At 32.6% G+C, this 72,089-nt stretch overlaps 3 protein-coding genes across 3 annotated transcripts; all 3 read right to left on the bottom strand.

Annotated features, from left to right (window-relative positions):
* Window positions 1–13,407: 13,407 nt before the first annotated feature.
* Window positions 13,408–19,050, bottom strand: LOC149902994 (protein takeout-like). The gene is made up of 5 exons (XM_090109249.1): window positions 18,819–19,050; window positions 18,207–18,426; window positions 15,366–15,496; window positions 14,303–14,455; window positions 13,408–13,622 (listed from the first exon to the last, which is right to left on the bottom strand). Exons 1-5 carry the CDS (start codon window positions 18,874–18,876, stop codon window positions 13,471–13,473), a joined length of 714 nt encoding a protein of 237 aa, XP_089965375.1. The 5' UTR covers window positions 18,877–19,050; the 3' UTR covers window positions 13,408–13,470.
* Window positions 19,051–22,310: 3,260 nt separating this feature from the next.
* LOC149902993 (protein takeout-like) lies at window positions 22,311–28,259 on the bottom strand. The gene is made up of 5 exons (XM_090109248.1): window positions 28,163–28,259; window positions 24,630–24,849; window positions 23,821–23,951; window positions 23,126–23,278; window positions 22,311–22,502 (listed from the first exon to the last, which is right to left on the bottom strand). Exons 1-5 carry the CDS (start codon window positions 28,218–28,220, stop codon window positions 22,351–22,353), a joined length of 714 nt encoding a protein of 237 aa, XP_089965374.1. The 5' UTR covers window positions 28,221–28,259; the 3' UTR covers window positions 22,311–22,350.
* Window positions 28,260–49,093: 20,834 nt separating this feature from the next.
* On the bottom strand, window positions 49,094–54,653 carry LOC149902992 (protein takeout-like). Its single transcript, XM_090109246.1, has 5 exons — window positions 54,558–54,653; window positions 52,671–52,890; window positions 52,086–52,219; window positions 50,875–51,030; window positions 49,094–49,511 (listed from the first exon to the last, which is right to left on the bottom strand). Exons 1-5 carry the CDS (start codon window positions 54,616–54,618, stop codon window positions 49,360–49,362), a joined length of 723 nt encoding a protein of 240 aa, XP_089965372.1. The 5' UTR covers window positions 54,619–54,653; the 3' UTR covers window positions 49,094–49,359.
* Between the last annotated feature and the right edge of the window lie 17,436 nt (window positions 54,654–72,089).

Raw genomic sequence — 72,089 nt, 5'->3', positions numbered from 1 at the left:
TCAAACCTTTATTTATTCATTTAGACTTCTTCTAGAAGCACATTTGAATCATCATAACATATTTTAACATTTACCACCTACAAGACAAGACTCTTCCTAAGATCACTCCAAATCTGAAGAAAGACAATTTGAGCCAAAATTTATAAATTAAAAATATCTGCATGGCTTTACGCCTACTTTTATGCCTACTTTTTATGTTATTTTTGTACAATAAAACAGAAAACAAATAATTTACGAATGACGTAGTCGGTCATTCGAAAATTATGAAAGGTTGAAAGGTCAACCACAATTCATTCATTCTATTTTAAACGTTATTGACACAAAGTAAAAATAGATATAACGACTCTATTCACAGAAAGGTAAATGAAGTAATGAACAGAGCAAATATTTCAGTTTTACACAGTTTCGGAAGCGAGAAGCTAGTTTGAATAATTAATTAGATAATCCATTAGCGAGGTGAGATAATCTTTACGGTTTCTTGGTCGGTTGGCGCCGCATTAAGTCAGGAGTTACCTGAATTCGATATTATCACACTTATATCAAGTCTGGTTTCACAAGAGAACGGAGGTTTGTATAATAGTTAGCGGTTTGGTTTATTTTGTATGATTTGTTTATTTGAAACTAAACGTTGTTTTTAAATACACATTCATAAAGATGTGACAACAGTTTGCGTCAACGTTTCAATGCCGATCATAGGATACTTTTAAAATTATTACTTTCAACGTCTTTTGTTTTCATTTATTTTTATGACAATACTTTCAAATTATTGATATACTTATGCAACTTTAAGGTGTGAAATAAAAGAACGTCATAATTATGAATATGAACTTTTTATTCTTTTAGTTAAAGATATCGCTTCTCGCTTCCGCCTAGTTTGAAAATCTAAGGGTACAGCCTTAATATAACCCTTAAGACACAATATCACGTATTTCTAGATAGGTATGATGTACACTCTCCTTTGATTAAGTTCTACGTGTTGGGATTTATTCCTAATACATTGTGACAATATCTTTATTGGAAGATAACTGTTGTATAATGTATAAGGCCTAATAAAGGGGGAGTTTCCGTGAATTATTGGTATTTAGATAGCTTAGGTATATGGAGATAACTGAAATAAAATTGAAGTACAATCTAATGTTTATCATTTGAATTATACTAAGAGCTTTCTTATTTGAGCTTTGGTAGATTGAACTGATTTAAGTGGAGTAAATATTAAACAATTAAGTTAAAATTTTAGGTATATTTACACATAAGTCAAGTTTTTTTAATAATTCACTCAATATTTTGTTGATTAGGTAGATATACATATACTCATAAGTGCTCAAGCACAGAAAGACATAACAATCAAGTATTTAATAATAATTATTTCTTTTTTATCACTTGCACATAACAAGAAACACTTAGCCTAATTGAGATTTTAAAATGTAAGGAAATAACAACAATGAAGATTAAATGAAACCGTTGATTTTGAAGATGGAGTTGGATTTGAAATTTTCTTTAAATTGTAAGTGTAAAGAGCGGAAAAGTAATAGACTTGAATGAGTTTGAGTATAAATTGTTTAACTGAATCTGAACGCAGACAGATTAAACGGGGATCTTGTGTGCTTTTTTTAAAATGTTTCATTTAAAAACTTAGTATGACTTTAAAATGTATCTATTTTGCAAATTTATATAAACCGATAATATCTAATACTATTGTGAACAGACGGGATAATAATATTATTCATTATATTAAAATCCATTCCAATTTCCAATCAAGCGTTTAAAATCCGTTAAAATATTTAATTTCTACTGCTATTTTGCAATATGACGGTTAACATAATAACTCAATCGAGGTTGCGATTGATCAATACAGTATCGTCCATAGTTATGTTTTATACGGTCATAACATAGTATTTAGTTACAGTTATATTTCTACACAGTTCTACACTGGCCCTTGAAATTACAATCAATGCGTTATGCGGCGCCAAGGCCTTAAAAGCATAAAAAGTTAATTTTCATAATGCGTGGGGCGGAAGTCATAAAGCTGAATTGTTTCTCTTTTCCGACGCACATTCTTTTGGGAGTTTTTTTTAATTTTTGTACGAGTTCAGTATATTTGAAGCCAGGAAGCAAATGTTAGCATTGTTTATTCACTGGCGACTAATGATTTCCGCCTGATATTATTTGAGGATTTTTTACCCGACTACGGCAAAGCAAAAGGAGGGTTATGATTTTGACAGGCTATGTATGTATGTATGTATGTATGTATGTATATATGTATGTATGTATGTATGTATGTATGTATGTTCATCTGTTCCCTCGTAACTTCTAAACTACTTATCAGAATTCGACAAATGACATATCATTAGAAGCGTCTTAATTGTCCGCTGGTTATAGGCTATATGGGGTTTCACAAAATCTAATGTGGCGCCCTCTAGCGGACAAAACATACAGAGTAAAAAAATAAAGTTAAGATAAATATGCCGTGTTTGGTATCATTTGAAAGCTTTTTACTTGCACATTTTGAATATATATATATTACTAGCATTTGCTTGTGACTTTACCTGTATTCATGGGCTGATTGCATATATGTAATTCACATCTTTTCGTTCATAGCTTCTTTATTAGTTCATCAATTTAACTTTTGTTTTATACTTTTTCAGCGTCGTTTTTTGTCGTAGTTGGGTTTTAGTTGTTTTACTTTTTATCTTGTTAAATAACGTGGTCGGTATGTACGGAGTTTATGGAATTTTGATTATGCTGTGTGATGAAGATATGGGTATTTTATACTTTGTTGTTAAAATGATGCTGTCGTTAAAAGTAAAGCATTATTAGCTGTCAGTATTAGCTGATTAGTGTAGTGGTAACGGCGTAAGAAATTATTATAATTATGTTCGCGTTTTTAAAAATATAAGTTTTTAACAATTAAAACAAATGATTTCACGTCATTATTTTTCCACTAGTATAATATCCACTATGTATAACGTTCAATTAACTTTAATACAAACTTTTTGTCTAATGCTATCACAAAGCGTCCGTATAAGAACAGGCGTTATCAAAACATTGCTTTAAATCAAACTGTAACATTTATCAAACGTTATGATAGATGAAAAACAGGCAAGAATCCCTCATATCAGTTGATCCCTTCTTCGACCCTATCATTTATTATCAAGTATGAGGGAACAATCTTCAAGCTTCTACTGGGGTGAACGGTAATGAAACTCTCACCAAAGTTAAGTGCATGTCGTAATTTTGTTAATATCGCCCTGTTGTGCAGATGAAAATGGCTGGAAATTGTCCGCCATTAATGTTGTGATGTTTGTTTGAAATATTATTATTGTAGATTGTTTTTATTTTGTAAGTCTAAGGATTAAACATAGGGAAGTGTTAATATCTACTGATATATGTATAAAATATAAATTTATGTAGGTATGTGAATAAAGAAGTGTTACTGACAATTTCATTCGTATATATTTTTAAAGATTTATGTCCTATTGTGATGGAAAAGCATTTATAAAAAATTGTCTAAAAAATTAAAATGAGATAATATAGAAAAACGTATCATTTTTATGTGAAAAATTTAACAAAAATAGATTTTGTACCATATAATTTTTCTATTATTAATTACGACAAGACGTTTTATTACAACAAACACCACTCAAAGGCAGAATTATGAAGTTAGACCCTTCCAGGATCCTGAATACAATCTTAATTACCACGGAAGCTGTGTTACCTCTCATTAGACGATTCAATACAAGCTGAATTCAATGAGAAATAATTGCGTCCAAGTTCTGAGAAACCGTCGCGTGTATGAAATATATCAGACAAGAATTTTAATGCAGTCTCCGTGCAAAACGTATATTGTTGCATCTTTGATGCTGTGATTGATTTATATTGTATTTTGTCTGCTATGCGCTTTAGTTTATCTTTCCTTTAAAATAATATAGGGTAGCAGACGAACTTATCACATCAGATTATGAATAATTTGCATATGAAAGGATAAGGATTTATCTTTATGAACTTTGCAGAGAATTCTACAAAATTTATTGTCGATAAGTATATTTAAAATTTCAAGATTACTGTTTCTTGTTAAAATAACAGTCGTCGTAACTAAACGACGTGTATTCAATATCATTTGCAGCGCAGTAAGCTAATATAGATATTATTGTCAGTACCGAAGCCTTAATTAGTACCTATATTTGAAATTGTTAAATAGTCCAACAAGATAGTTTTCTCTAAATATTTATAGCAAAATATTACACGTGCACATAATTAGCGAAATAATAAACAAAAACTCACTAACAAAAGTATTGATTACACTTTGAAAATTGATAAGGCACGCAAGCTTTTCTCGGTAAAATAAACAAATTATTTGGGCCGTAAACATAAGTTGGACCTGATTCACAGAAGTAGCTAATTCGTTATTGTAGGAAGGTGTAATTTTGCGTACTTTTGTTTACTTTTCAGAGAAAAAAATTTGATACACAATGTCCGTAGATTGATGTAAATTTTTCTATATTCTTACAAGATTTATATAATGTGAGCAAATTTTTTTTCAAACTGATCGATTGTAAAAAGTTAAGAAGTGTTAAGTGCAATATGCTCTACTTCGATCGATATTTAGCATTTTTATTATCCAAGTATAGATAGAGCCAAATCCAGTTAAGACAAGTAACGTAGTTTTCACTTCGATTAGGATTGTGTTTCTTATAGTCATGAGTCAACATATTATAACCCAGTATAGATATAAGATTGAAGTCACATCCTAAATCAAGTTTGTCTCTAGTTTATTAGTACCGCTTTTAATGCTGAAGTGGTAATTAGTACTTCGCAAAGTTTCTCTTGGTTAAGTCAACGTCTTTTAGTGTTTATAAGAAGGTAAAACTTTGATTGATAAGACGAATCCAATCTAAACTTCTTATCACTCATTTACACAGCGAAAATAAGCTTGATACTAATCTTTGTTTGTAACACAATTATTTAGGTTTCAAAATCAGGCCGGGAGAGTTATAAACGGCGCAAGTAACATTTTATAAAAAAAATATTGTATATAATTCATGAATCAATTTTTTATGAATTGCAAAACTGGTCAATAAATAATAGGGCCTATAATTATTATATCATCTAAATTATGTAATAATTTATAGGCCAGTCGGTCAGTCTGAAAACGCCATAAAAATTAAAAAAACCTAAACATTTTCCGTGGCCCAATGTTACATAACGCTCATACCATTTCAAAGCAGCGGTTATTCGTTATTTGTTAACATACGAATATCGGATACAAGCTACAAATGAAGGGTCACAAATGTGTCGTGTCGCATGCAATCTAGTGTAAGTGATTGCTGCAAACTTGCAAACTGCCATACACCAACATGCAAACAGTCGCCATGTGACGTAATGACTCATTAGATTTCAATTTGTCACGGTTTTTGAGTGTAAAAAGCTTTTGTTTGAATTCGCAGGACTTTGGTTGTGAACGCTGGAATATTGGCTTTCATCTCAATGTTTGAGAATAGGTATGTCATGTATGTATTCAACCATGGTCAAATATTACGATGTATTTTTGTCATTGTTCTGGATATTTACTTTTGATTTCTTTAATATTTAATTAAGAATAGTTTTGTATTGAATTATGTTAAGTGTGGAAAAGGCAAAATTTTCTAGTCGGTTGGTTACACGTGTCTTTTTAAACAATGGGATTTTTTAAGCAGATATTACAACAATTTACATTACATCATAATGAGATAACTATAATAATTAATCTTATAATTTATTTTAATTATCTGTCGTCCGTTTCTCTTCTATGAAACTATTAAACTAAACTATTTTCTATTCTGTAAATTAGAAATTCTTTTGAAAATTTATCGTAGTAAAATATTGTTATAGCGAGTTCGTATACTATTTTATTCATACTAAAAGGAGTGAAGTGCCTTCAAATCTTTTTAATTTTTAAGTGTTAATTGTTCTAGCTTTAGGTTAGGGTAGAAAAGTTGCACCCTAGGTAAAACAAAGATGAATGTATGGGGGACTTTGGTATATTATGGGGTGGAGTTTTTAATGATATACTAAAAGCTTGGTATAGTATTCTGTAGTATTGCTTGATGCAAAAATATGTGGGATTCTATAGGTCGTATTTTCACCCTGAGTGATTTTAAAATGAAGATTACAATACTAATAAGTAGTATTCAATTTTTTTTTTCAAAAAATTAATTATAGTGCATTTTTTGTCCTAAATTACATTTACGATGTGTACAATACAATAGAATCAAAAGTCAAAACATTCCGAATTAACTAGACTATAATACAAGGACTGCATTACCCTTATCTTTATTCTAGGACAAGTTCTTAAACAACATTAATATTAACTTTGAATAATGCTCATAGGCAAGGTCATTGAACTGTGTGACGATGACGTCACCTCGTGATTGACGGTCACAGGGTGAAGGTTGGGTAGAAGGTTGATGAATAATATATTTTGTCATTACCTCGATACTGTGATTTGTATAATTGAACGTGTTACACCGGTTGTTACGATTCCTTTGGACTTGAGTATTATGTATAATTTTATATGCAAGCTGTAATTTTGTAGTGTGTAATTAATTTTGTTGGACATTTTCATGGTTATGTACAAATAATATGTCTGTAAAGACAACAAATGTATTTAGGGATACATATTTTATTAATAATTATTGGGATAGAACGTTAGGAGTGTACTTAAAACTATCTATAGTGGGAGGTGTGAGGGAATATCATCAATAGTGTTTACAATTATTTACTCTTCTATTTCATTTTAAGTTATACCTAACCTAAGGTTACATAATATGGTAAAGTTTCAAGAATTCGTAAGAATCATGTTTAAAGAAACATCAGTCAGAGAAATAATTGTGAGAATACAAATTATGAACTTATGTCGTACCTACTGCAGAGTGACATTCTTCTAAAGAGCTACAACCACTGACCTCTAATTAGGAATTTTATTATGTATGTATTTACATATTGTTAGATAAGATATTAAATAAATAAACAATCTTCATGGGAGTTTTATTTCAAACTAATATACGATATAAAGGCCAATTTTCGACCAATATTTGCATCATTTTATAGTTCACTTACTATATTTTTGACTACATTCTTACCAAAATGAATTCACTAAAAAGTCCATACATGAGTAACGTGGATAGTTAGTAAAAACGTAAGTACATGACTCATCCTTGACTAGCACGCGACCTGTCACTGTTCGCTTATCGCGATTTGCGATGGCAATGAAATATTGAAGACGTTAGCTTTCAGCTAGACACGCCATGCCTAACTAGAAGTACCTAAGGGTGGGAGTATCAATATTCCTCTTTATCTGGAGTTTTGTGAGGGATAGGGTGAATTTGACTTGACTTGTTTTTGGTTTTATGTAGTATGTTTGAAATGTAGAGCAATTAAAGAGTTCTATTTGGTTATAGGCTCTGGGTTATTGCCAATGTGTTTCCAAACCAAATGAATGGAATATAATATATCATATTATGAGAAAAAAAAATAACGTTTAGACTTTAGTACACATTTAATAATCATTGTACCTATGTGTTTTTATCTCCTCTTAGTAATATAGTACCCACAGACTTTCAAGTGGTCAAGATTACTAATTTTTATTTTAATAACAATGACATAGCTCAGATAATTAATAGACAATCCTTAGAATTATAATTATTTTAGAATTTATACATGAAAAGAGCTCACAACGCTAAGCTCTACCGCACACACACAAAAATATACTTATTCCTTGTTATGTTATGTTTGCAAAATTACTTTTTTCCCCTCCAGGTTACGCTAGGTGTTATTCATTAGGATCAACATGAAAGAGGCTTTCCGCTTTCAAACAATTGCATGTTACCCCAAATTTATGATTCCTTTAATTTTTCGCTGTATGAAATGTTTTTAAACAAAATCATATAGCGTTAAGCAAGATTGGCGTTTGTTTGTACTTATGTCTCTGTTTTTGAAAGAGGATTTTAACGTATTCTATTATGTACTAGCGGTCCGCCCCGGAATTATCGAAATCGGTCCACCCGTTCACGCGTGATGCCGTGACCAAGGAAAACGGGTTTCATTTTTATATATATAGATGAGCCTTTGTTCTTTAAAATGCTTTGTAGCACTTTTTAAATCCATAATTGAAAATTCAATGCGGAATTCAATTGTTATTCGTAAAAAAGCTTCAGGGCATTGAACCCTAGAATTTTATTACCAATATGTGATAATAGGGCTCCGTAAAAGTAGAAAGAAAAGCCAATAGGGTGAGACTTTAATATCGCTCTGTCTATCTGACCATTTGTCACCCCTTTGACTTTTACAAGGCGCGTTCTAAATTAAAACTGCCATTTTTATGGGCAATATTTTTTTCCTCACATTTATTTTTCCTCGTATTGTTCAAAAACTATAAAATAATATTCAATCTTTTGATATATTACAATAATGACTACTTACGATCGATTTCAGCACTACAAGCGTTCCTCTAATTAATAATATTTACTACGACATTGAGTCTTCTATTGAGATTCTATCAAAAAGTAGCTATAAAAGAATGAAATCCCTAACAGTAAACCACATAAGGTAGGTAACACATAACGTGACTTTATTGTATCGTACCAAGTAAGGGTAAACAAACAATATGTACAAAGGCAATCAGCATATTATCTACAATTACCCTAATACCAATACTCACGGCAAATTACGTGACGAGAATTATTTTCTTAGTAATTTGTCGCTAATCAGTATGTTGCATACACGCCCCAATGCAAATTTTGTAATAGTTCTAACAATTTATTAGCTGCATGCTACACGAAATTGCTGAAATTGTGACAACGTATAATCATTTTATTGGAAACTAGCGGTCCGCCCCGGCTTCGCCCGTGGTACATATTTACGTTTTCTCTACATAAAAACCATCCTCGTACTTCAAGGAATATAATAAAAAAAGAATTATCGAAATCGGTTCAGCCGTTCTCGAGTTATGCGCTTACCAACACATTTTGCGATTCATTTTTATATATAAGACTAGCGGTCCGCCCCGGCTTCGCCCGTGGTACATATTTACGTTTTCTCTACATAAAAACCATCCTCATACTTCAAGGAATATAATAAAAAAAGAATTATCGAAATCGGTTCAGCCGTTCTCGAGTTATGCGCTTACCAACACATTTTGCGATTCATTTTTATATACATATACTAGCGGTCCGCCCCGGCTTCGCCCGTGGTACATATAATTACGTTTTCTACATAAGAACCATCCTCGTACTTCAAGGAATATAATAAAAAAAGAATTATCGAAATCGGTTCAGCCGTTCTCGAGTTATGCGCTTACCAACACATTTTGCGATTCATTTTTATATATAAGAAGATTGAATTTTATGTGGACTGACTAGGCTATAGGATTTGTTTTGATGGAAATTGTTTTGTACATGCTCTGGGTTATTTTGTACCACCTAGTGAATTAAATGCAGTACCTACTTATCATCATAGGAAACACCGCGCTATTCAGCTATTCTTATATTACGTTTTTTGTATGTGATTTTTGGTTAGTTTAATAATAAACACGGTTCTGTCCTTAAGTTTTAACTATCTCAACCTAAAATTCGTAAAGTCGCTTTAGCTACAAATCGTGCCAAAGAAATATACATCGATCGTAAAGTGTCTTAAAACAAGAACCTCTTAGGGTATCCGGTAAAATAGCTCAAGGGCCGTGATCCTACAAAAATAACAAACTACATTCATTTCCAAATACTTCCTTTTTTGTCCCGTCCACTTTGGTTCAATTAGTTTTATCTAACATCGGATTAACCATCTGCCTGGACCTTCTAAATTACATCAATGTTGGAACACAAAGATGCCTAGTCACGAATCAAGAGGCTGGAAACGTATGTCATGCTTCTAACAGACCACACATAAGACGCAAATAAAACAATCGTTTGTACATACTTAACTATTTTCAAGAGTATTGGATATTTACACTGCAGTAGACATCTTTAGTTGAAACGTCGTGGAGGTTGAATGCAACTGTCTGAGTTAAATAGCGTTGTTTGTTTTGATATGTTCAATGTTCATAGTTATTTAAAGATCTAAAGCCAATTGGTATGCATATTTAAGTACGTCTAAATTAATGACTTTCACATACACACGTAGAATCAGACATAATCTTATACATATATAAAAATGAATCGCAAAATGTGTTGGTAAGAGCATAACTCGAGAACGGCTGAACCGATTTCGATAATTATTTTTTTATTATATTCCTTGAAGTACGAGGATGGTTCTCATGTAGAGAAAACGTAAACATGTAGGTACCTCGGGCGAAGCCGGGGCGGACCGCTAGTCTTTACATATAATAAATCTGTAGAAGGGTCAATTCTGTACATTAAAAATATTGAAAAAATAAATAGCAGGGGGTGTTACTGGATCGATATCAAACCCAAATATGTGATTAAAAAAAATTTTGTCTGTCTGTCTGTCTGTCTGTATGTGAAGACATCACGTGAAAACTAACGGTTCGATTTCGATGAAACTTGGTATAATTATACCTTATTATCCTGGGCGTAAAATAGGATACTTTTTATCCTGGAAAAATACGTAGAAAAAAAATTATCTTAATTTTTCAGTTTTATCCATAGACGTTGTTCTGTAGAACCGCGAACACACGTTGCGTATTATTATAGGCCTAGCCGTATTTGGGTCCAATAGATATTAATAAGATGTCATTGTCAGAGTTAATGGAGAAATAAACCATCCACGCGAAGACCGACATCCGCGCGGACGGAGTCGCGGGCGGAAGCTAGTAACAAATAAATTGTCATTGTTTATGAAAATTTAATAGAACAAAAATGTCAACGCATACTTTAGTGAGACATACCAATGTATTAAAAAATTATGACAACGAAAAAAGATATATTTCAAGCATACAACAACTGCTGCATGAATACAGCGAATAGGTATAAAATTAACAACCCATCGTTTAAAGTGGAACTAATGCGCTTAACCTAGCGTACTTCCATATTGGAAGCATTCTTTGCCACCCTCAAATATCCCTTCGAATAAACCACATATATCGTTAGCAGAAAATCCTTGCACATGCAAACGGCCACGGCACGTGCCTTCCGCTCATCGGTCTAACAACCTTCTACGATTTACAAATCGCGCTTATACTTAGACCATTAGGAATCTCTGACATTCCACGATACGTTTTTGGGGTCCCCCATTAAAATTCTTCCAAAGATTCTTCGCTTTGATCTCCCCAAAGTTGTATTGTAAAGAATTTTGACCGTAAAATCGGGGTGCTTTTTGTGTTGGATACACTTGAAATGTTCATGAAATAATGTTGTTTTGAGTTAATTTATGTATGGAATGTTTTATACGACTCATTTCAACTTGGTTTATACAGAATCAACTACGAAGCTGTTGTTACGAAGGATTGCAATATCTAAGTTCTGTCTTGTTCGTAATATAATGGGGATAATATGCTGTACGCATAATAAAGATATTTAAAAAGTGACTCTACTTTCCTAAGCACAATATTAATTAAGTTCACAAGTGAGTACCATGCCCTTTAACGTTTAATCAAAAAAATGTTTCCACGAACACTATACTAATCAAAATATTTATACATACAGATCCCATGCAATTTTCCTAGGAGCGTGCTTATCAAGCGCTTAGTCCTGTCAAGTCCCTTGATAGATAAATGAGTTTGTTATTGATTGCCAGTTCGCTAACTGGGGTGTTGCCCCTTACGGCCATGTTTAATAGCCGTCAATATCAAGCCGATATCACAAAACATGTTAAACTGTTGTGACTTTTTAAACAATGAATTATGGAGTGATTTTTATAGAAGGTTAAGGAATTTTGAAGAAATTTTGTAATCAAATAAAAATCTTTTTTCCATTCAATTCTTCAAAATGATTAAATTCCGTTGTTTAAGTAACGCTTTATTAGAAAGTCTTAATTTTAAGTAAAAAAATAGATGTTGCAATAATAGAGCGCTAGTACATTTTGAGTAATTCAAGTCGAATAGAGAGTGGCTTATTGTTGTAAAATAAAAGCTTGGTCATGTTTTTAAAAATTGATGCATTATTTTGTTACTCACATAACATAAATGCATGTGTATTGTTTTATAATGAAATCGAGCTCTTTTAATGCTTAATTTTTAATTACATTCATTTGGATTTTATAGCTGCTGCGTTTTTCGTTCTTGGTATAAGTGCCTACTATAATTTTATGATTTATATGTTATAAATACCGTTTTAATACCACTTTAAATAACGAGTCTATCAAATTAATTTCATAAATTACTTGCTCCAATTTTTCTTCGCTTAACAAACAGCCAAAGTGCATAGTAAGAATTTAAAGGAATTCCAAAGATGCAAGGGAGCAGAGATTCAGATAAGATGGTCGCAGAATTCGCTGAGTCATCGGCTTTATTACTTCTCGTATCGTGTGCTGGAGATTAAATCTCTAATTGTCTATTTGTCAAAATAGACAAGTGTTTTTCACGATTGTTATAATATTAAGGGTTCCACTTTCTTTGTTAGTTTTTATTGAATGCTTTTAGTAAGTAGGTAATATGTTTTCTGCATGGCATAGGATGGTTTTTGTGTCAAATATGGATTCTTCATCATTGCTTATTTGTTAAAATTTGTAAAACGAACTCATCTAATAATAATTATCGCTAAAATATGGAATCTCAATTTTTAAGAATATGTCATAGAAATCTGTTAAAATACAGAAATGTTAAATCCAAAATCCAAATGAAATCTCAACGCCTATTGCCATATGGTTGGAATATTCAGTTCCCGTTGACACATTTACGCTCGTCTCCGTGTGAAGAACCAAAATAATTGTTCTTTTATGGGCCTACATGATGCCAACGCGCGTTTTACATCGCTGACAGTTTCATGTGCTAATGTTATTTACTGCGCTCGTAGATATCAAATGTGAGAATAGAAATGAACGATAAATCATCGTGATTTGTATGATTTAAGAATAGATAGATCGTGTCTGTGATGAAGCGGTAAATATAATTATGCATTTGTTTACTGTGTGATGATTAATATGTTGTAAAGTTGATGTCGGAGACTGCAAATTTAATTAACATGTTTGTTTTGAACAATAGGGAAAACTCAAATGACGTTGCTATTTCAATATGGCATGGATTGTCGTTTAGAATAGATTGTCGTTTTCATGCTCAAGACTTAGGTACATGTTTCAAGAGTCAAATATATCAGTATTTTACAGATGAACTTAATACTTCAATTTACCATTTGTACGTAATTACTTATCGATTTATGATAGATTAAAATTTAGAGGCGAACAATCATTTATAATGATTACATTATAATAAAAAAAATCGTTTGCTATCTATAAATGCAATAAAAATAAATGAAACGTAAATTCGAAAAGAGAGCACTTTAATCAATTTCTCATCATTGCTAAAACATCATTTTAACAGTCAGTTTATTCATCAGCCAATTGTTCTTTGGGTACAGAGTGGAAGAACTGCTGCACAGCATCAACGACCTTGGTGAGGATTGCCTTGATCACAGGCTTACCGACTTCATCGATAATCTCGTTACCATTGTCTTTAATCACTTGTTCAGCTGCTTGTGCTGGAATAGAATAGATCATATTATGATTAGTTTTAAGTCTTATACCTAGTGTATACGGTATTATATGTTGAGTTTTTTAAGGTCAAAATTGTGGAAAATGTATGAAAAAAACAAATAGGCTAGTATTAGAGCACTCGTTGTTGTAGTTGATTAGTTTTCTTAGTTATATAGCGAGTGTCAATACTTAATACTAGATATTTTATTTTGAATAGCGTATTTTTGAAGATAAATTTAGTCGATGAATGGAAGTCTAAAAGTATCTGATAGGCTGGCGTTAGAAAACACGCTGATAAGGGCTCTGATAACTATGGGTTTTGTCTTCTTATTGGGTTTTATTCTGGTTAGGAATATTATTATGCGTGTATCGCATTTGTTGTTCATTGTTCTTCCTATGAAACGCTTTATGAATTTTTATCAAAAGTTGATTTTTTTTTTGTGAAAATTATTCGTTACTCAAAAATTGTCTATGACTACGCATGTACTTATCGAGCAGAGTTTTTAATGAGCAATAGTAGGTACAATAGGCTTGTTAAATTCTATTTATGTTTCATGCAACGCTGCGTCGCTCGTTTTTTGCCACCTTTTAATAAGCGATTTTGAATCTAGTTGATTATATATGTAGTATAATTATACGTCATACATTATAACAATAAAATTATTTAATTATTTTTATTTCTTACACAAAGCTTCGTTTCCATTGAACAGATTTTCGAAGACCACGGAGGATTTCTCTTGAAGTTTGTATGCGTGGTCCCAGGTCTTGATATTCCAATAGACTTTACCGTCCTTGGTGATGTCTGATAGTTCACCTACCACCTTGAATATGGCCTTATCTGAAGTAACAATAAGATGTTAATTAAATGTTTGTACTTAGAATAAAAAAGACGTTTGGCACTTGGGGACTGCCGCGGTAAAGCTATTGCATGCTATGCCTTCAAGCCACACCTCCGTGCCCGTCGGAGTGGGGAGCGTGAGGTTTTTTCGTTACGGAATTTCTGGATTCGGTCCCCGCGCTCAAGGCCCGCGATAGAAGCTATGCAATAGCTTAAAAAAACTCAGGCTAAAGTTAATACATCGACGACCTTATTTCTCATCTGGATTTTTAGTGGTATATTATAATATGTTGTATACAAAATATAAAACTAGAAAAGTATTCTTTTATTTTATTGACAACTACCTTTGAGACCGCGTAGTTAAGAGTATATACAGCCGTACTCCTCTTTACAATAAATCCAGACCCAAAAATCGTATAATAAAATCGTTGCATTGCAGAGACAGACAAACAAATGCAATTTTGCGTATATAATATACCTAAGTGATATTTTTTAGAATAATTCCAATCCAGTTTAACAGTATAGTATTATTGCCAACTGCTGCTAATAATATCCTGGTTTTGTCAAACTTTGTGTGTGCACTAAAGAATATTGAAACTCAAACTCAAACATTTATTTATTCAATTAGACTTCTTATAGAAGCACTTTTGAAATGTCATTACATATTTTTAACATTTACCACCGATTCGGAAAGCAGTATCTACGGAGAAGAACCGGCAAAAAACTCCATAGTTGCTCTTTTAAATCATGTCAGTTTTACAATTTAATTTAACAAAATACATATGTAACATCATAATATATTAATAATAACATGCCAAAGAACTGTCCTCTGGTTTTTACGAGACAACCCTCCATGGGTTTTTATCGTCCATATATATATAAATATGATATTATCTATGGTTTAACTTACTCAGCTTCACGGTAAGTTTGCCGTTGCCTTCAATAGGAAGGAACAAGAGACGACCATTCATATCGTAGTGTCCATTCAAATCTATCGAGCATTGCAATGAGACCATTAGTTTTTTGTGTTCTACATCACGCCTGAAATGTAAGAAAAACATAATTTTAATGAGGTTCATTAATTATACAATGTTGATAAGGATGTAATATTAAATTTACTTTAGCTACCTACGTACCTACCTTTTATTAAAACTAACGAAAGTTTCATTTTAAATTATTTGTATGTAAAATTAAAACCAAATATTAATATTTTAGTGACTAGTCCATTAAAAAAATCTCTGTTTATATGTATGTTTGAGTGCTTGCGTGAAGAGTCAAGCAAAGGTCTGAAGAGTCAAAAAAAGTCAAGCAACGAATAAATTATTAAAGTAGATAATATTTTCCAACCACTTAATTATTTTTCTCGTAATATAGGTACCTAATTAATGTTTCAATTTATATTCATTAAAATAATTGTTATATATTCATTAATTTTTTTTCTAATAGGTATACACTATATTCGCAGTCTATGTTATAATGTTTTTGTAATAACATAATAGTAATATTTATATTCTTGTCATTCTGTAGTATAATTAGTAATGACATACCTAAATTATTGTTGTATTTATTTTATACACATAAATATAGAGCAATATTCGTATTTTAAATTTCCTCAGCAATTATTTCAGAAATAATAAGAAATACATCAATAATAGTTATTAAGGTATAACGTCATATTATATTATACTTATTAAATAAAACTGCTGCAAATATTTGCTTTTAAATTATGTGCATTTGTTTTTGCATTCGTTTTTAAGTAAGAAATCTGAAGACGAAATACAAATAAAGTTATATGCGGTCATCATTAAAACAAGTTTTAGAGATACGGTAAAGGCTAACTTCATTTGTATAAGGGAAAACAATATCTATTCCATTAGAATGTAAAAATAATTTAATACAGATACTAGCTTTCCGTCCGAGGCTTCACCCGCGTAATCAAAGAGATTTTGAACTGCTGTAAATTGTAATATAGGTAGCTTATGTCTAGTCTAGTCTCCTTATTATCTCCACACATAAAAATCATAACTTTAAGTCCCTCTGTTGTGACGTGAAAGAAAGACAAACAAACACATTTTCTTTACATCTACTTTTCGAATAATCATTTTTAAATGAATAAACTAGTTTTGTGTTGTTTAATGAATAATAATTTTATCAATGACAGTGAATTTTACCAATGATTTAAAAATAAATCTATAATGCATGTGTCATAAATCAATAGGTCTCTATTTATATCTATTCATTTAGATATTCAAAATCTAAACGAATTTAGTTGTGTTGTTATGGAACTAACTTCTTGTTTGTCAGGTGTATTCACTGATCTATTTGGGGTTTAAAAATATAAATATATTTTTGAGTATTTTACCGTTTATTTTAACGAGCACAGGGGTTCTGAGTTTATTTCCCTGTGGAAACTTACAAGAAAAGATGTCTCGGTCTGGCAGGACATAAAAATTAGCAGGCATCACCTACTTGGCCGTAATGAGTGAAACATTTGCATATCCCATAAGTATCTATACATATAATAAATCTGTAGAAGGGTCAATTCTGTACATTGAAAATATTGAAAAAATAAATAACAGGGGGTGTTACTGGATCGATACCAAACCCAAAAAAATATGTGATTTAAATTTTTTTGTCTGTCTGTCTGTCTGTATGTGAAGACATCACGTGAAAACTAACGGTTCGATTTCGATGAAACTTGGTATAATTATACCTTATTATCCTGGGCGTAAAATATGATACTTTTTATTCTGGAAAAATACGTAGAAAAAAAATTAATCTTAATTTTCAGTTTTATCCATAGACGTTGTTCTGTAGAACCGCGAACACACGTTGCGTATTATTATAGGCCTAGCCGTATTTGAGTCCAATAGATATTTATAAGATGTCATTGTCAAAGTTACTCAAAATGGAGACCATCCACGCGGACGGAGTCGCGGGCGGAAGCTAGTATCAAATGAATTAGTAATTACGATAATGTGTCTTTTCCATTAATCAATACTAAAATATATAATTTTGTAAAACAATATTGTATCGTTACAGTAAATTCATTAAGAATAAAAAATCTCCATCTATAAATCTTGACTTTGTACGTGCATCCTCATTTTTCCCCGTTCCCGCAAGAATTTCGGGAAATGCCTACGTCCTAACATCTACCTGCATGCCAAATTTTAGCCCGATACGTCCAGTGGTTTGGGCTGTGCGTTGATAGATCACTATACAGGGTTACTTGTAAAACACCAGCAACCTCTCAGGACAAGATAGCTAACATCATAAGTAACAACATTTATTCTACGACTTTTGGCATAACGCAATACATTATTTTTAAATGATTCTTTTTAAGTTTTTATTGTACTCTCCTAACATTTGTAAGTCTATGTTCTATTCATTATCGAAAGGACGACGCGACGCCTCCTTTCCCCTCATGTTCGCTTCTTGTTTACGTAATTTTTGGGATGCGCGTAGTTTATAATTTTCAAACGGAAAATTAAATGAATATTTTATATTTATTTTTGTATTAAAATAAAATCTTACAAATTATCAAAAGTCGTAGAACAAATGTTGTTACTTATGATGTTAGCTATCTTGTCTTGCAAGGTTGCTGGTGTTTTACAAGTAACCCTGTATATCAGTAACCTTTGAGTTTTATATATATAGATATAGATTTCACGGATATTAGCTAAATAACAAGACAAAACGATCCGGCGTAAAGATAGAAAACGGTAATTATAAATAACAAATCTATACGTACTCAATTTTCTTAGCAATACAATCCTTCAAGCCCTCAACTTTAATATCAGTTAGTATTAGTTTCAGGTTGGGCGAGCTGGCGTCCACTTTATCTAGAACAACAGGGTCCAAAGGCTCGATGCCGATATCTGGAAGGCCTGCTGCGAATTTTCCTATCGATTCTTGAGTGACTGACTTCAAGCATTTCCCATCAGACGCATTGCATTTTGTTACCACGGGAACTGTAGAAATAAGGGATTTTATTAAATTTCTGGTATGATTCAACTCAAACACAAACATTTATTTATACACTTCACACTTCTTCTAAAAAGTACTTTTGAAGCACCGTGACATAATTTACAATTTATCCCCTAGCTATTAAATTTAATAGAAACGACAATCATATTATCAAACTTAGGATATTTGTTTTATTTCTGTCAACAAAACAATAACAAAAGATCACAATAATTTATGTCAAAGTAAAAATTACAAATTCTAAAGGTGCTATACGAAATGTTGGCGAAAAACAGGTAATTACGTTAAAAGTGTAATAAAAAACAGTATTCACAGAATTTGCATACCAGACATCATTTATATATTTTATTATAAAATAAAAAGAACAAAAACCACTTACCAGGGTCAGCACACACATAACACAAAGACACTATCAACAAAAGTAAATAAGACTGCATTTTGAGTTATTTGCTATTTTTCGGACAAGTGATGTGCACCAGGTTAGACTCTTTTCTGTTAGGCGTTTTGAAAATTTCCCACATATAAATGGACGAACGCGTAGGTATAAAACTAAAGGCATCCACCGATGACGTACATATCCTTTTGCTTATAAATATAATTATAATATAACTATAAAAAACTGCCAATTTATTCATTTCGACCTGTATACTCGTAAAGGATCGACATTGTAATACATCATAACTATTTTCTTGTTATGTAATAGTTTTTGAATAAAGCTTGTTTTATTTGGATCAAGACCGGTTCAAAAGTATATTAAAATTTTAATGATATCACCTCGTATTTTGAACGCAAATGACCGCAAGTCGAGAACGTGACAAATAAAATTATAAAATAATAAAACAAATATTAATTCAAAATACTTCTTCATCACATGACATAGACACACATACACGCAAACAGCGGGCCATATACAAGTAAATTTATTAGAATAATAATCTAAAACACTAAGTAAAAATAGCCAAGAAGTTCATAAGTGGCTCTCTGTCTCTATCTTCTTTTATAATAAATCTAGTGACTGTGTTTTCGTTCATATTAATGTTAAAACCAAAAAAAAGTTATGAGATCGTATTGCTATTACTGCATTATTAGAAAGATAGAAATAAACATACATACTTCTAATAAATTAGCTATAGTGTTATAGATTATGTAGTAGAGAACTTTTGTTACGTGGTTGGTAGAGTCTATTTTTATATATATAGATAGTCGACCCTCTATAATCTATACCCTTGATTCATGATACATTGACCCCGATATCATAATTTTGCCGCCCAAAAATTGCTTTTTTTTGTATACTTAAGAATGCATTAGGTATCGAAACCTTTTCATTAGGTGCAGGAAAAATAAATGTATGACCGCTAAGCAAAGTTTTAGTGAAATATATCTATACATACGAGTATTACCTATATTAAAAACTGTAACTAATCGGAAATATTTATACGAGGATTAGATTATTTATACGAGGAAATAGATAAATATACCTATTCTTGGGGAAATAATTAACAATACAGAACTAATTCACTCACCTTAAAATTGTAATTTTTGTCTGTTTGTCTATGAGATTGACGGCATTTATTTCAGCGGTTTATTGCAACATTTACATTATTTAATTAAATATTAAAATTGTGTATTCCTTTATTAAATATAACCAGCAAATTCAAATTAGAATATCTTGTGATACGGCAATATTATAAGGACAGTCAAAGGAGATTCTAACACAAAGGTCAGTGAGATGATAAAATAAACGTCTTTTAGCTTGTTTGAAATATTGCCCTATTAATTTAGTAAGGTATGAAATAATGTAAGGAAATTATTGTATTTTTTTGGATATAATTTGTATTTGTTTTGACATGTTTTTCTCTTAAATAAAATAATGCACTTGCTTTTAAAACAAATTAGTTTATATCAATTAGTGTCTCAATGTATAATGTTTAAGTTTAGTATCTACATGGACGAATAGTATCTATTAGGTTTGATCGTGCATTAGATTTAACTATTTCTTATATATAAAATTCTCGTGTCACAATGTTAGTCTGCATACTCCTCCGAAACGGGTGGACCGATTCTCATGAAATTTTCTGTGCATATCGGGTAAGTCTGAGAATCGGCCAACATCTATTTTTCATATGTACCACGGGCGAAGCCGGGGCGGACCGCTAGTATTATATAAAAATGTGTTGGGTAAGCGCTGCGCTACGATTTCGTTAATTCTCTTTTTATAATATTCCTTGAAGTACGACGATTGTTCTTATGGAGAGAAAACGTAAACATGTACCACGGGCGAAGACGGAGCGGACTGCTAGTCAGTCACTCAAAAAAGTCAATGATAGTTGTTATTTTTTGTTAAAATGGTATGAATAAAATAGGTAACATAACGTTCTAAGACAAAGCTTTAGAGGAAAATTGTTTAATGCTTATAGTATTTACTACTGTATATATAATGATTGTTTTTTTTATATGTCTGTTCGTAAAGTTTTCCTCTTCCTGTTTGTTTTGATTTGGATTAGATTAAATAGAACAAAGCATACAAAAACAATTACAATAAAACTAAAAGTAAAATATAAATTTGCTATATTACGTATAATTTATGTTGCGGTAGTATTTTTTATTGTAGATAAAATAAATTCAATGTGAAACAAGCTAAGATAATGTGCAATCATCATATAGGGAGGTATATTGTAGGAAAATTCCTTATGGGATACATCCCTTACGGAATTCTCTCCTAGTAGGTACACTAGGCGGCCCTTTACTGAACGTCTTTCCATGGTTCTTCCATAATATAAACTTTGAAAATAAACATATCATTTTAAAAATAATATTTTTTTTTCGTATTAAGAAATCCGTAAAGTAATTCCGATTCTACCGACCTATTATTTTTGTCTTTCCCATAAAAGTCAGAAAATGTTTTACGATGGAAACTAATTGGCCTTATGAACCGGTTTTAATAAAATATTATACATAGTTATAAAATAATGTTTTTGTGTATATTATTCATATTATTACGCGGTTAAAAGTTTTTATCTAATATCTAATATCGAATCTTATATATAAAAATGAATCGCAAAATGTGTTGGTAAGCGCATAACTCGAGAACGGCTGAACCGATTTCGATCATTCTTTTTTTATTATATTCCTTGAAGTACGAGGATGGTTTTTATGTAGAGAAAACGTAAATATTATGTACCACGGGCGAAGCCGGGGCGGACCGCTAGTATCTAATAAATATATTATAAAGGCGAAAGTTTGTAAGGATGTATGGATGTATGGATGTATGGATTTTTGTTACTCTTTCACGTAAAAACTACTGAACCGATTACAATGAAATTTAGCACACATATAGAGGGTAACTTGGATTAACACATAGGATAGTTTTTATCCCGGAAATCCCACGGGAACGGGAACTATGCGGGTTTTCCTTTGCAAACGCGGGCGAAGCCGCGGGCGGAAATCTAGTAATTAATAAAGTACCTACTTGGAACTCCTAACATTTTTTCATTTTCATATTAAAATAACCCTACTAAAATATTGTAAATGCGAAAGTTTGTGAGGGTGTGTGTGTGTGTGTGTGTGTGTGTGTGTGTGTGTTTGTTACTCTTTCACGCAAATACTACTGTTATGGTGTTTTTATTTCACTATGTAAATCTCTTTTTATCCAGTGGTTTCGATTGCGGTAAAAGTGTTCAATTTGTAAATAGCCTGCAATTTTTTTGGCAATTTGTAAATAGCCGAAAAATCTTCATTCAACACTTTTGATAGTATACAATATCAAACACATTCGACACAGCTACTTAAAATAAATAATACTATAATTAAAATCTATCTATGGATATCTAAAATATTTGAATGAGACATAACGTTAAAATAAAAGAAGATGTACCAATTAATTTAGTTTAATAGCTATCCAATAATTTAATTTAGTCCAAGGTCAGTTCACTTAAGGGTACATGATGGAAGAATTCGTTGATATTCTCAACCACAGCTTTGACGACATCTCTAATGACTGGAGATCCGACTTCGAGGATAATTTCGTTTCCACTTTCTTTGATGACGTCGTTGGCTGCTTGCGCTGGAATGGGAAAAACAATTTATTTTTTGTAAGCTTAAAGTAGAGATCTAGGAACTACAGTCATATCGCATTAAAGTATTGTACAAAATACAATTTTAAAATCAGTTAAAAAAATCTCGTTTTCATGTTGTTTATAAAAGCTTAAAAAGCCTTATTTAGGACGACATAAGATTTTTACTTATTATTTGATAGATAAAACAACATAAAATTCATCTGAATACATTACATGTTATGTATTTCTGTTTCAATAAAAGTAAATCGCCTAAACTTATTTCCATTGTATATAAATTGGCTTTGTCTGATTTTGCCAATTTTTATGAACAGGCAAAATTTATACTTCTTCAGTGTATCGCAAGCGATTACGACCGCCCTTGAAAATTTGCAGGGGATCCTCAAGCACTACTCCGCAAATTTAACTCACTTTTAAATGATGAGGAATGAAGAAAGGATTGATGATTAAGGGAATTAAAAGAAGAAAAATATTTGAAGAAATAAACCTATCCAAATGTGTATTTCACTTTTAAAGTCTTAGGAATAAGGAAAGGAGTAATTAGGGAAAATAATTAATATAGCTACTTCATTAAAAGGACTATGAAGGGAAGGATCGTTATCTATATACTAACCGAGAACATCACTTCCACTTAAAAGGTTTTCAAACACGACATCAGAACGGTCCTTTAGTTCATAGCTGTGTTTCCAGTTCTTGATGTCCCAGTGCATAGCTCCATTCTTCTCGATTTCAGCCATATCAAGTTCCACGCTTATCTCAGCCTTGCCTGAAATTATTATGTTAAAAATTAAACATATGAGGTGTTTAACACGTTTAAAGAAATCCTATTTGCAAGATTCTTTCCCTTATTAATGCCTAATTAATCCATTTTTAACTTATAATTAAGAGGGACAAATATTTGCTTCTTTTAATTCGAGCATGTATTATATTAAAAATATTTTTCCCATTATTTGGTTCAGTAATGTAATCTCTAAATAATTGTTGATAATTATAAAATTCAAAATACAGAAAATTTTCTAATCCACTTACGGTTTAAAATTTTAAAATATTAAACTGTAGTTAAATCCTTATACGATATTCACAAATCGAGGATTGCAACGACACAGATTCTCAATTTATAGAATACTTTTTTTGGAGTCATTTTATGAAACTTAATGTATTGAATTTCTATTAAACATTGTAATTAGAGCAAGCACTGCCTGTTTGTGCTATAGTACCTATGTCTAGTCATTACCTTCTTTAGGATTTCTATAAAATATATAAAATAGTCGTAACTTTTGTATAACAGGTAATAAAATAAAAACTCACGAAGTGCGACGTGGATCGGCCCATTTCCTTGAATCGAGAGGATCAGCAGTTGTCCGTTCATTTCATAGGTCCCTTCGAGCTGACCAGAGCATAAAAGCTTCAAAAACATTTTCGACTTAGGCTTGTCATATCTGCAAATTATTAATAATTCATGAGTCAATGTTTTTCAAAGAAATATTTTAATTTCTTCTAGAATATCAAAGGCCTTATTATTCATATATGTATCTTAAAAATTGTTGAAGTAAACACCTCTTTGTATAGGTACAAAGGTTAAAACTTGGAGTAAATAAAAAACGTTTCCGTGTTAATTATGAATGCAGTTTAAATGCGTAACAAATAATTGGGATTTTGTACTCATGAGTATTCACCGTGATGTAATCTGATTAAACTTTTTACCTAGATTCAATAAAAAAATCACTTGAAATTTGATTACGAACAATTATTTTAAAATTTCTCTTAGGAACCCATGTTTTAAATTTTATAAGCGTCCTTATTTGGCTTCCGTTATGTTCATAATATAATATTATCACTAAGATGTGAGAATTATGATTTGCATCGATTAATGTATTGATGAATTAATAGGTATCGTTTTTATAGCAAACTAGCGGTCCGCCCCGGCTTCGCCCGTGGTACATAATATTTACGTTTTCTCTACATAAAAACCATCCTCGTACTTCAAGGAATATAATAAAAAAAGAATTATCGAAATCGGTTGAGCCGTTCTCGAGTTATGCGCTTACCAACACATTTTGCGATTCATTTTTATATATAAGATATTTTTTTTAAGCATTCAGATATAATTTACTTACTTGACTTTCTTCATCACGCAGTTCCTCAAACCAGTAATCGTATAGTCTGTAATAACGAGCTTCAGATTTGGTGAGCTAGCATCAGTCTTCTTAATAAGGAGAGGGTCCAGGGACTTGACTCCGTACTCTGGCAGTCCACCAGAGAACATAGGGATGGCGGCTTGAGCAGAATCCTTCATGCATTTTGAATCACCTCCCTTACATTTTGTTATGAAAGAGGCTGGAATTAAAGGAAGAAGGTAAACATGTATATTGTATATCAAAAGGTTGTATCAGAAGTCAGAACGGTAGCATAATATGGACGACTTTTAGAAATTAGATTGATTAATTTACTAATCTGCACGATAAATGCAAATGTTCATCACGTTTGAATTTAAATAACCACTATTGTTTGAAGTTTTATAGAATACTAGCTTTCCGCCCGCGGCTTCGCCCGCGTTTTCAAAGAAAAGCCCGTTCCCGTAGGATATCCGGGATAAAACCTGTCCTATGTCCTTTCTCGGGTATCAAAATGTCTCTATACCAAATTTCATGCAAATTGGTTCAGTAGTTAAGGCGTGATTAAGTAACAGACAGACTGAGTTACTTTCGCATTTTATAATATTAGATTAGTCTGTGATATTAGTATGGATAAATATTTGTAAAGTTTCGAACCTTAGTTTTGAACAATATAAAAAATCGATGCGGCCTAATGATCGAATTCATTATATTCTCAGTACCTAGGTATTATTTTTTATGTACCATTACAATTTTTTTACACTTGAACTTATGCTGTTTTAATGCAAGCGTTAATGATAATTATATTATGTTTAAAATATTGCTTTTGTGTAGAATAAATGATTTTGAACATCAAATAATAATACTATATTTTAGAAAATGTATTTTTTCTTTTAGATAAATTTAACACGATGTATAATGTATTTGAATTTAAAAAAAAATTTAAATAAGTATTTCCTGTTCTTAAATTGAGGTACACGGATGGCGTTAGCTAACTTTCTTATAATTTTGAGAGGTAATTTAATAAAAAAATATTATAAATATTTAATCCTTTTAAATATTGCATGAAAGTATTCAGTTAGATTTGGATAACACACGCCTGTTATACATATTGTGCACACAAATTTGAGGAATCAATTTAACTACTAGAAATATAGAGTTTTACATATAAAAATAATTAAGCTAGTCAGGCCATTCTCTATTAAATGGCTCTAAGTCTAATTGTATTAATATTATTTATGAATATAAGGGCCGATTTTTTAATGCTTGGATAAAACTTATCCGTCTAATAAAGTATTACACGATATTATTAAGATGTCACGTAAACTGTCAAATACGGGCAATTAGAATACGTTTTTAAAATGGTAGTTTTATACATTATTCGACGAATAAGTTTTATCCAAGCATTGAAAAATCGGCCCTAAATAATATTGATAAGTATGCTCGTATTACGTATTATGTAAATGAAACTTATAACGTCATCACAATATAATTGAACTTTGACTTATAGCAAATCTATAAATCATTGATTAATTATTTTTTCCGTGCTAGACTTTTTTCAAGACGCATACATCCAAGGATACATCCTTGCTGTATCAAGGTAGATTGCTAATCAATACAATAACAATGAATCGCCAAATGTATAAAGCGTTCGAGAACTGCTCGAAAAATTGGGCAAAGTTTTTTAACGGAGTTGTTTAGGCATAAGGAAGGTGTTTATGGAAAAAAAACACGATATAGGGGCAATTATGGGGCAGACCGCAGAACAACGAACGACAGACGTTGTCGTGACGGTTTAAATGTAAATTCATAGCATGTGTTCATCTTTGTCCTCTCGTATGAAATATTGCATGTCAATAAATAGTCCCTGTGAGAAATAATTAATTGCTTACAATTACTGATTTATTGGCATTGTTCTATTATATATTATGGCTTAATGAGTTTAATGTGTGCTTTTTTTTGTAACAAGAAGCCGGCAAATTGTCTCTTTTATTGCTTATGTTACCATAGTATCCTCTATAATTAATTTTACCTAAGAATTTAAAGTATCACAAGGTAGGTAAGATGAAATGTTTTCTTTAATTTTACATTTCAGCAGTGTCAACTGTCACATCGATTCAAGAATTGCGTTTAGGTTTTAATTTATAATCTACTAGCGGTCCGCCCCGGCTTCGCCCGTGGTACATGTTTACGTTTTCCCTACATAAAAACCATCCTCGTACTTCAAGGAATATAATAAAAAAAGAATTATCTAAATCGGTTCAGCCGTTCTCGAGTTATGCGCTTACCAACACATTTTGCGATTCATTTTTATATATAAGAAGATTAACGATCGAATGGATAAATATTATATCACAATTGTGAGCATGAAAATTCCACGAAGCCTATCATTATTTTTGAAAAAATGCAATCTAAATAGTTTATCATGGAAAATGTTGCAAGAAATGGGGAAAAATAAACTTTTTAAGAGCGGTTTAAGGTGCTTGAATCAGTCATTATTCATAAAAGCTTATGAGTAATGCTACCAAATGACCTAGTAACTGTTTACTTTGTAAACAAACACTTTGACGTTGTTAAGATATCGGAAGTAAATACACTGACCTCATGAAATATATTCCATAAGGTTAAAATGTCGTTTACATATTATATCATTGAATCAGTAGACACCAAGGATTTATGGTTGTTCAATCTTAGTTCGGCATTTTATATATTATGCTGTCGTTCCATTACTCTTATTATATTTGTATAATACGATTACGTTTTTGATAAAGTTAAAGCTACGTTTTATCTATACTTAATATTATAAAGCTGATGATTTTTTTTGTTTATTTGAACGAGCAAATCTCAGGTACTACTGGTCCGATTTGAAAAATTCTTTCGGTGTTAAATAGCCCATTTATCGACGAAGGCTATAGGTTATATATAATTACGCAAAGGCCAACAGGAGTGGAGCCATGCGAATGAAACCGCGAAGCGCAGCTAGTTGTTAGGTAAATCTTCCAGGATCTCAGAATTAAATTAGCCGTTCTATGATAAAAAAAAATCTTTCTAAAGTATTTTGATGATGGTAAATCCGGCACAGCCTTAGAGAGATAATATAATAAAGATTAAATATTTACGGACCTGTACCAATGCACTATTCAACTGCACTTCCATTCTACCAATTGTTCTTAGAATTTTGTAGTGAGAGAATTCTAAAATGTTTTCACTCCTTACAGAGGTTAGTACATACATTTGTTTCGCAAGTCAAAGTTGCTTTCTTGGTCAAAGTCGCGAGCAATAGCTTTAATTTTTATAGCTTTGTGATAAGCTTTTCATATGAAAGAGTGACAAACATACATGCATATATTCTTAAGTGTGAAATTCATGCATTGTTTCAACATTATAAAGCTTTCGTGTTAAAATTTTAAATGATGTTAATTATTTTATGATTATTTTGATATATAACTAATAATAAATTAACTTTTAATAAAAGAAAATTAACGTTAATATATTATTAACCAATAATTATAATAATAAAAAAGAAAAATATTTACCTCCATAAGTACAAGTAGTACACGCTAGAAGAAGCACTAAATATTTGGTTTCCATCATTTTTAATAAATTACTTAACACGTATATTCACGGCCGATGCCTGACGTTGTTTGTTTCGATAACAACCAAGAAGGCTTTATAAACAAGACTAGGTCCACGTGATACTAGTCTATAATGAATATAATAAAACAGATAATTGGTAGAAACTGACGTTTCGTAAAATGGCTAAATGGTCTATTCAGGATGTCTTGTTGTAGACGTAAGAATCTGACTTTTTTCAATGACACGTGTTTCTTTTATATTATTTATATACCCATTATATAGCATTCAGTAGTCAAACTAACTCACTGAAACAAAGAAATGCAATTATTACTTCATCATAATGTTATTAATGTTTCTGAATAGAACCTATAAATCATAAATTAATATAAAGACGTCTCGTTATTTTAAATTACATGACAGAATTTAACACAGTGTCAGTAACATAAATAGTTCGTAAAAAATCATCTTCAATCCTCTTGTTATCGGTTTTTTTGAGCAATTATATTTTGCTCCGTACCTAATTTATTTGGCATTAGTTGTACCAAAAAAATAATGCCTACGAACCTAGGTATTTCTCGATAATGTCAATGATAATAAATAATAATACAGGGTGTCCCACTATTGGTATCTATAGGTACTAATCGCGAAGGGACTTGTAGTTTTGCATAGATAATAATTTGCGTAGAAAATACTTAAACAACAAAATTACATAAAAAAAATTTTGCTATATTTTTCCTGAAAATCTATGTTTTTTTAGGGTTCTGTACCTCAAAAGGAAAAAACGGAACCCTTATAGGATCACTTTGTTGTCCGTCTGTCCGTCCGTCCGTCCGTCCGTCTGTCAAGACCCTTTTTCTCAGGAACGCGTGGAGATATGAAGCTGAAATTTATATCAATTACTCAGGTCTACTGTCCCTTGAAGCTGTGAAAAAATCAAACTTCTAAGCCAACGCAATCAAAAGATACAGCCGTTTATGCCGCAAATTTTCGACACTTGCAAGGGAATCAAAACCTACAGGGTGCTTCCCGTGAACTCAGAATCTTGAAATTTGGTACGAAGCAACGTCTTATAGCATAGATAAAGGAAAAATTACGAAAACCATAAATTTTTAGTTACATCACATGATATATTTTTTTTTAATAATTTTAAACTTACTACCCATTTCCTCATAAACGGGTAAGGCTATCAAGTTGAAATTCATATCAAATACTTAGATCTAATTGCCTTTAAACCGTGAAAAAAAAAATTGCAGGTTTGTACGGAACCCTCGGTGCGCGAGTCCGACTCGCACTTGGCCGGTTTTTATTTTCTAACTTCCCGCAGCCGGCATATGTGAGTTTAATGAAATTCAGACGAGTTTTTATAGTTGTTAATAAGCACCAACAATTTTACAATTATTTTAATAATTTTTTACGTTAATCTCCACTCAGTGTTATATTTTAATTAAGCTAATTGTTTCCTTCTAGATGAAAAAATCTAATACAAATAAAATGTATTAGCACCAGCTACCGGCTTGATTTTCTTCTAGTCTATCTCTATGCTAGATTTCATAAATTTCCAATAATTAGACAATTAGTTATCAACTGTTATTAAGCACTTAGTTTTGGCTTGAAGAGTTCATCATCCATGTTTTTCCACAAAGCAATCTAACAGTAGTAGAAATATGGATAATATTTGGAAGATTACCTATATAAAAAGCTTACACTTTAATATATTTACGAAATATACACAAAAATCTTATAGCCATATTATTATAAAATAAGAAAAGTCAGGTAGGCAGCTATTTCCCCTAATATTATTAATGCGATAGGTGATATAACTACATTAAAAACTACGAAGTTACGTAGGAGCCGAAAATAGCGTTGTATTAAATATTAAATATTTTTTAGGTAAATCATTGGTGCACTATTTAGTACATAGGTATGAAGTGTAGCACTTATAATTTTTCAGCTTTAATGTTATGAATATTTTTTATTAATTAGTGTTAATAAGTAGATTTCTTTGTTTTGAATACACCCAAAAAAGCAGACATGTTATTATAGCATTATAAGCACTTTGATATATCCACTCATTTTATTGCTCTCATTATAACATTTTCTATTTAGAGACTTTTTGATAAGAACTGGGCACTAAATTTTATAATTTTATAAGTAAAATATTTAAATAATTCACGCTATTATGTATATTAAGATATCATCCACTTAGTATTGATAAACGAAGCAACCTAGACTGATTTAAAATTCTCCTATCTATAATTATTAAGCCTATATAATATATTTCGTCTCGAACTGGTAAGTTATGGGCGTCGAACTAAGTTAGGACATAGGACACCTCAGTACTTTCTGGTGGAAGCCTATACTAATTACTTACATGTTGTAATATTTATGTTGCAGGCAAAGTGTATTATTCTTAGTTTACAAAAGGCATTCGTCAGTTTGCAAATGCTCGGCATACCTAGTGTAATAATATGATGAGAATTTACTATTCCCAACGTTCACAAGGAGCTGTTTGCGTTTGTATTTCTGTGTAATTAAAGAATAACAACCATCTAAACCAAAAATTTCTTATTACTGTATAGATTAGCTATTTGATAAGTGTTGTTTCATTAGTTACTGTCAATATAAAATATGGTAGAGCAGCATGTTAACCACATAACCTATTCGTTCTTGGCTATTATAAAACCTAAGATTTCTAGATTCAGTCTTTTCATTTTAACGACCTGCTTTCCCTCTATGTGTTGTATATCTAAAGTCGACAGTTCTGCTTGCAGCTGATTGCTGCTGCTGCAGGAAAACAAGATAAAAGAGGAAAGAATATTGTTCTGAAATAGGTGCGATTACGTATTAGTAGGTATGTACCTACAATAAGCAGAGATTTTGAAAGTTTTAAGTTTTCGAATAATTAACTAAGGAATTCAAATTCATCGCATGAATAAAGCTTTAGGTGTTTTATATTTAACTAGCTGTTGCTTGCGGCTCCGCTCCTGTAGGTCTTAGCGTGATGATACATAGCCTATAGCCGTTTTTCAAATCGGACCAGTAGTTCCTGAGATTAGCGCGTTCAAACAAAGAAACTCTTCAGCTTTATAATATTAGTATAGATTCACTTAAGTTTAAAATTTATATTGATAAATAGCTTAAAAGATGATTACGTTTTTTAACAAATAAAAATTTCCATTGCTAGTCGGAATTCTCCGAACGATATTAATATACGTCTTAATTCCGTATCTTCAATTAATAATAAAATTATCAATAATTGCTATATAACCGGCTTCAGCAAAACCTATAAAATATTATATGTATTTGATCATAATAATATTCCCGCTTCATAATAAGTTACTTATTGCGCAGCTTTAGAAACTCCATAATATTAGGATACTTACATTTCTTTTTTTTTCTGTCACAACAGAACAAGAGTCAAAAATATTTTATGATTTTCAAAATGTTAAGTTTTACATTTGAAGCTAAAATCCGACGTGACGGTCCATAACATGCTAATAACATGTCTATGACTAAAAGAAAAATTAACATAAATCTTATATATAAAAATGAATCGCAAAATGTGTTGGTAAGCGCATAACTCGAGAACGGCTGAACCGATTTCGATAATTCTTTTTTTATTATATTCCTTGAAGTACGAGGATGGTTCTTATGTTGTGAAAATGTAAACATGTACCATGGGCGAAGCTGGGGCGGACCGCTAGTTAATAATAATAATTAGAGAATATTAATAGTAGGAACAACATACGCAATACGCATGTTTGTTTTGGCAAATGTATTAAATATAGCAAAGGTTAATAAACTTAAAATTTAATAATGTACCTAAAATATCCATTATAAATATCTATTGTTATTTCCATTGAGTCAAAAGAAATGTTGTAGGTAGGTAAAGGTCACGCATCGGTGTATTATGAGTTTATGAGATTTAAATAATGAATTTTCTTTATGACGTAGTTCCGTGTTCAATGACTTAAAAAAAAACTATGCAGGTTTTAAATTATTTGAAAAAAAATAAGATGTTATCTATACTAATACATATTATAAATGCGAAAGTAACTCTGTCTGTCTGTCTGTTACTCAATCACGCCTTAACTACTGAACCAATTTGCATGAAATTTGGTATAGAGATATTTTGATACCCGAGAAAGGACATAGGATAGGTTTTATCCCGGAAATCCTACGGGAACGGGTTATTCTTTGAAAACGCGGGCGAAGCCGGGGCGGACCGCTAGTATTATATATTTTTAAAAAGATAGTTTATAAAAAATAATCCTCAACAATCCTTGCTAGAAATCGAATAAGTCTGTATAATTGTAACAAAAAAAAAACGACTCTATACATATATCAAGTATTGCACTGTGTTTTGATTCTAGAAGATAAATGACTAAAGAATATAGGTACGTAAATTAGAAAAATAATAATCAATTGCTTTTATAATTCGAGTATTTGATGGCGTAGTTTTGAAGTATTTATTCACCATACCACTTAATCTATTACTAATAATAATTCAGATAATAATTTTCCTGCGTCACTAACCCGTGTCATCGAAACTCAAATAAATAATCTATTAGATCATAAATAATGAATAACTTAAGTTATATAGAAATCGAATATTATTGCAAAAATTGTAGTGAGGATCGTACGGATAAACAATAATATTTTTATAAGAATTGAATTATTTGCATTAAATAAATCAATAAAATAAATCTTTATTTCACCTTTTGGATATATAATCTATACTTATAATAAATCTGTAGAGAGGCCAATTCTGTACATGAAATATATTTAAAAAAAAACTATGAAGGGGTGATAAGGGATCGCTACTGATGCCAAAAATGCAATCAGTAAAATTTTTGTCTGTCTGTCTGTCTGTCTGTCTGTCTGTCTGTCTGTCTGTATATTCGTTATAGAAACAAAAACTACCCGACGAATTTTAACCAAATTTGGCACAATTATTCTTCATACTCCTGGGCAGGTTATAGTAAAAGAATCATGTAAATCGGTGTAGAAACACCAAAGTTATACATGAAATACGCTATAAGTCATCGCGCGTGAATACAGAATCATGCAGCCATAAGGATTATTTTTGTGTATCAGTTGCCGCGTTCGACGCGCTTCGCGGCGGGAGCTATAAAAAGGCGGCGGGTCTGCACCCGTTTCGCGTTGTCATGGCATCACGTGTGAACGGCTGAACCGATTTCGATAATTCTTTTCTATTATATTCCTTGAAGTACGAGGATGGTTTTTATGTAGAGAAAACGTAAATATGTACCACGGGCGAAGCCGGGGCGGACCGCTAGTATTGAATATGAGGCTCTGGCTCTCTTGCTAGGCATAGCCTGTGTTAAGAAAGCCAGTCCCTTCCCTTAGTAGGCACATCATGGTCTTGATAAAGGTTAAAATGAAAAGAAAATTAAATCAAAGGCAAAAATAAAAATAAAAGGGGGATAGCCAACCCAATGAATGTGTGGTGTGTGTGTCATTAGGTATGTATTTTCATGGATTCATATAGTAAGTACCTAAGTACCTTTTTGTTGTTTAAGTATTCATTCCAAGCTTTTTGGTTTTTGTATTTTCCCTGCTTATTTAACTACAGAAAACATCTACCCGGGTGGAACTAGCGCGAGCTTGTCATTTGTCAATTATCTATTACTAGCTGAGCTCCGCGGTTTCACCCGCGTGGCTCCGCTCCTGTTGGTCTTAGCGTGATGATATATAGCCTTCTTCGATGAATGGGCTATCTAACACCGAAAGATTTTTTCAAATCTGACCAGTAGTTCCTGAGATAAGCGCGTTTACACAAACATACAAACTCTTCAGCTTTATAATATTACTAGCTTCCGCCCACGACTTTGTATGTGCATCCCCGTTTTTCCCCGTTCCCGCAAGAATTTCGGGAAATCCTTTCTTAGCGGATGCCTACGTCCTAACATCTACCTGCATGCCAAATTTCAGCCCGATACGTCCAGTGGTTTGGGCTGTGCGTTGATAGATCACTATATCAGTCACCTTTGAGTTTTATACATATCGCACGCTGAGAACGAAAGTGACCTAATACGAAATTCGTGTTTTTTGGGAATCATCAAAAAAGTGTTCGTAATTTACAGAACTATTTACAAATCATGTCATAACTTGTTCGCATGCAAAGTTATATAAGATATTAAAGTCTGATATCATTTTAGAGGATATTGTCCACCCATACAATCTATAAAAAATAAATTAAATTAAATTTAAATATTTTTTATCTTTTTTTAAAAATTACCATTAGATATTGCGTCACTTTAGTACTGAAAACTTGTAAATCATCTTTGACTAGTTTGGGAATGAGTCACTTTAGTATTTTTGTTCTATGCATGCATTTGGACGTAACCTGAATTATGTCAACTTAGTATTAAAATATTAATGGGAAGTAGTCTAATGAAACCAAATGTTAACTAAGAAATTATATTTATTGTTTGTTTCAAGACTCATTTTTACTATTTACTTAATACCTATGGGCAATCAACTCTAATATTGGTATTATTAATCAACAAAAAATTATACTTCAGTATAATTAATTAAAAAAAGTAATACAAAAGTGCAGTTTTAGTCAGGAACTAGCGGTCCGCCCCGGCTCCGCCCGTAGTACATATTTCGCAATAAAAGGTAGTCTATGTTCTTTCTCAATGTCTAAAGATTATCTGTGCCAAATTTCATCAAAATCGGTTCAGTAGTTTATGCGTGAAAACCATACATACATACAAACCTTTCCTCTTTATAATATTACTAGCTTACCGCCCGCGGCTTCGCCTACTTTGTTTCAAACCTAATAAATTATACACTAAAACCTTCCTATTTAATCACTCTATGTATCAAAAAAAACCGCATCAAAATCCGTTCCGTAGTTTTAAAGATTTAAGCATACAAAGGGACATAGGAACAGAAAAAGCGACTTTATTTTATACTATGTAGTATAGATTTATTTCGCACCTCTTAAAGTAAAAGTTTATCTAAAAATTTTGGCTCAGAGCAGATAGATAAATAGCGAACAAAACGCAAGTAAGATCCTGGGAAGTACTAAGTAAAATTCTACTAACAGCTGCGAGTGAAAATCTAGGTAATGAGATACGATGCAGAAACAAGTGGCCGAATGCCAAAAGGTTACTAACGAAAAGAATGAAGCATACCTATCGTTACAGCAGACCTACACTTGCAGACGAGAGAGAGCATAAAGCGCGACGAAGGAAAAAAATAACTACACAAGAGAAAGAAGAAGAAATGTGTTGATGTCAACTAACTTGAAGAGATTGCTAAAAGTTTCTCAACGAAGGACTCGAGAAACTTTTACAGCCAAACTAATAGAGTAGAGGTAGGAAAGATTTCAAACCTAGAACCTCAGCTTGTAAAAGTAAAGATAGGAAGCTACTAAATAGTAAGAACGATATTATTAAAAGATGGAATTAGTACTTCCAAGAACTGCTAAATAGCACAGAAACTGCTGAAACACCTTCTGCCATACAAAATTATACTAACATCCCAGATATCTCGCTGCCTACAAATAGACGAAGTTAGATTGGCCATTAGGAAACTCAAAAATCATAAGCCACCAGTAACTGATTATATCTCTGTGGAATTGCTTACATATGCTGAAACTAGCTTTAAGGAGAAATTTTATGGGCTGATAGTCCAGGTGTGGTAGTCTGAAACGACGCCTTGTTAACTTTTCTTTATTCTTTCTAAAAGCACATTGCCTTACACATTGCATAGGTACATGAACCACAGACTAAGTACAGGGTTGCCACAACAATGACATAAGAAAAATTATAGTTAAGTTTTTCTAATATAATCTAATACGCCCGATGAGTGGAACATCGCAGTAACATAGGGTATATATTACAGCGGTGTGTACAGCACAAGAAAGGTGACATATTTGATTGCCAGAATTATCACGGTATATCTCTTTTAAACACGGCATATAAAATCTTCGCCTATGTCCTTTTCAATAGAATATCTCCATACACAGAAGACAAACTAGGCGACTACCAGTACGCTTGGGGCCCTAACCGTTCGACTACTGATCAGATTTTGAAACACTTGAGTTCAATGTCATAACACACCATATTATTTTCGTGAATTTTAAGGCTGCATACGACAATGTTCACCGAAATTTCCTGTACCAAGCGTTGACTGAGATCGGCATTCCACCACAATAAGTGTCACTTACAGCAATGACGTTAAAAAAATAAAAAAGCGTCGTTCGGATCCATTCAGTATCTTGCAACCTTTTAGGGCAATGGAAGGCCTTAGGCAGGGTGATGCGCTCTCCAGCCTTCTGATTAACATAGCCTTAGAAAAATGCATCCGAGATTCCAGAAATTGAGACATCGGGCACTTTATTTTTTGAATAGATACAAATACTGAGATACGCGGATGATATAGACCTGGATCGGGAGGACGCTACCAGCAGTGATCCTCTACTGCTATTAACGCATATCTTGCTATAGACCAAACTGCCCAAAAGCTCGGTCTACAAGTCAAGTTCGTGGCTGTACGTGACTTTGTGTACCTGGCATAATTAATAACAAACCAGAACGAAATATCTGCAGAAATATGTAAACGAATTATGGCTGCTTCGGCCTTCTAAGATATTTTCGATCGAAACTGCTATCCCGAAACATAAAGATACTGCTATAAAAGACCCTACTAAGACCAGTACTAACATACGGGTCCAAAAGTTAACTAAGAAAAGTATGGACGACAACAAGGCACCTCTGCGTCTTCTCTATGGAAAACCAGATGGGCCGAAGCTCCGATGGTTGGATGGCATCGAACGATTACTGTGAAAAGGAGAACTCAGACAAAGGACTGAGAGATCTGGAAGAAAATACTGGACCAGGTCAAGGCCCACTAGCAGCTGTAGAGCCTCAGATGATGATGATCACTCAGCAAGGAAAGTCTTGTATTTCATGATAACTTTTTGGGTATGAATTTTTCGTTTTCTTTTTCATTTTCTTGAACAATTTGTAATATAAAATCATCTTTAATCTCTTCATATAATGACCTAATCATAAATATTTAAACAAATTATTATTCAAACAGCGACATAAACTTTTATACGCCATAAAATTAACATATCAAAATATTATTAAAACGGCCTATTTATACATAATACACTTAAACAAAGAAAGCATTTAATAAAGTACAGGCATAACGTGAAATATGTCGTTACCTTTAGAATAGTTGATAATACAAAAATGACTTAATATGATTTAAGTCACAATTCAAAAACTGCATTTTAGTACGAAAGTGACCTAATACGAATAACGGTCTTTTTAAGATTAGAAAATTGACAAAATATTTACTTACCTTTCGGTAAAAAAACTCCACAATCAGGATTGAATCACTTTAAAACTAAGAAATGTAATCACCGTGCCGACATAATACTAAAACGGTCACTATTTTAGCGGAGGGACGTTTAAAATACGCAAATTATAAAGAGACGCAACATACGTGTTTTTCGATTTCTAGGTGACATAGGATAGTTTTTGATTTATTAAATGATAGAATACCTTATTCTGAGTCATTTTATGGGTATAACTCATTTTTGCAAAATTTTGAGTTAGGTCACTTTCGTTCTCAGCGTGCGATATATATTATATAGATAGTATAGAAGTATAGATAAAAAAAGAACAAGAATCGTTTTCGTTACAGTCCACAAAAAAGGCCTAGCAACCTTTTCATTTGACACTGATAGAACTCATCTATCATCATTAGTATACTAATTGTGACATTTCTGTAGTTATAATAATTGCTCTAAACAATGATACAGGATTTTCATTCATTGATACAACTACATTTTTTATTATAACCATTGTTCGTCAGAGTATATAACTGACTGAAATTTTTATAGAAATGTCCCCTTTAATTGGATATAATATATCTGTACAAATATATCTATACAAATATTATAAAGAGGAAAGGTTTGATTTTTTGTTTGTTTGTTTGTATGAATTGAATAGGCTCCGAAACTACTTGGCAGATTTGAAAAATTCTTTCACTGTTGGAAAGCTACATCATTTCTGAGTGACATAGGCTAGGTTTTATCCCGGAAATCCCACGGGAACGGGAACTATGCGGGTTTTTTTTTGAAAACGCGGGCGAAGCCGCAGGCGGAAAGCTAGTTATATATAAAGCAGAAAAGTTCGTTTGTTTATTAGAACTTGATAATCTCAGGAACTACTGGTCAATTTTGAAAAATTCTTTTTTAACGGAGCATTTCAACAATTAGGTATTTTAGCATTTGATAGCCCACATAATATATCGAGGAAGGCTATATTATGTCATCAACCGAAGGCCAATAGGAGCTGAGCAATGTGAGTGAAACGAAACCACAGGCACACTGCAAGGCTAGGTAGTTTATATTTTGGAAGAAAAATAATAAAAATAAATTTCCGACAATTCTGTTGGATAAGAAATAATATAATATTTCCAGGACAATTTTCACACACGGCACGATCTGATCCCATACTTAGCTTTCGCTTGTGTTATGGAAACCAGATGGCTGATAAACATACATTAATATATATAATTTTAAATAAATACTTATAAAGATAATTAACACCCAGACACGGAGCAAACATCTATGTTCATCACACAAATATTTGCCCCGGGTCGGAATCGAACCCACGACCTCTGGCTTGGAAGGCAGGGCCACTACCAACCAGGCCAACCGGTTAGTCAAATGACTGGAAATTCACTTATAGGAAAGTCAAAACTGTACAGTGTACATGTAGGTATGTGAGAAGTATTTAACCCATAAAAGACACATTATTTCATTTTATATTACAGACCAGGCAACACTTACAAAAAATATTTGTTGTTTTTCTATATATGCATTTTTTAAGTTGGTGCGTCATCAACGTAAAAAATAAACACAGAACTAATAGATTTTATCCTAAACATAAAAGAAATAAGCTTCTTTATAGAACGTTAAAGTGTAGAACAGGTTCATCATAAAAACTTAACTAGCAAGTGGATCTTTACACTGAAGTAAAGTAAAAAAATATAACTAGTTTATTTTTTTATTCCTGTGTCAAATCTTATCACGGAAAATCCAGCCGCTAAGAAATTTCTGTTCAACAAAACAACTGTCAATCATATTCAACCTTGACGCTGATTTTTTTATTATGTACATGGTAGAACATATACGGTAAACAAATTATATGATTTTCAATTATAATTGAGCATTAAAATACTTATATTTATTTTTATTACTAAAAAATATGTTGCTCTTCTTAAAAAATACACAGGTTCGAATTACGCTCCAATTTTTTACTTACATTATTTCAAAAGTTTCAAATGATTATCAACAATTTACACAGGTACAAAAATAGATTGTATTTGATAATTTTACTACAATAAACGACAATTGGTAAAATAAAAATAATCATTTTTGTAACATAACTAATTTATTCATACCTAGCTTTCCGCCAGCGGCTTCGCCCACGTAGTCATAGAAATATAGAATATTATTAAAAAAATATCCAGTGTACAGTTTTGACTTTCCTGTAAGTGACTTTCCAGTCATTCAATAAAAAAAGCAAATCAACCAGCTTTGACTGCGACTATTTTATCATAAAAGTAGAAAAATAATATTTCCCTTTATTATTAGATAAATATTTGATACATTTACATTTACATTAGAGAAATATTCAGAAAACAGACAGAATAATATAATGTGATGGAAAAAGTAATAGCATTATGTAAATAATTTTGAATACTGAAGCTTTCGTCTTAACGCTCATTTTTTATTATATAACTAGCGGTCCGCCCCGGCTTCGCCCGTGGTACATATTTACGTTTTCTCTACATAAAAACCATCCTCGTACTTCAAGGAATATAATAGAAAAGAATCATCGAAATCGGTTCAGCCGTTCACACGTGATGCCATGACAACGCGAAACGGGTGCAGACCCGCCGCCTTTTTATAGCTCCCGCCGCGAAGCGCGTCGAACGCGGCAACTGATACACAAAAATAATCCTTATGGCTGCATGATTCTGTATTCACGCGCGATGACTTATAGCGTATTTCATGTATAACTTTGGTGTTTCTACACCGATTTACATGATTCTTTTACTATAACCTGCCCAGGAGTATGAAGAATAATTGTGCCAAATTTGGTTAAAATCCGTCGTGTAGTTTTTGTTTCTATAACGAATATACAGACAGACAGACAGACAGACAGACAGACAAAAATTTTACTGATTGCATTTTTGGCATCAGTAGCGATCCCTTATCACCCCTTCATAGTTTTTTTTTAAATATATTTCATGTACAGAATTGGCCTCTCTACAGATTTATTATAAGTATAGATTATGACAACAAATGTGACCACTACTTTATTTTGCGAATGCAACTTTACGTCTATCATTTTTTACATAGGTAGCGTACCTACTATTTTTCAATTAGATACTCTAGCTCTTGTTACATAATATAATCGCATCGATGTCAAACCTTTATATGACTGATTATATACAACTCTGTAATTGGTATAATTATATCACTTTGCATCTTTATAAGACTTAATAATTATCCTGCTATTGAGTCTAATTTCGTTTTACAGCAATTAGAAGTTGTCGTTAGACTATTTTAATGGAGTTTACTAGAAAAGCAAATTGAATGTATAAATAAATTAATAGATATATATATAGGAAAATTCCGACCGCCTCCTCGGTACAGTGGTTGACGCGTGAGCGTAACACCGAGGGGTCCTGGGTTCGATTCCCGGTGGAGACGAAGAAAAAAAAATGTCCTGGTCTGGTAGGACACAGAAGGCTGATCATCTACTTGTCCCTAAAGAAAATAGATCAGTGAAACGGATGTATAATGCATCTGCCCCTTACCCCACTAGGGGACATGGGACTTCACTTTAGGAAATTCCAGTGAGATATTGATGGTAAGCTTACGGTAGCGGAAGGCCTCCAAAATAGTCGAGCATTCTAGTCCACGAATGTTGCTCCAAAATCTTTATGATATTAAAATTATACACGAAATAAATAATAAAACTGAAGTGTTTGTTTGTTTTACTTGTATGAGCTAACCTCAGGAACCGCTCGTCCGATTTGAAAAATTATTTCACTGTTAGTCCATTTACCGAGGAAGGCTAAAGGCATATTATATCATCACGCTAAGACCAATTATTATTCGGAATCTAGGCTCTAATATTTTTTAATAAATCCATGAAGTAATAAAAATAGTGTTTGCTATTGCAAATTTCAGAGCATAATGTACCTACATTTCAGATTTCTAATTTTAGCAACAACGAAAATGGCCTGATTTGATTCGAGTAAAGGATGGTACGCCCGTGTTTTCTTGACATGGTGGTGAAGGAATAAATTTGAAATTAAAATTGGAAGCCCAGAATTTAGAAATACAGTTATGTTTTGGGTCACAGGTAAAACTATAATAAATAAATGTTTTCAATAATATTGTTTATCAATTTAAGCTTGAGTATCTGCTCAGTGCTCTCGTATTTTTTAAACCATTAACACAAATTAACGACGTGAAGAGATTATTGTGTGAATTAATATGCAAGGCGCAACAAATTTGTCAAAACTGCAGAGTTAATGAACACTTTGTTAATATGTATTTTATTTTATTTTATTTATACTTCTACTACTATTTATATTTGATAAATAGTACGATTGTAAGTGTGCGCTTTGAAGTTTTTTAAAACACTATTTTGGTGGAACTAGAACAAATTTCGTATTTCATGGTATTTCATAAATTTCCTACTTCGTATTTCACCGCAAAAAAGTATATCTAGTTTATACACTAGTTACGAGAAAACTCACCAAAACTTAAAAAAAGTAAATCTAAAAATCTGACATGAAATATTCCGAAACGCAATGCTAGTTGTAATGTAGGTACTCTAATAGGCAAATATATCGTTCCAAGTAAATTAATCGAAACTGAAGTTCCTCCTTCACTTAGTGCATGTGAAACTCTCTAAGTTAATAATGGGTCTAGGCGGTAACTATTCAAAGTTTCATCTAAACTATTGGGCTTTGTTGACCCATTTGTGGCATTATGTGGAGTTAGATTGTACATTCCTAGACAGACTGTACTCGTCTACGAATAGTGAACCTTCTGTTGAATAGTTTAAATCTGTTATGTGTAATATGAGATAAATGCTCGTCTTAAAGAGATACTGGAATATATACAAAGTGTAATTTGGTATTGTACGAGTAATTAGTAGTAATGATACTTCTATATTAATTTAGTTGCAATACTAAAGTCAGTTTCAGGGGCTCTATTGTGATTAGTCTTGGTTTAGTAATGCGTAGCATTCGTATGAAGAATGAAGATAGAAGAACCCATGGGCGTAGCTCTAGCCATGGGTTCAGGGTGGGGCAACAATAAAAAATAATATGCAACTAGCAACTACGTATGTATGACCAAAGTCATATCTCGATCTTCGAACCGCAAAAGGAAAAAGGGAAGGGAAGGTTCACTTTGTTGTCTGTCTGTCTGTCTAAAAAGACCCAAAGAGTTCTCAGGAACACTGAAATTAATATTTACCATTTGCGATGACATTCGCGATGGCATTCGCGATGGCATTCGCGATGGCATTCGTGAAGGCATTCGCGATGGTATCCACCATTGGTTTAGTAATACGTAGCATTCGTATGAAGAATGAAGATAGAAGAACCTCAAACTCTTCTACAAAACAGTTTGAGGTTCTTCCATCTTCACTGTAACAACAATAATTATATTTATTCATTTATTGACATTTTATAAATATTGGGGGCTTCTGATTATAACTCTGTAGGTACTCCTCTATTATGTTATATATTACCAATATCTTTATCAATTAAATTAATCGTCAGTTTTTTTATGATGACGCATCTATCTTCGATTTGTAAATAATAATATCTTTCACTGTTAAAGAATTTATGTATCTATCTATACTAATATTATAAAGAGGAAAAGTTTGTAAGTATGTATGTATGTATGTATGTATGTATGGTTTTCACGCATAAACTACTGGACCGATTTCAAAAATTCTTTCACCATTAGAAAGCTGCATCTTCACTGAGCAACATAGGCTATATTGCATTTTCTAAAAAATTAGAGATCCTTACCAAAAATGCAATAATGTAACACAAGGTGTAAAAAAATCCTCAATAAAACTTCTGTCATCACGTGCGCTGCGGAATCTATTGAAGATAGAACAAAAAAATGTTCTGCGGTATTATAGAATGGATCAATATCTACAAGAAAGTCCGCGATACCATATGTCCATCTTCAGTAGTTATGTTACTACAACAACTTTTTTACGTTTTCAAAGTAAATAGAAGTGCCGACAGTAATCAAACCATGTTATCCATACACATATATTAATCCTTATCCCATTAAATGATGTTTTATTATAGACTGTTTCAATACCAGCAAAATACTTTTTAAATGAAAAGAATTGGATATTCCATTCAAAAGATATAACGAATTTTTAAAAGTATCAATCTACAGAAAATAGTAGGTAGGTATACTGTTCGAGCAGGCCGTAGTGCGGGGGTCACGGAGGAATTCTACCAATATGCGTCTTGACGGAACACAGTGGGGTTTTGGTCGGTAGGAATCCGACATAACCCACGGCCCGACATAACCCCGGAGGCCGTGGGTATCTATGAAAGATTTCCCCACTAAAACAAAAAAAAAGGCCGTAGTGCGGGACGGGGTAAAGGTGATTTTCATGTGATTAAAAATTTAACCTATAGTCCGACCTATAGTAGACTTTTCACTGTAACGATATCGCTATCTATGCGGGTGAAACCGCAGGGCATTGCTAGTATATATGTTACGGCTAAAGGTAGGTGAGAACATAAACTTAAGATTAGCCGGCTAAACTTAGGTTTATTTTCGACGAGGTGTTAATGTTAGTTTGTTCTATCTTTAGCCGGCTAAACTTAAGTGTAACCGCAGGCCCGTGGCTAAAAATGTCGGGGTGGGTAGATTTGGTTACTATAATACATGCAAGGAACAGGGCGAGTGTTTTCTGGCACTTCGCCGGCTGCTGCCGCAGCACGCTCGCTGCGCTCGCTCGGCTCGTGCGGGTCTTAAGAGTTCTAACCTAACCTAACCTAGCCACCAGCTTTCTGCCCTGAGTCGGGGTGGGTAGATTTGGTTACTATAATACATGTAAGGAACAGGGCGAGTGTTTTCTGGCACTGTGCGGGCCCCTCAAGCCCTCCACCGGCCCGGCGCTAACCAAATCTACCCACCCCGACATTTTTAGCCACGGGCCTGCGGTTACACTTAAGTTTAGCCGGCTAAAGATAGAACAAACTAACATTAACACCTCGTCGAAAATAAACCTAAGTTTAGCCGGCTAATCTTAAGTTTATGTTCTCACCTACCTTTAGCCGTGACATATATATAAAACTCAAAGGTGACTGATATAGTGATCTATCAACGCACAGCCCAAACCACTGGACGTATCAGGCTGAAATTTGGCATGCAGGTAGATGTCATAACGTAGGCGTCCCCTAAGAAAGGATTTTAGAAAATTCATCCCCAAAGGGGATCAAATAGGGGATGAAAGTTTGTACCATGAAAATTTATCTCTTCCACGCAGGCGAAGCCGCGGGCAACAGCTAGTTTAATATAAGAGTTTTCTATTGTTTCTCTGAAAAATTGTATGTTTCGCGTTAATGTGATGTTTAATCGTACATTACATAATAACTCCCAGGTCAATTATAAATATTAAATTAAATTATAATTAAGAAAATAATAGTGGTTAATTGTTCATTTGTAATATTATGAGGTGGAAGTATATCTATATTTTAAAGAAAGAAAATGTATTTATTACTTCTCTTTATAATATCTACCATTGTTTGTATTACCTCTATGTTCAACGGTTGGTGGTGTGAAAACATTACAACCCTATAAGTTCTGGGTTCGATCCCCGGTAAATACAAAAAAAAAAAGCCAGCGTCATTTTGGTAATCTCTAAGAATTTATTTGAAATCTAATCTGTATAAAGTTTTGTAAGACCTGTAAGTTTTTTGTTTGTTTGTCTGCGCTTCTCTCAGCAATTCTTTCCTGTAATAAAAGCAGAGTAGTTGCGTGGATCAGCATAAGCTGATCCACGCAACTACTCTGCTTTTAGCTGAATAGTTTGATTGTTTGTTTGGTTGAAAGTGCTAATCTCTGGAACTATAGGTCCGATTTGAAAAGTTATTTCGGTGTTAGTTCCAGAAAGACTATAGGCCTATAACACACTAAGACCAATAAAAGCGGAGCAATGCGAGTAAAACCGCAGGGCACAACTAGTTCATTATTAAGTATTACTTACAAAGAAACATTTAATATAAAATTAAAAAAAAACTACCGTGTGTAACTCGATTCTTCTGTGAAACTACGATGTACCTTCCTTGAATATCTAATAATATGTAAGTTAGCAAATGCTAATTATTTATTGAAAGATAACCAAATGATTTTTGAGAAGCCTTTTGATGTCACATCAGTAGAAACATATTGAACTCGATGAAATTTATGCATTATTGCAATACTAGTCCGTATAGGTGTATCGAGTTACATATACCTTGATTTTTAATATAAATATCAAATCAAAGGTTCAAAAAACATGTTATTTAAAAATTTAAGACGGCTTTAAAAACATATTGATCTCTGCGTTTTTTTTTTTCATTTACATGGTTATGAATACATCGTGATGCTTCTTATTATTATTAAAAAAAGCAATTGCGGTTGTGATAACGTACCAACGGTTATATAATCGGAATTAATTGATTGAATTGCATTAAATTCCAACTATTATATCCAATTTTTTATTAAACACAAAATAATTATTCTCAGATTATGCGGGTTAACTTTCAACAGGCGACAGCGCAATATTTGTTTAGGCTCTGTTTAAAAGGCTTGTTGTTTGCTTTCTATATTATAATTATAAAAATAAACAGACCACCACGTCGTTTACTTCTCTGGCAACGACATTAGCAGCAGCAACGGTGTAGCATTTTTACTACCTGTTCACCGGAAAAATTGCGTGATGGGATACGAGCCAGTAAGCGATCGGATTATCAGCATTAAGATAAAAGCCTCACCGATGAATCTTAACATTGTCCAAGTTTATGCCCCAACCTCCACCGCAAGTGACGACGTAATAGAGAAATTCTACTCTGAACTAGAATGTACAATAGCGAAGGTACCCAACAGAGAGCTATTAGTCATCCTAGGAGATTTGAACGCCAAGATCGGGGAAAACGCTCATCAGCTAGGCAAATGCGCGGGGAGATTTGGACTCGGGAAGCGAAACGAACGAGGCGAACGCTTACTGCAATTTGCTTCAGAAAACGACCTGCTGATTGTTAATAGCCTCTTTCAACACCACCCTCGAAGGCTGTATACTTGGGTATCACCCGATGGAAAGACTCGCAACCAAATAGATTACATAATGACTCGTTCGCGATGGAGATCATGTGTAACAAATGCCCATACGTTACCTGGAGCTGACTGCGGGTCTGATCACCAGCTTTTGATCTGAAAAATAAAGCTCAAACTGACAGCAGCCCGATACATCAAAAAGCCGAGGAAGCTAGAGGTGAAAGATGGTCAGAAATTTCGTTCGATTGTAGAACAGAACTGGTCACAGTGGTCGGAAGCAGATCTGACTAACGAAGCACCCGATTCACTTTGGGATCGAGCGAAGACACTCATCACTACAGCCGTGGCGGAAACTGCACAACCAACCACAACACACAAAAGACAGCACTGGATGACTGACGACACCTTCAAACTCGTCGAAGAACGCCGGAATATGAAAGCAGCGGGAGCCGATGTAAAGGAACTCAATAAGATCTCGGCACGAATACAACGTCAATGCAGACAAGATCATAATGCCTACCTACGCAATATGTGTAAGGAAGTTGAAGCTCATGCAGATAGATATGAGTCAAGGGATTTGCATCACAAGATTCGTCTCATCACTAAAACGCTGCCGTCAAAAACCTGGGCCATTGAAGATCAGAATGGCCAAGTTGTCACTGAACTGGAAAAAATATCGGAAGTTTGGAGAAATTATTGTCAGTCCTTGTTTGAAGACCCTCAGTCGCAAAATTTTACATCTACAGAGCCTACGAGTGATATGCTGGAGCCGGATATTCTTGAGTCAGAAGTGAGAGCCGCTATTCAACATCTTAAGAATGGGAAAGCCACAGGAAAAGATGAGATCCCTATTGAAACAATTAGGGCATTAGGAGAGCGGGGCATTCATATCTTCCACATCATCTGCAACAAAATATGGCTCACAGGCAAATGGCCATCTGAATGGGCTCATACAGTTTTCACTCCTCTTCATAAAAAAGGTTCCACTAAGAAGTGTAGCAATTTTCGACTTATAGCTTTAATTACACATGCCAGCAAAATTATGCTACACATCATCAACGAACGCTTAAAAGCTTATTTGTCCAGAGAAATTGCGCCTGAACAAGCCGGTTTTGTGAAAGGAAAAGGAACCCGTGAACAAATTCTCATCGTTCGTCAGATCATTGAGAAAGCTCGAGAATTCAACAAGCCTACATATATATGCTTTGTGGATTTCTCCAAAGCGTTTGACTCGGTGCTATGGCCAACGTTGTGGAAAACATTACTGGACATGGGCACACCACAACACCTTGTGCACCTGCTCAGGCAGCTCTACGAAGGGGGCACAGCTTCAGTGCGGACAGATGACCTCCTCTCAGATAGCTTCCATCCAAGTGCGGGCGTGCGACAGGGATGCATAATATCACCTTTGCTTTTTAACGTCTACACCGAACTTGTAATGCGAATCACTCTCGAGGACTGGGACGATGGTGTTGTGATTGGTGGACACAAAATTGCAAACTTGCGGTACGCAGATGACACCACCTTGTTTTCAAGTAACGCAGACCGTATGAAGGAATTGCTTCTCAAAATGGAGCGCGTATGCCTTACGTTTGGGTTAAAGATAAACCGTTCTAAGACCAAAATTATGATTGTGGACCGCGCCAACGACAATTCGCCCGAAGTGACACAGATTGCGAACTGCAACGTGGTTCCGACCTATGTATACCTTGGTGCTTTGATCTCAAACAACGGCGGCTGCGTAGACGAAGTAAAAAGACGTATGGCCATAACCAGAACTGCGATGGAAAAGTTGAGAAAAGTGTGGAGGGATCGTAACATTACCAAAGCCACAAAAGTCAAGCTCGTACAAACACTCGTATTCCCCATTTTTCTTTACGCGGCAGAAACGTGGACAGTGCGCGAGTTGGAAAAAGGGAAGATAAATGCTCTAGAAATGTGGTGCTGGAGGAAGATGCTGGGGATATCGTGGACAGAGTTTCGCACCAACGAGTCCATACTCCAAGAGCTCGGCATCAAACATCGTTTATCGACCGTAGTACAGTCACGCATACTGCAGTACTTTGGACACGTGTCTAGGCGAGATAACAACTCCATAGAGCGGCTAGTAGTACAAGGAAAGGTGGAAGGAACCAGATCGCGCGGCAGGTCACCAATGCGCTGGACCGACCAAGTGAAATCTGCTGTAGGAATTCGCGTATCAGACTGCGCCAGACAGTCTAGTAACAGGAAGGGATGGCGGGAGATCGTGCGGAAAGCTGTGTCCGCCTCTACCACCGATGTGGACGTCTCAACGTGACCACGACCGCTCTGCCAAGAGTGAATCGACAAAGAAGGAATATTATAATTCATACTCTTATGATATTTAGAGTAACTTATTGTATATAGTAATCGTTTATTTAGATTTGTAAGTATCCGTTCCATTTGTTTATATTCCATTGTATCCATCTCTATGTATATATTAGAGCATTTATATCTTCATAATTAAGGAATAGCTATATATTTCAAATTAGGCTAAAACAGTGTTTATTACATTATACAACAAATAGTGAGATATCACTTATTATGTTAAAGATAATATGTAGTATATGCATACCTATTTAATTTTTGAAAAGGTTTACGGCCATTTTAAGGCAAAACGAATGATGGTGTTTTTTTAATATTGCAAAATGTTTTAAATAGTTCTGGATCAGTTTAGGTAATAAAAGGATTTAAACCACGTCTGTATTTAATTTTTGGTTACATCATAGACGTTATATTTATTTTCATTTTCAGTTATTGTGACATCAATTCTTCTAGAGGGACGGTTTTCAAATATTTGTTCACATTGGACACAATTTTCTTGAGGGTTGTGTAAAATACAGGGTCTTGGACTAGATCGGCTACTTCCTTCCAATTTTCATTAGCGAACTTGTGGACAGCGTCAGCTGAAACATACGAACACATTAATTATAGCTTATCATCTTCATCAGCATATACGTTCTCACTGCTGGGACACGGGCCTCTTATGAGGGTACAGGCACATCCAACAAGCCAAGTGCGGGCTGGCAGAGGTCACATGTCGTCAAACTTTTGATTCTTCGACATGTAGGTATCCACACGATGTTTTCCTTCACTGTTCGCTAGCTTACCTTTAAATGCAGTAAAATATTTCTACTTTTATTAGTTAGGTATTTAGTAAGTTAGTTATTTTTGCCTGTATTGTCATTGCCTTACACCAAATTTAATATGTCTATTTATTTATTTATTTATACCAGAATTTATTGGAAATAAGGGAAACATGGCGGGAGTTTTAGGTTGTTTTAGTTTCAATTGTATTATGCATTCATAAATTATATTATTTTGCCCGTTAATTTTATAGTTTTTGTTCAAATATCTTAGCGGAACATAGTCTACTCGCACCACGACTTTTTTGTTATTCTGTAAGGCTATAAAATCTGTAATATTAGGATAATAATATATAATTTGACTACAAATGCAACAAAAATGGTATTCTTTTACGTCAATGGATGATTATTAACATCACTGTACAACCACTTCGAAAAATTTAAATTAATCTGCATAGTATAAATTTTATCTTAATTTTTGCAGTGAGAAAAAAAAAGTTGGCAAATTTAAATGTTACTAGATGAAGCCAGTCTTAAAATATATAATACCTACTTGCTATGTGCTAGGTGGAGTAAGGCCGTTCAGTTTCTTAAAAACCTCTTGTAATTCACGATTTTGCCTTATGCTATATAATTAATTATTCATGTGTATGTTATATTTATTTTTTTCTTTACTACACTGATTTGAAGGTATGAAGGCCATTTTTAAATTTATACTCATATATGCAATATTCGATTTTTCTTAGTACCTACGCTTTGTTTGCCGGCGCACTAAAAATTATATATGAGAATCTACTAATTTAGGTAATGAGTTTGTTTTTATGTTTTTTTTGGAACAATGGATCTGATTTTCAAAATTATTTCAGTGTCAGCTAGATTATTTATTGACAAAAGGTTTTATGTAATGTTATATCATGATGCAAAGACCAATAGGAGCGCAGCAATGCGTGTAAAACGCCAGTGCACAGCTAGTCTATACTACGAGTAATATAATAAAGCTGAAGAGTTTGTTTGTTTGTTTCAACGCGCTAATCTCAGGAACTACTGATCCGATTTGAAAAATTCTTTCAGTGTTAGATAGCCGTTTTATCGAGAAGGGTATAAGTTATATATTTTTGACGCTAAGATCAATAGGAGCACAGCAATGCGCGCACAGCTAGTGAGAAATAAAATTTTTACTTACATAAATCTTTTTGCCCATTGAATAGGTTTTTGAAGTCAAATATAATGGGGCCGAGGGCTTCGTTCTCTAGTTTTATGTTTTTAATTGTTATATAAACTTTGCCATCTTTTCCTTGCGATTTCTTCAATTCGCCATCCACAATAGTTTTGTATTTGGCTGAAAATTAATTTTTAGTTAGTATGAATGGTTTTATTCTACACTATAATATCACAGTATTACCACTGTGATAATATTATAAAGCTGAAGAGTTTGTTTGTTTGTTTGAACGCGCTAATCTCAGAAACTACTGGCCCGAATTGAAAAATTCTTTCAGTGTTAGATAGCCCATTTATTGAGGAAGGCTATATAGTATAATATATCATCACGCTACGCTGCGCACTGCGGGTAAAACCGCAGGGCACAGCTAGTTATTATATAACATATTCATAATAACCGAGCAAGATCGCTGATAAGATAGTATGGGAAACATTGTTCATTAAATAAATACAATTTTGTAAATGAATATCTGACGCAGTTAAATAAAAAACAATGACCACGTGTTGGCCATGATTGTATCGTGTTTTTTACGGGAACTGCATACTTGTTTAAAATAAATAGGTAGGTATAATTTTTAAGTAAAGGCAAAGCATAAAAATGACCATGTCCTTGGTACAGTAGATAATAAAAATACATGTACTGGCGTAAAACCGAGGGGTCATAAGGTATATTCCTTATGACCCCTCGGTTTTATACTATATTATATATTTTACATATAAAATTATAGTATATTTATATATATACATATATAAGTAGGTATATTTATATGTAAAAATTTTGCACTTACTATTAGAAGCCTGGACTTTATAATTTTCGTATTAAAATAAATCGAAATAAAATATGTTTATAATTCATCAAAAATAATACAGGTATACTTAACGTATAATATACCTAATACACAAGAATGAACATTATATTCATGCTAGCTTTCCGCCCGCATTTTCGAAGAAAAACTCGCATACTTCCTGTGGGATTTCCGGGATAAAACCTATCCTATGTGTTAATCCAAGTTACCCTCTATATGTGTGCTTAATTTCATTTGTAATCAGTTCAGTAGTATTTGCGTGAAAGAGTAACAAACATACATGCATACACAAACACATACACATACATCCTCACAAACTTTCGCATTTATAATATTAGTAGGAAAGGATAGGATAGGAAGTAGGACTTACTGGATGCCATATCAAATGTGCCCGTTCCCTCAACTGGTAGAATGATTAGACGTCCAGATATTGTGTAGTCTCCAGAAAGGTGGAACTTCGGGCAGTTCAGTTCTAAGTGGAATTTTAATGCGTCTATGTCGGTTCTGGAATATTTATTTATTTTATTTATTTATTAATATATAGGTAAAGTACATTAAGGTAATGTAATTAAGCTATTCTGATATTAAACATATTTGTCAGTTTGTAGGTGGTGGTCTTTGGAAATACCTATCTACTGATCCGATTTTGAAAACTTTTTTATTGATAGAAAGGTAGGTACACTATTCAGGACAGCCAAATTTATTTTTAGGGATAAGCTGTTATTCATTAATTCGTAGGTAATAAGTTGGTTTATTAAAAAAAAAAATTAACACACACACATGAAATCATCTTATTTTTTTTTAAATATATGTACTTAAAAAAATAAAGCTGAAATTACGTAAGTATTATAATCGCAATAACATTACTTAAGACCATTTAAGAATTACACTATAAACGACATTAATAATGTAGAATTATCCTTTGTTTGTAATTTTTTGTACAAAATCCACTTACTTCACGTTAGAAACGACGCATTGTTTATATCCCTCTAAAACTGCGTTCATGAACTTGTATTTTATAATAGACAGGTCTCCTTCAATGAATTCTACATGGAGAGGATCCGATGATTCAATCCCAAGTTCGGGATTCGCGGACACAAGCGTCGGGAATGCCGCATTTATTGAGTTTTCAATACATTTCGAATCATCCTTTTTGCATGGTGAGAGGACAGATTCTGAAAATTATAACGAATATTTAAGTATATTGAAGAACACATTCGGGAGGTGTAAAAGTACCTAATTCTTATAAGAATATTTTGTCTTGATATTTTATGCGTGATTTTGATAGTTTTAGGTACACTATTTAGTTTCAGAAATATATTTTACATCAAAATATACCAGAAGAAATTAAGTGTTTCTCAAAATTATAGGTCTCTTCTTATTTATTGTTATTTACGGGAAAATGAAAAAGATTTAAACTAATCGCAGTTAAACATAAACGGTTAATTTTCAAGTCCATGTTCGTAATGAGGAAATAAAAGCAGCTTCCAGCAAACAAAAGCAGTTTCAGCAGTTTTTCTATATGTTACATTAATTTCTTTCTTGATTTGAATAAATATTTAGCTATGTTATGCGGAAATATTATTAATGAGATCAATGTTATCTATACTAATATTATACTAGCCACCCCACCACCACCCCGGTCCACCCCGGCTTCGCCCGAGGTACCTACATGTTAAAACTATCCTATCTCTCAAGTTGGATCGAACCGCACACGGTGTGCGAATTTTATTATAATCGGTTAACTGGTTTAGGAGTCCATTGAGGACAAACATTGTGACACGAGATTTATAATATATATTAAGATTAAGCTGCTATTTGAACGCGCTAATCTCAGGAACTACTTTTCCAATTTGAAAAAATATTTCAGTGTTCGATAGCCCATTTATCGAGGAATGAGGCTACATGCTATATATCATCACGCTAACATCAATTAATTATACCTTTGGAGCTGTAAGTGATAATAACTATTGCAATTTAAAAGCTTTCCATTGATGACGATATGATGGTTAAACTGCATGTTTTTTTGTAACCGACTTTTTTAGACCACTTTTTCACAGATTTAATTCAAACTTTGTACACGTTTTATGGATCGGTGACAATACAATAATGTCATAAGTTAAATTGAATGAATGAAATGAATGAATGAATGAATGAATGAATGAAATACTCTTTATTGTACATACACAGTAATAAATTTTGTTACATAGTTAAGATAGCTTATAGGTAATAGAGATGTACAAAGAGCGGCTTTATCGCTCGTGAGCGATTTCTTCCAAGCAACTCGATAAATTCAAATAAAACTCGTTAAATTGTGGTTAAAGCGTGTTTATAATCTATAGTAATTATTATTTTAAAATGAGATGCATTATTTATTTACAGATGCAAGATTTACTGCAATTTTTAGTAAATATTAACTACTTTAAAGTTGATAAACAAGGTTGCTAAAACATTTAAAACAAACCAGTCTAAATTTATTTTTGGTTCTGAATTAATGATGAGGTCAACTTTGTTAAAATTTGTATCAATAATTTATATAATTAATCTATCAACAAAATATAAAGTATTATATAATTATGACGTATTCGCATAATACGATTAGGTTTTAAGTTATTTTAAAGAAAAAAATACTTATCATTTTTATCAATAGACCGTTGTTCTACCTTAGTGTTATCACTAAGGGGAACAAAAAATAGATGTAGTTCGCAACTCAGACCTACCCGATATGCACATTAAATGTCATGAGAATCGGTCCAACCGTTTCGTAGGATTTTGTATATTGTGCCTCTTTTTTAAATAAAATAATAATTATTAAATCAAATATAAAAAAATGAATACTTACTAGAGTATGCACTATTTATTAGGACTACAGAAAAAACTAGAAAATTTAAAATTGATCCCATATTTGTAGCGACACCCGACCTCGGTCGTTTCAAAAATCTTTATGACTAAGAGAATCGACATTTAAGTCTTATAAAGGTTTTATATACTATTCATGTCTTTATGTACTGAACATATACTAAACATCATTTAGATTATATCTTTCTGTTTGTTGTGGTTAAGTTTATAGCTTATGAAGTACTTACGAGTAGGACAAGTTTCAAAGTATAGGTAGTAAATAAAAATGTATATATATACTTCATGAAGGTATTACGTTATATATAAATTTTCAAAACTTTGTAAGCAAGTTTTATTCATAATACTCGACTTTCACACCTCTCATAAAGAGTAGGTATAGAGCGTAATTTTGTCATCAAATTTTTAAATTCATAAATTGCTTTGTAAAGCAATTGCTGATAGGCTTATTTACCGTTCCATAATTTTTAAGCTATTGCGTGCTATTGCATAGCTTTTATCTGGACTTTGAGCGCGGTGATTGAATGTAAAAATTCCGTAACGAAAAAACCTAACACCCCCCCCACTCCAACCGGCACAGCTGCAGCGATGCGATCACAGGATGCGATGCTATGCAATAGCTTTACCGCGGAAGCATATCTATATATATATACATATATATAAAACTCAAAGGTGACTGATATAGTCAATAGTGATCTATCAACGCACAGCCCAAACCACTGGACGTATCGGGCTGAAATTTGGCATGCAGGTAGATGTTAAGACGTAGGCATCCGCTAAGAAAGGATTTCCCGAAATTCTTGCGGGAACGGGGAATAACGGGGATGCACGTACAAAGTCGTGGGCGGAAGCTAGTTAAAGATATGAATGTAGAAAAGACAGTCATTCTTATTATCTATTGTATGTTTACTACACTTATATAAATAAATGAAATGTAATAAAATGTAATTAAGACAATTAGCTCATTATACTACCTATACCTACTAATAATAGTGATTTAAATAATTGTGGAAATATTATAATAGTTACAATAATTATTAAAATCTGTATTAGTTGTTTTGTCATTTGCAGAACCAATTAGGAGGATAAACAGTGAATTTATCGAATGTTTAAATAAAAATAAAATAAGACAAAACATTAAAATATTGTGTACACACACATTCATTTTTGATTTGTATCAGTATTTGAAATATAGGATACTATCTGTGACCCACGGCTATCGGAAATAATTTTTCAAATTGGAACATGTAGTTCCTGAGATGAGCGCGTTCAAACAAGCAAACTGTTCAGCTGAACAGTTTGCTTTGTTTACTAATATTATAAAGCTTTATAATATTAGTATAGATTTGCCATCCCGCACTTGGGCAGCGCTAGTTTTTCTATGATATGAGAGGATGTTTTATTTTCAAACTAAGAAATCGTTGATTGATTGATAATAATATCTTTATTGTTTTTGTTAATAACTTAAGTTGAATACCTACATCAGTAACTAAAGTTAAAATGAATATATCATTATAATATTTATTTTAAGAATCTTGAAATCCAGTTACATTTACTGTCTGGTGTTTTTTATATCAGTTTTTTTATATTTACATTCCTACAATTATAAAACATACATATTTATAAAATGGCTACATCAGTACTAGCAAATTACATTTGAATTATGTGTCATTTATTGCATTTAAAAATGATAAATAGTTACTACTACCTACTTAAGTTACATTATCTCTCTCTTACCTAGCTTATTTCACTCTTCTTTATTGTTATCGTATCTTCTTTCCTATCCTTATTTTGTTATATATTATTATATTTATTCATTGTATATGATATATTAATTTTATTTTGTTCATTTACGCCTTATTTTTTGCTCACCCACCTCAATCAAAATCTCTCCTTACGCATATACCTACCTACCTACATACGGTAGCCTGGAAGAGATCGCTACCTAGCGATAAGGCCGCCGTTTGTACATGTCTTTCTCTATTTTATGTTCTTTCTGTATTTGTACTTTCTGATGTGTGTGCAATAAAGTATAAAATAAAATAAATAAATAAATAAAGTTTATTGTTCACAAAGTAAACATGCATTTTAACTCAACATTAACTAATGCAAGTGTGTAAGCGTAAAAAATATGAATAAATTAATTGTAAAGGTACCTACTTAATATGTTACTGGAGATATAAAATAACACACCTAATTTTAATAAAATTAACAGTAAAGGTAAAACGCCGAATATATCCAGATATTTTACTGTAGATATGAAATAATACACCTAAAAACTTAATAAAATAATGAAACGAATAGCGCCGAATACGTAGAGATTTACACGTGTAATCTTGTAATGCACATAATTGCAGTTAATTAAATTACTAAGAAGGATCTAATAGCTTGTTTATTCAAATTAAAACTATTGTATTAATTGGTGATACAATGTATTGACTGGCAAAGACTGGAGAAAAGTATTTGGATATATAGGTATATTAAGAAGAGCTGGAACGTCAACACATTTACACATTGCACATGTTAGGCCGGGAGATACTGACACAAAATTTCAGGTCATTTGTAACAGGATGGCGGTCTAGAGGGGTCTTAGTACGCAATGACAAAAAGAAAAATGATGGTCAGAACGCTGGTACCGGCGGACTAGTCGCGTGGGCGTTAGTCACACTCGTCGAATAAATAGCGAAAGTCCAACGATTTGTAACACAAAAATTTTAGAATTTACCGATAGCCCTTAAAAAAGATGTAGGCGGTAGTGTCATGCCATACAGTTACGATGTGACTTACAGTCCGCCATACCGACGTGAATGCGTTGATTTAAAAAAAACAATTCAACCATTTGTACCGGGCCCACTTTTGCACAGGTAACCATCGTCGTGCAGCCATTTACTAAAATCTCCATGCCATACTTTTCGGACGATTCCAAATGGTCGCCATACCGCGGAAAATCTGCAAATTTTTGAATTTTTTTTTCTCGCCAAACGATTTGTACCACCCTAAATTTTTTTTTCAACAACTCCTGAATGATTATAAATAGAAGTGTGATAATGCCATACCTGTGGGAGGTGGCGAATGTGTATAAGATTTTTTTCTTATTGTAAGATTTTATTCGTAGTTTGAACGATTTGTAGCAGTATGGCACTAATTTTTCCCTCTATTAAAAGTATGGCAAATATAATAATGGTCACGTTGCATCATATACTTTCCAAAAATGCCGTACTGGTAGTCTGGTACAAATCGCCAATTCTTTTCATTTTTTTTTTACGTCTTGGCTTAAGTTTAATCATCCGCCCCATGTTTGCAATCTGCGATATTTTTTTCTAGGTAGAATTGTATACAAACAAACAGAATATAATGATCCCATACTGTAAAAAAATATTTTACGTATTGTACAGTTGTATTTTTGAAACGTGACGAATAAATTAATTTTCAAGTATGGCAGCAATTTTTCCCCCTACTAGAAGTATGGCAAATATAATAATGGTCACATTTTATCAAATACTCTCCAAAAATCCAAATGCAATACTGGTACAAATTGTTTGGCGAAAAAAATTTTTTTTTGCAGATTTTCGGCGGTATGGTGGCCATTTGGAATCGTCCGAAAAGTATGGCATGGCGATTTTCGTAAATGTCTGCACGATGATGATTACCTGTGCAAAAGTTAGCCTGGTACAAATGTTTAAATTGTTTTTTTTTTTTAATCAACGCATCGCGTCGGTATGGGGGGCTGTAAGTTACACCGGAAAAGTATGGCATGACACTACCGCCACATCTTTTTTATGGGCTATCGGTGAATTCTAAAATTTTTGTGTTACAAATCGTTTGACTTTCGCTATTTATCCGACGAGTTCGACTAACGCCCACGCGACTAGTCCGCCGGTACCAGCGTTCTGAGTTCTGACCATCATTTTTCTTTTAGTCATTGCGTAATAAGACCTCTGTAGAACCGCCATTCTGTTACAAATGACCCGAAATTTTGTGTCAGTATCTCCCGGCCTATGTATGTGTCATATTTTGCAATTGTTTATAAATACAGGGTGATGTAATTGGTGTAGTACGAATATCTAAAAATCTATGAAGAATTTTGTGATACAGTAAATGGAAGAATTATAGACTATTTTACAGTATTTAATAAAATCATTTAATTTTTTGTTCATTTTCATTAGAAATGTCAATTTTTCTCACCAAGGTGGAAATTTGGATGATAAGGATCTTGTTAGAAAAATATAAATTTTGACTAAAATCGGCATTTTTTTTTTCAAAAATCAAATTACTAATTAATAATCAGAGTTATCACATTATTAAAAAAAATAAGCCAAACTATACACAATTTTTACCTACTTGATGCAATCCTCAAAGATCATGGACATAGTGTATTGCGCCTTCCACCATCCAGAACTCAACCCAATAGAGTTACTATGGGGCATAATTAAAGGGAAAGTAGCATCACAAAATGTGAACTTTAACTTGAAAACTGTGGAAGAATTATTTAGAAAGGAAGCAAATGCTATTAGTCTGGATATGTTTAGTGACGTTTGGAGAAAGACGCGAGAACATGAGGAAAAATATATTCAATTAGAACCAAAAGTATATAATTACACTGACTCATTTATAATAACATTAAGAAATTCCGACAACGAAACATCGAGTTCTTCGAGCGATGAAAGTTACAGTGAAGTAGAAGATTACGATTATGATTAAATAGATTCTTCTTCTTCTCTATAGATACTGCTTTCTGAATTGGTGGTAAATGTTAAAACTGTTAAACTGTTATGACGATTCAAAAGTGCTTCTAGAAGAAGTCTAATTGTATAAATGTTTGAGTTTGAGTTTAAAACCAATAGTGTGAAAATTATACAATAAACATGTAACACATATTTGTTAGCGCGTATTGGTAGGTATTACGTACTTACTACAAATATAATATTTCTTAGATATCTTTACTCGACCAAAGTCAGGAATTTAATTATTATTTGATAATTGAATGATTATTAATACTTTTATCCAATTGATTATTATTAGAATAAATAATTAACTTCATCAATTGATTTACTTTTAAATTATAATTTTACAGGTAAATTATGAGAGCTTTCATAAGTAATTATATTTGCATATATGTATATATCTACAACGCACCCATTTTACAATTCAAGTCTAAAATGAAACTAGAGTCGCATTTATTTTTGAACATACTGTAAGTGAAATTGCATAAGTGTGAGTACTGTGAACATGCCAGCTTTCCCTAATTGACCGATACCTAATGAGCGATGAGACCAAAAAGAAAATTTCAAACGACTTTGTCAAATAGGGCTGCAGATATCATTATTATATTACATAATTATAATTTAGTATTTTTATAAGGTGGAGATTCTGGATACGTGAAAGGCTATCAAGTTACCAACGCACAGAATAGGTATAATAAACACGAAACGGATATATAATAAACACAAAACAAGAATTCTATTGTGGTTTTCTTGGATACATATTACATAAGGCAACCCTTCTTAGCAAAGGCTCATACATGGAAATTCTCTACCTACCAAAAATACGCTGATTCCTTAAGGATTCGTATTCAAAAGGCGCTATCTACATCTACCTATCCTTGCTTAATACATTGAGTAGAAAAACAAAGTTGCCAAGTAATGAACGTATACAAATAGGCGTTGCGTCTTCAAGATAAAACTTTCAACAAAATGAATGGAGAATTTCTCATTTTAGATTTGTTTGAGTATACGGCGAGGGACGTTATCGCCCAAACTTTCGTCTTTATGTGAGATTTTAATTAAATTGACTTTTTTGATTCCGCCACGCCTTCGTAAATGGATATTGAGGGAAACTTTTGGTGCGATAAAGAATTTTTGACGGGGTATTTTTATTCCTGAAATTTGGCATTATCAGTTAAATTATGCGATTGATTTCATTATTCGATAGCTAAGCTTTGTGGGTACCTAATTGAATTGTGAATTAGAATAATTTTGTTTGGTAGATTAAAAATCGGCTGATGTAGCGCATATAATGGAGTGTACTGGTGTTTTTATTGCAAATATGTTTATCAAGTTTAGTAGTTTTGAGAGGTACTCCCAGTTATGGACTGAAAAAAAGTTTACAGGAAAATTATTTAAAAACTTTTTTATTATCTGTGTTAATCTGATTACGATTCGAATAGCTGTTATGATATTTAATTACCAATACGTTAAATTAGAATGCAATAGCATGTCTAAATTAATATTTATTACACCGTACATCTTCAAAATACATTGTTATTCTAAAAATGATATTTTATCTGTGTTTAATGTTGTGGAAATACTGATAAAAACTAGGCTTACAAATAGTGAATAAAATAGACTGGTTTTAGCCAAAAAACGTTACTGGACGTTCAATCTTTTATTATCAGTCGTTACAAATCATGTACAATTTTTGTACAAGTGACATTATTGCAAAAGTTTTATGTTTATTACTTACTAGCTTTCCGCCTGCGGCTTCGCCCGCGTTTTCAAAAAAAAACCCGCATAGTTCCCGTTCCCGTGGGATTTCCGGGATAAAACCTAGCCTATGTCACTCAGAAATGATGTAGCTTTCCAACAGTGAAAGAATTTTTCAAATCTGCCAAGTAGTTTCGGAGCCTATTCAATTCATACAAACAAACAAACAAACAAAAAATCAAACCTTTCCTCTTTATAATATTTGTATAGACTAGCTTTCCGCCTGCGGCTTCGCCCGCCTTTTCAAAAAAAAACACGCATAGTTCCCGTTCCCGTGGGATTTCCGGGATAAAACCTAACCTATGTCACTCAGAAATGATGTAGCTTTCCAACAGTGAAAGAATTTTTCAAATCTGCCAAGTAGTTTCGGAGCTTATTCAATTCATACAAACAAACAAACAAACAAAAAATCAAACCTTTCCTCTTTATAATATTTGTATAGATCGCAATAATTTTTAACATACAATTTAACAATTTGTCATAATACAGGGTGTCCCACTATTGGTATACTAAGCGCGAAGAGACTTGTAGTTTAGCATACACTGATCACATAAAAAATACTTAACAACAAAATTACGTCAAAAATGTATATTACAATAAATCTTCATTAATTATAGTTAGTATCTTATCGTTACATAAAAGAAAATATACATTTAAAACACAAAAAAACTACAACAAAGGTTTGAAATCTAAATACATAATTTAATTTATTTGAATAAAATATAAAAAAGAATATAATCTTTCTAGATTTCAAAGTGTCCTAAAGACATTTGACGACCTCTTATTTCGTTTATTTGGACATCCATACGAATATGCACATGTTTTACTGTCTGTTTGTTATGCTATTACGTCTAAACCACAGCACAGATATGGATTCTATTTAGAATTGAAAATATTTGAAGGATCAGAATAAAACCTATGCTACTTTTTTTTAATAGTACATGGATGACAACTTCCCTTGTCATAGAAGATGAAAGTGTTTTAGTCAATAGATTTTTTTCCGCAGGTGAACCCGCGGGGCATAGCTAGATTACCTTATTAAAATATTAAGATTCACCAACTCAACTTTAAATAAGAGGGCAATAAAACAATGAACTTTGGGTAAAATAATAAATATCAGGTTATAAGAGTATTTTATTATTACACTGAAATGTGAGAATATTTAATGATATACCTAGGTACAATTAATAATTACATAAAAGTAAAACGCATAATATATATTTAAAAAAATGTATCTTTAAATTTAAAATATTACGAATGTTTTCATGTACTTAAATAATAATTTTGATTCATTGTACCGATTTATTATCTACATATAAAAATGCACCTTCAAAGTTATATTATGAAAAATAATATTATGTTGTATAAAAACTTCGTTTATTGAACTTGTTTTTGCATAATTAAGTACTTATAATATTATGTAAATGCAAATCAAATGTATCAGCGCCATCTATTAAAATTTTGCAGAACTATTATAACGCCTCATCTCGAAGGCTTTGATATTGATGGAAAATAAGCACTGAGATATTTTCTTATTAGCTTCATTGTTATTATTGAATACATTTCTATTCCATAGAAATTGAATATGATTCAATATTATTAGTCTTATTGGTTTTTCATTCATACTTTGGAATTTTGCCATGAACCAAAATATATTAATATGACTTAAAAAGTTCCTAGTGCTTATTAGTTCAAATAAGAATTACATATTATGTTTTACAAGTGCTGTACTTGAAATGATGAATTTCATGTTTATTTATGAAACGATTCTTCTTTGAGTTTATGTTAAATGAGGATTATGGATAGTAGAGTAATTTATACTTACCTAAAGTTGAGTTACTAAATTGTTCGATGACTTTTAAGTGTGATATTTGGCGTATAATAAGAATTATAATGTCCGTGTGTAATGTAAGCTAAATTATCACCTTAAATTTATTTATTTGTATACATTAATGCATAGTACCGAAAATTCGCACATTTCAATATTTTTTTAAATATAGAGCATGTAACTTCCATAATTGTTAATTTACCGAAAATTGTGATTTATCCTTGCATCAGTAAACAGCAAACTCAAGTGAAATGAAATTCATTCAAAACAGGAGTGGTGCGTATAAAATTAAAGTTATTTATATTTTACAAAGAATTTCACAATTTTGTTGGATCCCATTATGCGTGCAAAAAGGTCTAGTTGCGAGATGATGTGTGGCCTGCGCCTGCGCTTGCGCATATTGTTTGGTAATCCCTTGTTGGGAACAAAAAATGTGGGAAATATGCAGTTTGGATAGTGATGTTTGAAATTATTATCGATAAATAAGTAGATGTATATGTATATACATAGTATGGAAGTATCAAATAATAGCGTACCTAAGTAATAAAATATAGGTAATACTTTTGTTTGAAAATATTGCATATTATATGACATACATTTTTTAAATTAACGATAACTCATAATTGTATAGTTACTTTCATAAATAATAGTAAATAACAACACTATTAATGAACGAAATAAACGAAAATGTCTCAAGCGTTAATATAATTAATTATAAATAATAATTATACCAGACCATAGTCTCTGTTGTAAAACATTTCTGTACCTCACCCTCAATATTATATTTTGAAAATTCCGAATGAATTTGTATGAAACCTGTTAATACAATAAATTTATCGACAACCGACCAAACTTGTAACATCACTTTGGCTGTCTAAAACGTAACGCATCGATTCCCTGATAGAATAATGACGCGCCCACGGTCCGCCATTCAAGCCCACATTGACAAAAGCATGGCAAATAGCCATTATTATTAACACTGCAGCCTCTATTAATATGATAGACCTCTGCAGGCGTTTATTGACTGCGCTATTATCGCCCCTGCGTATATTTTGTGGTTATGTCACACCCCGGACACTCCATACAAAATGATCGTTTTGACAGTCACACTGTAGAGACTGCAAATGTGTGTGTTAACGCTTTATGGTTGGCACATTTGTGACTAGCGTAAAAAGAAATTCGCGTTTTTCTGATGAAATACATCCGTAAACAGCACAATATCTAACCATTTTCTACGAAAAACGATAATCACAAATCCAAAATAATAAAATTACTTTAAGTCAATTTGATTAATGTTGTCAATCTTCGTTGCGTATCGTCCTTGCAGAAAAATATGGCCCATTTTATGTCTGATCGCGCGGGGGTGAGGTAAGTTTAATTTTGGCGGGAGGCGGAGAGTGTCCGTTCTGTAGCGTTTAGCTACTATTATATATTCTGTGGTTATGTCGCCGCTTATCGACGATATTCTGGTAAATTGTAAGAGCATGGTGCGAATTTAATTTAGGTTCACTGGATATTGTTTATAGCTCTAATCCTTGTAGCTTAGAAAGCTGAATTTATGTGCTAGATGTTTTGTAATAGTAGAAGTGATTAGTTTAATTTGAAAATTGTAAGGCATTATAAATATTATGTAACATTTTTATCCCTATAAATTGTGAATTTAAATTATAGTTACATAAGGATTGCAGGCGGCTTTACCAGCGTGGTTAAAAGAAATTACCATTTGAATGACGGTTCACTGCGGTAAGAAGTACCCTATATCACTCTCTAGTCTCTAGCCTCCTCGTCCTCACTATTCCCATACTTTAAAATCGCGTTATTGCGACATAAAAGAATATACAAACAAACACGCATTTATAATGTTTTAGTTAGGATTTTATTTATATTTAAATTTTAAACAATATGTTATTGCCTATAATAAAATAAAATAATAGCCAACCTCAAGGCGTTAGTACAAACGTCCAATTTGTCAAACGTGGGCAAAATCTCACGAAACATTTTTCACCCCGATTGTGTGAACGCTATAAATAAAACACGCCCATTTCAAACTATATTGTTCCGGATTCAACTGTCGATCGCTTTGCCAACATTTGATTTTGTTGATAGTATTTGTAAACAGTTGATTGTTTGAACAAACACTATCCGCATTCAGAATAGCTTGGCGTAACGTAAAATATCGTATTGTTGTATATTGCTGGGCATATTTCTGTTTTTATTAATAATACTTTCCTTGTGGTTTAATAACTCGTAATTATATACACATTACACGTGTATTTTTTGATCTTTGTGGCTTACAGGTATTCTTTTATTGTATTTATGAAAATGTGTATGACATATAAGAGTATAAAGTTATCATGCCGCAACAAGCCGCAACCTAATTACCTAACATATAAAAATACGTAGGTAATAAAAATAAAGCTAAATTCTTAGTAAAATATACCCAAATTAACGACAACCATTTTGGACGAATTAAATTAATGTCGAAGAATGTATGTGAAGGCGGTTACGTAAATCCATTGTGGAGTAAGTAATCTATCCAAATTTCGTTGACAAACGAATTTGTAAGCAATTGTATTTACTTTTTGCAAACCATTTTATTTGAACAAACATTAAAAGGAAGTTTATTTAAGGGCTGTAGTTGAAAAAAATCGCGGTTGGGACCCAAAGCTTTTCTACATTGATTAATCCGGTCGATAAGAGCTACAAAGGCTTACAAATGTGTGCCGAACAGATTCCAGATTGAAGCGGATAAAGTCACTTTTAAGGCAGAAAAATGTTTTTTGTTGAATTTATCTCTGATCTTTGTGGTGTTGTGCAGCACGTGTTTTGACTAGTGATTATATTTCGCAAGCGCTTTTTGTAGCCAATTGCTTGCACTGATGGTATCTCGGCGGTGACATCTGAGGTTGCAACTTGCAATGTCCTATGAAGTTCACGGTAAGCAATATTGTAGGAGCTTTATAGAGGTTAGATGTTATCAGAGTTGCAACTATGGTGACAATAACAAACATTTAGCATGTCTGTAAGGTAGTCAAAATGAAAAAGAGCGTTTGCGCCGAGCACACGTGTCAGACGTGAAACTTCTTTGGCAAGATTCATAGATACTAAAATCGATGCCTTACTCCATGACGTGACGGTATTCCATGACGTGACCTTGAAATTTTACTCTCAAAGGCCAAAGCGCCTATAGATAAGTTTTGCGTTTTATGTTCAGTCTTTTAAAATTATTACAGATCGTTAACTTTTTGTAAGTTGCTTTTGAACTTGTTTTGGATAGAGCAAAAAACAAACAAACAGAGACATAAAAATATTCGAATAAACAAGATAAGGAATATGAATATATTATAATAAGTTGTAGGGAATGTTGTTTAATTTAACATAATATCGCATTCTACATAACAACATTATTGCTCAAATAAACATTCAGGCGTTTTTGTTTCGATAATAGACTACAAGCCCGCATAGGACAAAAATATGGGTCAAATGAACCACCAGGGGATATATCTAGAACGATAGCAGAGCAAAAAATAATAAGATTCATCACTATGCCGTCACTTGTAAGCTGTCCAACTGAGTGCAGATGAGAATTGAAAAGTACAGGTAGACTCGGTAAATTTTGGTCATATATTTTTGTACGGCATTCTTAACCATCGATAGATCCATTAAAAATAATAAGAAACTACTCAGTGCCGTACAAAAATGGTGGTCCACCAAGTCGGAATTTTTATTTAATTTCCGAGAGTTACCGGGGGTAAATTTGGTCATTTGACCATGTACGGCATCTGTGTCATACTATTGCTATACTGCTTTTAATCCATTATTCCGCAACGCCGTACAAAAATCATGGGGACAAGGGGAAAAAATCGAGAGTTGCAATCCCCTCTCTTTCCCCACTCCAGGGGGTCATTTGACTAAGTACGGCTTCGGTTCCAAAACATTATCTAGCACTCAAAAGTACTATTAAAAGCAATGCCGTCAAAAAATAATTGTTCTTTTAAATGTATACCAATAATCATCTTAATTTCATCGAATTCTTGATATAAAGAGCTGTAAGGTCATTTGACCCTGTACGGGAACTTTTTTTTTAACATGATATTGTAAAATTCAATTGTTGTATAGTATTGCCGTTCAAAAGAAACCGTTCTAAAAAAAGTTATAGAGAAATGCAAAACCAGAAATTTTGTTAAAGTTTAAACATCGTAGATTAATGAAATATAATAGTTTTCTACACTTTATTCGTTGTTTTAAATAGTATTAACATAGATAAATTAGGAAAAAACGATGCCGTACATTTTTGTGCAGACCACATCTTTTAGGCTGATGAAAGCGACGAAAGCTACAATTTTAAGGGTGCTTTATGGCCATTTGATACAGTACGGCATTAACATATTTTTACCCAACTACGGCAAAGCAAAAGGAGGGTTATGGTTGTTTACAGGTCATGTATGTATGTTCATCTATTCCCTCGTAACTTCTAAACTACTTATCAGAATTCGACAAATGACATATCATTAGAAGCGTCTGAATTGTTCACTGGATAACCAGCGACCAGCTAGCTAAAGGCTATATGGGGTTTCACAAAATCTAATGTGGCGCCCTCTAGCGGACAAAACATACAGAGTAAAAAAATAAAGTTAAGATAAATATGCAGTGTTTGGTATCATTTGGAAGCGCTTTACTTGTACATTTTGAATATGTATATATTACTAGCATTTGCTTGTGACTTTACCTGTATTCATGGGCTGATTGCATATAATTCACATCTTTTCGTTCATAGCTTTTTTATTAGTTCATCAATTTAACGGAGTCCATTCCACCTGACTCCGACTTTCCAAGGTGATAATAAATTAACCACCTCAAGCTTCTTAATATTAATGTATATTTATATTTTATTATCAAAATATAAAGCAAAGATTTCGTTATATGGATTTTTTTCTTTTTCAGATTTTTCCCCTGTGAACCAACGAAAATGTACGGCACATGAAAAAATATTATATATGCATAAAATACTTTAAAAATAAATTTATTTCGTGTTGTGTCAAATGACCCCCTGGAGTGGGGAAAGAGAGGGGATTACAACTCTCGATTTTTTCCCCTTGTCCCCATGATTTTTGTACGGCGTTGAGGAATAATGGATTAAAAGCAGTATAGCAATAGTATGACACAGATGCCGTACATGGTCAAATGACCAAATTTACCCCCGGTAACTCTCGGAAATTAAATAAAAATTCCGACTTGGTGGACCACCATTTTTGTACGGCATTGAGCGGTTTTTTATTATTTTTAATGGATCTATCGATGGTTAAGAATGCCGTACAAAAATATATGACCAAAATTTACCGAGTCTACCTGTACTTTTCAATTCTCATCTGCACTCAGTTGGACAGCTTACAAGTGACGGCATAGTGATGAATCTTATTATTTTTTGCTCTGCTATCGTTCTAGATATGTCCCCTGGTGGTTCATTTGACCCATATTTTTGTCCTATGCGGGCTTGTAGTCTATAATATCTACCATTTTTTAAATAATTTACCAAAACCAAGTATACCAAGTATATGCAACATCCACATGATTTTTATATTTAAAAATTGGACCGTATTAAGTGAATGTTATTTCGTTATTTATTTCAAAATAACAATAACATTTTAATAAATATCTAGAGTCTAGCTCTAGCATATTTATTTTCTACATTACATTAATAAAAAACATAATGAACAATTTTTATCAAAACGTATCACAATAGGCATCAAAAATAAAAATTCTTGTTGTGATCACCTAAAAACAAGATGGGTACACCAGGTAAAAATTTCATAGTTGTCAAACCATTAAATATTTTATGTTTTAAGAGAACTACATTCGACTCTTAATCTCACACGATTCAAAGAAACCATGATTCATACCAACACACGAAATAATCTTTTACAACTAAACTAGTTCTACTAGAACATTCTAAATTTCTTAGAATATAGCCGTGTTAATTGCTCATAAGGACACTGTGTGTGGTACACATCACTGATCGAAATGATAATGCGCCGAAAACTTAGTGAACGATATAAAATTCCATAACATGAATGTCACGAAGTCATTACACGGTGTCCTTAGAATGCCTTTGAAATAGATGTAACCGCAGTTGAGCATTTTTAGGTTACTTTTTTAACATTCTATACGCTTTTGTTTACGATTATAGTTGTTTTATTCAATTAAAAGTGGATTTAAAAGTTCAAACTACAGTTTAACGATGCCGATACTATAACTGTTAAATTATTTATTAAAGAAATATATTTCATTTAAACATAAACGATAAATACTTACTTGCAATATTGCAACAATATACGACAGAGACATAACATTGAGTAAACAACGACTTAAGTCCGCTGTTCATCCTAAGACGCTATTGTTATTAAACAAACAATTTTTGCTTCAAAAGCAATTCATTGTGAGTATAGCCATGCGAGTGACAGTGTATAAACAGTCCCTGGGGCCTATTGTGGCAACTAAGACAGTCCTTTAATCTGCTGAAAACAATTTCGCACGAATTGTCGCTGCTTTGTGAGCGTTGTTTGGACTTGTTCAATCGCTTGTTCAATTTTGGGGACAGGGATTTGTCTTAAATCTGCAAGGATTTTATTTGGGGATGTGATTAGATATTTGGAGATTTCAGCCCACATGTATTGTGCTTTTTGGTAACGATAAGTTTAAGTATGATGAAGGTTGAGGGTTTAACTATGTTTCATAATGAATAAAACGTAGGTATGTCAGTAAATATTGTGTTGGGCAAGATGAAGAATTTTATTTTGACATAGAAAATATCATATTCAAATTAAATACACATTGAATACAGATAAACCTGGCTTCCATAACTTCCCACTAAGTAGGTAGTAGTAGTGATTTCTGTTTATTTGTAGAGATGCAATTAAAAATATAAGAGTATAAATAAAATAACCAACCATTCGTATATTTGATTACAATGTAATTGGGTTTTGTATGTTGTATGTTTGCATTACCCAACAAATTATATAAATATAAAAGAGTTATGTAAATAAAACAAAATATTCACGTAAAATAACCAACTATCACTGTAATTGATTGCCAATCAAATTATTGGTTTGTTCATTGAATCCACAGAAATATACGAAAATTACTGCTCGGAACATATTATTATTCTGTTGTTTTATGTGTAAAGTACGTTATTGTGGCATATTTTATAGATACCTATAAATGATAGATACTATATTTTTTGCAAAAAAGATAAATAGATAAGATCAGATATTCTTTTACAAAGATGCGTCATGATTTTCTTGGCGAGCGACAGCAATGTGCTTAAAACTTCATCTAAACTCGTTAAATTTCAATTTTAATTAATTTGTTACTCAAAAATAGTGACTGAAGTGAAGAAAAATAGTAAGACAAGAAGCCTTCCTGTACAATTAAAACAAAATTATCTAACGAAGCGACATTTGCTTCCTTTGAAACTGATTGTTTAAACTGACTGTTAATTTTAATTAAAAAATGTAAATACATATTATATATTTTATATCGTCATAATATAATAAAAGAAATCCATCGATATTGTTTACATTTTTCTTTTCGTTAAGACTGTCCTCAGAGATCTAATTACGCTGGTCGAGTTTATATCCGAGGCACGTTTGACAATTAATTGGTGTCGCGTCTGGCTGGTTCATTAGAGAGCACAATTGTACTGCACGGACACACATACGTAGCATATTAATTGAGTATGTATTTTACTAGAAAAACAACAAGTCGCCTTCGATTTCATAATATGTACTTACAGAGAAAATAAGATCAACATTTTCCCCGGTACCGATGAGCAATTATTAAATGGTCTAAGAATTAATATGTTCGTTGAATTTTTTACTAAAACTCACTTATTATCTTTATAATTTTAATTTTATATACGTTCATAAAATAAACACCGATAATAATCGATATTATTCATAAAAGTTTACAATGTCTATCAACGTCACCATGCTTGCTTGCTTAGTTAAGCAAAGACTCCAGTACAAACTATAGTTATATAAATCAGTTAGCTTTAACTTTTCACACCAACAAAATCTTTAGAGTTTGGCATCTCAAACAAGCTTGGAATCACGATGTCCACACAACTCAATTTGAATTTGACGTAATTGAGTACAAAGCTAATATTCGAGCTATGTTGACAAAATCATCTAACATACTCCGATATGCTCCACCTAATTGACCGGATCAAAATGTTTGCATGACTTTACCGCTAACATTACCAATGCAGAACCCCTGCTTAACAGATTTGAACTTTAAACTAAAGCGATAGATATGCTAATCGTGTGCAATCTGATAAACATGTAGACCCGTGGAGGTCTCCAGTGCATAGTTCATGTCGATGTACAAATTGAGGATTCAATATGGCCGTAATGATAGCTATGGTATAAAGGGCTGATAAAGTTCCATTGATCAGTTATAGATTCTTTTTGCACATACTATGAATGGGAAATTTGTCTAATACTAAGTTAGGTTAAATTGCTATGACTTCTCTAAATACGCAGCTCATTTCACACTTCTACGACAATATCAATAATAAGTATCGAGGAATCATAATGTAGGTATCAATGAAAATTTTATCACAAGAGCTCTTACCAGAATTAACCCTATTTTCCAAGTACAATAGAAATGGAAAAAATATAGAAAAATATTTCGAATTTTGCAATAATTCGAAGATTGTTTGGATGAAATTTGGTATATACTTCGGTAGTGTGTAGTAGCAATACTAACTGTGGTATGTACGCGATACTCCAGGAATAGAGCAAGGAAATGCGCTGCTTAGAAGCGTTGCATAACAAATCTATCATATACTCCGATCGAAGGCCTACATCCATAATGATCTCCAAACACTAATTCAGTTGTTTGTTTATTACTTCTAAGGAAAGTCAATACTATCCGAAAGTTAAACATTTATTACGTTTGAGTTACACGAAATCTATGTTGTGTATCCCAAGTTTCTACTATCATCTTATTAAACAACTTGCGATTGCTGTTCCCGTTATAAATCGAACTTGTAACAATGTTTTGCTTTTACCTTCAGCTCTCCTGATTAGTTTGAAGAAGTTTATGGACAAATGTTTACTTGTGTTCAGGACCATTTTTACTTACTGGAGTAAGTATTAACTAACTCTTGATGACAAATCTATGAAATTTGATTCAAATTAATATACTA

The sequence above is a fragment of the Colias eurytheme genome, chromosome 14 (genome assembly GCF_061535395.1).
Source record: "Colias eurytheme isolate Ceu_HAF_F1 chromosome 14, ilColEury1 Martin Lab GWU primary, whole genome shotgun sequence".
NCBI lineage: Eukaryota > Metazoa > Arthropoda > Insecta > Lepidoptera > Pieridae > Colias > Colias eurytheme.
This window is presented reverse-complemented; position numbering and strand designations above follow the sequence as displayed.

Bases quoted from the DNA above. Each gene is read 5' to 3' on its own strand.
- LOC149902994 (XM_090109249.1), bottom strand. From the start codon at position 18,876: ATGCAGTCTTATTTACTTTTGTTGATAGTGTCTTTGTGTTATGTGTGT. The intron at 18,427-18,818 runs GTAAGTGGTTTT...TTATTTCTACAG, and splicing joins TTATGTGTGTGCTGACCCTG to TTCCCGTGGTAACAAAATGC. The intron at 15,497-18,206 runs GTACGTATAGAT...CTTACATTTCAG, and splicing joins TGTATTGCTAAGAAAATTGA to GCGTGATGTAGAACACAAAA.
- LOC149902993 (XM_090109248.1), bottom strand. From the start codon at position 28,220: ATGATGGAAACCAAATATTTAGTGCTTCTTCTAGCGTGTACTACTTGT. The intron at 24,850-28,162 runs GTAAATATTTTT...CTTTAATTCCAG, and splicing joins TACTACTTGTACTTATGGAG to CCTCTTTCATAACAAAATGT. The intron at 23,952-24,629 runs GTAAGTAAATTA...AATAATTTGCAG, and splicing joins TGCGTGATGAAGAAAGTCAA to ATATGACAAGCCTAAGTCGA.
- LOC149902992 (XM_090109246.1), bottom strand. From the start codon at position 54,618: ATGGGATCAATTTTAAATTTTCTAGTTTTTTCTGTAGTCCTAATAAAT. The intron at 52,220-52,670 runs GTAAGTGGATTT...TAAATATTCCAG, and splicing joins TGCGTCGTTTCTAACGTGAA to AACCGACATAGACGCATTAA. The intron at 49,512-50,874 runs GTAAGTAAAAAT...CGTATGTTTCAG, and splicing joins CAATGGGCAAAAAGATTTAT to CTGACGCTGTCCACAAGTTC.